Source organism: Poecile atricapillus, chromosome 14 (genome assembly GCF_030490865.1).
Source record: "Poecile atricapillus isolate bPoeAtr1 chromosome 14, bPoeAtr1.hap1, whole genome shotgun sequence".
NCBI lineage: Eukaryota > Metazoa > Chordata > Aves > Passeriformes > Paridae > Poecile > Poecile atricapillus.
In genome coordinates, this window is record NC_081262.1 from 16,454,969 (window position 1) to 16,524,717 (window position 69,749).

The 69,749-nt window shown below is 51.5% G+C and overlaps 2 protein-coding genes across 18 annotated transcripts in view; both read left to right on the forward strand.

Annotated features, from left to right (window-relative positions):
- The first annotated feature begins 6,327 nt into the window (after positions 1 to 6,327).
- RBBP6 (RB binding protein 6, ubiquitin ligase) lies at positions 6,328 to 34,684 on the forward strand. 7 transcript variants are annotated; one of them, XM_058849241.1, is made up of 18 exons: positions 6,349 to 6,514; positions 12,233 to 12,332; positions 14,203 to 14,241; positions 14,881 to 14,917; positions 19,466 to 19,510; positions 21,900 to 21,988; positions 22,104 to 22,200; positions 22,750 to 22,889; positions 23,738 to 23,910; positions 24,832 to 24,935; positions 25,365 to 25,720; positions 26,540 to 26,633; positions 26,713 to 26,791; positions 26,883 to 26,928; positions 28,030 to 28,392; positions 28,739 to 28,840; positions 30,242 to 31,987; positions 32,673 to 34,684. In XM_058849241.1, the coding sequence occupies exons 1-18, from the start codon at positions 6,349 to 6,351 to the stop codon at positions 34,261 to 34,263; spliced, it is 5,367 nt and encodes a 1,788-aa protein (XP_058705224.1). In that variant the 3' UTR covers positions 34,264 to 34,684. The 7 variants fall into 7 exon arrangements, with proteins under 7 accessions (XP_058705231.1, XP_058705224.1, XP_058705226.1 ...); XM_058849243.1 differs by lacking the exon at positions 28,739 to 28,840; XM_058849242.1 differs by lacking the exon at positions 14,203 to 14,241.
- Positions 34,685 to 67,064: 32,380 nt separating this feature from the next.
- Positions 67,065 to 69,749, forward strand: part of TNRC6A (trinucleotide repeat containing adaptor 6A) — a 43,728-nt gene continuing 41,043 nt past the window's right edge. For 8 of the 11 annotated variants that reach the window (XM_058850173.1, XM_058850174.1, XM_058850178.1 and 5 more), the window contains exons 1-2: positions 67,065 to 67,223; positions 69,314 to 69,361. In XM_058850173.1, coding sequence (XP_058706156.1) covers positions 67,219 to 67,223; positions 69,314 to 69,361 — 53 coding nt within the window. In that variant the 5' untranslated portion in view covers positions 67,065 to 67,218. Of the gene's footprint in view, positions 67,224 to 69,269; positions 69,362 to 69,749 lie in introns of those variants that run through there. The other 3 variants (XM_058850180.1, XM_058850182.1, XM_058850172.1) reach the window with 2 other exon arrangements.

Here is a 69,749-nt window from a genome sequence, read left to right on the forward strand (position 1 = left end):
TGGCTCTGCTGAGGCTGGCTCCCAAGGTGACACAGAGCTGGCATGACAAGCCACCCCACAAGTGTGTCCTGGAGTGCTCCCAGCACAGCCTCGGCTCACACGGATTTCTCCCGTTCTGAGGAGCAGAGGCAGCAGTACCTGCGTGCAGAGAGCGGGATGAGGCCGTTATCTCCAAGGGATTAGCAGCTGCTGTGACTCACAGCGAAGATGACTCAAAGACAGACAGGATCCAGGGATAAAGTCAAGCATGGTCCCATCACCAGCCAATTCCACAAACTCAGCAGCGTCCCCGGAGCGATTAGTGCAGCCGTGCAGGGAGCTGCAGAGGAGCAGTGCTGGGGTTTGGCTCTCCCTCTCCTGATCCTCGGCATCTGCAGCCGGTGATAGCTGCGGTGTGCAGCCAGCACGGCCAGGCTGGGGAGGGAGGGCTCCAGGGGACAGCCACAAGGGCCTTTGATCCCTCTAATTAATTCTGGTTTAAAATGTGTTGAGAAGTTAAGAACGAGGAGGGAAGCTAGGGCTGCTTTGATGTGTGTGAGTGGATGGATGCAGACAAGGGGCCGCACAGAGGACAGAGATTTGGGCAGCAGGGAAGGCTGGAGGCAAGGAGCTGGGGCAGAAGGGATGAGCAGCGCTCTGGGGATGGACACACGGCTGCTCCCAGGGGAGCTGCTGGCACTGGGAGCAGCGCAGGAGCTGCCAGGTGCCTGCCCAGCGGTGCCCAGCGGTGCCCAGCCGTGCCCAGCGGTGCCCAGCGGTGCCCAGCGGTGCTCAGCGGTGCCCAGCGGTGCCCAGCGGTGCTCAGCGGTGCCCAGCACTGCCCAGCGGTGCCCAGCGGTGCTCAGCGGTGCCCAGCACTGCCCAGCAGTGCCCAGCAGTGCCCAGCGGTGCCCAGCAGTGCCCAGCGGTGCTCAGCGGTGCCCAGCAGTGCCCAGCAGTGCCCAGCGGTGCTCAGCGGTGCCCAGCGGTGCCCAGCGGTGCCCAGCGGTGCTTAGCAGTGCCCAGCGGTGCCCAGCGGTGCCCAGCGGTGCCCAGCGGTGCTTAGCAGTGCCCAGCGGTGCTCAGCGGTGTCCAGCGGTGCCCAGCGGTGCCCAGCGGTGCTTAGCAGTGCCCAGCGGTGCCCAGCGGTGCCCAGCGGTGCCCAGCGGTGCTTAGCAGTGCCCAGCGGTGCTCAGCGGTGTCCAGCTGTGCCCAGCTGTGCCCAGCGGTGTCCAGCGGTGCCCAGTGGTGCCCAGCGGTGCCCAGCAGTGCCCAGCAGTGCCCAGCGGTGCCCAGCGGTGCTCAGCGGTGCCCAGCAGAGCCCAGCGGTGCCCAGCGGTGCCCAGCGGTGCTCAGCGGTGCCCAGCGGTGCCCAGCGGTGCTCAGCGGTGCCCAGCACTGCCCAGCGGTGCCCAGCGGTGCTCAGCGGTGCCCAGCACTGCCCAGCAGTGCCCAGCAGTGCCCAGCGGTGCCCAGCAGTGCCCAGCGGTGCTCAGCGGTGCCCAGCAGTGCCCAGCAGTGCCCAGCGGTGCTCAGCGGTGCCCAGCGGTGCCCAGCGGTGCCCAGCGGTGCTTAGCAGTGCCCAGCGGTGCCCAGCGGTGCCCAGCGGTGCCCAGCGGTGCTTAGCAGTGCCCAGCGGTGCTCAGCGGTGTCCAGCTGTGCCCAGCTGTGCCCAGCGGTGTCCAGCGGTGCCCAGCGGTGCCCAGCGGTGCCCAGCAGTGCCCAGCAGTGCCCAGCGGTGCCCAGCGGTGCTCAGCGGTGCCCAGCAGAGCCCAGCGGTGCCCAGCGGTGCTCAGCGGTGCCCAGCGGTGCCCAGCGGTGCTCAGCGGTGCCCAGTGGTGCCCAGCGGTGCCCAGCAGTGCCCAGCGGTGCCCAGCGGTGTCCAGCGGTGCCCAGCGGTGCCCAGCGGTGCCCAGTGGTGCCCAGCGGTGCCCAGCGGTGCCCAGCAGTGCCCAGCAGTGCCCAGCGGTGCCCAGCTGTGCCCAGCGGTGTTTGCTGGCTGCAGAGGGCTCGGACACCGCAGCACAGCCCCGGCTGCTCCGTGCCCGGGGAGTCTCTGGGGTCACTGGAGCCAGGCCACTGGGGCCAGCTGCGTGTGTGGGGCTGTGCAGGGCATCAGCCGCTGCTGAGTTTGCTACTGGACATGACTGTCAGCAGGAGCCATTTCCTGCCCTTCTGAACAGAAACAACCACCCAAAACAGGCACCAGAGATTTTATTTTAGCCGTAAGTTTGTTCATCCTGGAGAAGAGAATGCTCTGGGGAGACCTCAGAGCCCCTTTCTGTGCCTAAAGGGACTCCCAGAGAGCTGAAAAGGAACATTTTACAGGACAAGGGGGAATGGCTCCGAACTGTTAGATTAGATATTAGGAAAGAATCCTTCCCTGGGAGGGTGGGCAGGCCCTGGCACAGGTGCCCAGAGCAGCTGGGGCTGTCCCTGGATCCCTGCAGTGCCCGAGGCCAGGTTGGACAGGGCTGGGAGCTCCTGGGACAGTGGGAGGTGTCCCCGGCCGGGCCAGGAGCCGCCACCGCCGGTCCCTATCCCGGTGCTCAAATGACCTCTAGTGGCAGGCGGGGACGGGGGCGGCGGGCTCGCTTTCCTTGGGGAAGAAAAACAAACAACTGAGCTAAAATAAAAAGCAAATTGCGCCGGGCTTGTTCTCTCCCGAGATAACAAGGGTCAGTTAATTTTCTCTTTTCTTTCGCCGAGCAGTTTAATTAGTGACTCGCAATTCATCAAGCAAGAAGGTCACCCTGGTGCCCTCCCAGAGAGGGGGGTGAGGCTGGGAGGTGATGCCCGGCAGGGTGGGTGATGGTGAGATAACCAGCCTAGAGATAATCCAGAGGCTCCGGATCCCCGGGAGGAAGGCGAGATGTGCCCACCAGCAGCGTGATCCCCCTCTGTGGCCGCAGCTCGGGCACAAGGAGCAGCAGGAGAGGGGATGCTGTGGGCTCTGCTCCCAGCCCTCCCTGCCAGGGCTCCGTGGGCACTGCCAGACCACAGCTGTGCTCTTCTCCTGGCATCCTTCGGGGATAGCACCAAAGCACAGCCCTCTGCAGAGGAGATCTTGTTTTAATTTGGGCTCACAGCCCTGGGAGGGCACTGGACCCGCAGGATGGGCTCAGTCTGGGCTGCTGGAGCCCGGATCCTCGGGTGGGAGCAGCCCTGCTCCAGGACAGGCTCCTCAGGGGACACTGCTGGACTTCTCTGGACGGCTTTTAGAGCTTCCCCAGTAAATTAGCTGTGATTACCACAGAAGAAGTTCCTTTTACTCTGATTATAACTCTTACGCTGTTCACACAGGGAGGACTTTGTCCTGCTATACCTCTGTTGATTCATTCTGTGGTGAGGAACATCATCTTCTTTCTGACTCATTGATAGGGTAAATCTTCTCCTCAGTACAGAGGGTATCAAAGTCAGGCTGCAGTGGGGCTGTCCAGGGTGGGGACCCTCTGAAAACGGAGTCAGCACCTTCCACCAGCCCACAGGGGTGAGCAGGGACAGTGCTGTGCTGGGGTGTAAGCAGAGCCTGGGAGGGAGCAGCTCCCCAAACTCCAGGTAATTACAGACTGGGGTTGCTTGTTTACTTCCTTGTTTGCTCCTTACCTACGACCTAAAAGCAGGTTTCTGGATTTGGTTCAGTATTCCAGCACAACTCTTTCAGTTTCCCTCAGTTCTGAGTCCCTTGAGCCTCAGGGAGCTGGCACACATTCCTGGATTGCAGACTGGTGGGAACTCTGGAAAACCATCAGGCACTCTTAATGAAAGCTTCGCTTTAGCCAGTGCCCACAGCAGCTGGGGCTGAGGGAGCAGGGAGGATGTTCCAGCAGAACTGGCCCTGTGGGCTCAGCCTTGGCAGGTCCTGAGCTGGGCTCAAACACTCAGAGCGAGTTCCTCTCCTCTTGTGCAGCTCACAGCTGAACTCACAAAATAAAAACAACTAGAGTCATTGCTGCTGACAAAACAAACTGGAGAAGGAAATACAATTCCACAGCCTGCCTCCTCGTCAGCCTGCTCGTCCAGCAGACCTGCTTGTGTGGCTGGGAAGGTGCCAGACCTGATTTATCCTGATGGCTTTGAAGTTTTGTTTCTTTTTGTACTGTTCAGTTGTACAACAGCGACAATTCTGTGTCAGCCTCAGTCCAAGGCTTGAAAGGGAATGTCACAGACTTAGACTGCCAGAGGGGAGGGTTAGATGGGATTTTGGGAAGGAATTGTTCCCAGTGAGGCCCTGGCACAGGTGCCCAGAGCAGCGGGGGCTGTCCCTGGATCCCTGGCAGTGCCCAAGGCCAGGCTGGACAGGGCTTGGAGCACCTGGGACAGTGGAAGGTGTCCCTTGCCCATGGCAGGGGGTGGGACAGGATGAGTTTTAAGGTCCTTTCCTAACCAAACCATCCTATTTTTCCATGATTTTATAATTCTAGCACTTGTGTATTTGAGAATTAAAGCAGCAAAGTGCAAAGCTCAGCTAAAGAATCTCTGAGCAACAGAAGTGTGCCCAGATAAAACTGCTTATAGATCAGTAAAGGGCTAAATGAGATGGAGTTCCTATACAGCTCCCAATAATCCATCATGGTAAAACACTGAAACTCCATGTTACAGCAAATAGTTTCTGTTTGTTGCTCTTTTTTTAACTAACGTGTGAGCATGACCTAAAAATGTGCCAACACATTTTATGTTGTTTTGCAGAACTTAGAGAACAGTTTACTTCTGAATGTATTTGAAGTGAAAGACTTCAAAGTTTCAGAAATAATTTAAAGCTACAGAAACAGCCCTGGTGCCCAGAGGTGTGCAGAGACCACCAAGCTTCAATGCTGCTCTAGTGTTTCATGACTTTCAGAGTAACCCAGCCCCTCCAAAAGCCACGGGGTATTTCCTTGCCTCATCAGGAAGTTCACGTTTTGTTTTTTGACGTTACAAGTGTGGGTGGCTGAGAACACTTGATGTGACATGAGCATTTCTGTCGCGTGCAGGAAACAGCCTGCAACAGGCACACCAGGCCTGTCCTTTGGGTCAGACAGGTTTGTCCAGGGCATGGCAGCATTCCCTAAACCAGAAGCTGGTGACACATCCTGGAATCATGGAATGGTTTGGGTGGGAAGGGACCTTACAGGACATCCATGGGCAGGGACACCTTCCACCATCCCAGGTTCTCCCAGCCCTGTCCAGCCTTGGGCACTGCAGGGATCCAGGGGAGCCGCGGCTGCTCCGGGCTCCTGTGCCAGCTTCTGCTCAATCACTCGTGGGGTCAGAGATCACAAACTTAAACTAAAGTTTTAGATGAGAAGAGTTTATTCCAAGGCTTCGCTATTTTTATTTGAAAAATTAACTTGTCTTTGGATTGATTTCTTTGAGACGGCGGTGCAGCAGCTGCTGGGCAAAAGGTTTCCTGTGTGAAGATTTGAGAATTAGAAAATTAATATTTGTAAAGTGAAAGACTGCTGTTAGTAAGTTTTAATAGATGGGTTGAAGGACAGCAGTGCAAAACTCGAAGAGGTGAGGGTTTAAGCATGACATGATGGCGATATGAGGTCCAGAGGACGGTGACTATTATGGGATATAACGTCAACATCCAGAGGATGGTGATTATTATGGGCTATAATGTCAATATGCAGAGGATGGTGACTATTATGGGCTATAATGTCAATATTCACCTCAGCCCGACCCGTCCATTTCCCGCCGCTCCATGAGGGGAGCACCACGCGCTCCGCTGGGGGGCGCTCGGGGCCGGGGGCGGGGCCGCCGCTCCCACGTGATGTCGTGTCACGCGCGGCGCCGGGTCACGTGCGGCGTGGTGGACGCGCTTCATCTGCGCATGCTCGCGCGGCCCGTGCGGTGTCGGCCGGGAAACCCCTCGGCGCAGCGTTGAGGGCAGGGGCGGCCGCGGGAGCCGCCATCGGGGCCGCGCGGGGCCGAACCGGGCCGAGCGGGACCGAGCCGGGCCGAGCGGGACCGATCCTGAAGCGAGCGGAGCGGCGCCGGGCCGAGCGGGCCGGAGCCCGAACCCGAACCGAGAGGGGCCGGGCAGAGCCGAGCGGGGCCGAGTCCCAGTCGAGCCCAAAGCGAGCGAGGCCGAGCCGGAACCGAGCGGGGCCCGGCCCGGGTCGAGCGGGGCGGAGAGCAGGAGCCGGGCGGGCGCGCCGCGCTCGCCGAGGGCCGCGCTCGTTGCGGGGCGGGGGCCGCGGGCTCGCCACGATGGAGACCTGAGGCCTCCCAGCCCCGAGCGCTGAGGCCGCGGCCCGGCCATGGCGCAGCGCCGCGGGCTCTGAGCGCCGCTCGCCGCCCCAGCGCCGCCGCCCCGGGCCCCGCGGGCCCTGCCCGACCCCCGCGGCCCCGCCGCGCCAGAGCGGGCGCCGCCCGCGCCCCGCCATGTCGTGCGTGCATTACAAGTTCTCCTCCAAGCTCAACTATGACACGGTCACCTTCGACGGGCTGCACATCTCCCTGAGCGACCTCAAGCGCCAGATCATGGGCCGGGAGAAGCTGAAGGCGGCCGACTGCGACCTGCAGATCACCAACGCGCAGACCAAAGAAGGTGCGTGGGGCTCGGGGGTGCTGCGGGTCAGAGCTGTTCCTTTGTAGCCGCTGCTCTCACCACACCGGCCCAGCGGAGCGCGGGCTCCTCTGCCACCGTGCTACAAAAGTTCTGCTTTCCTGGAGTTGTAGGTAAAATGGAGGGGGGAGGATGTCTTAGCATAACAAGCCAGCTTTCTTTGAAATCTGGCGGAGAGATGTGAGGGTGATAAGAATATAGCACGTGGCTTATTTGAATGGGGAAAAAAAATTGTGTTTGATGACTGAACTTTGTCTTCAACTTCTTTTTGCCTCCCTTCACTGGAAGGTGCTTTGCAGCATTTTTTACCCGCCTTTCATTGAAAGCAAGTGCCCATTGCAGTAATTGCTGAGAAGCAACAATTTGTTTTGAGCGTATGAGTGAGTTACAAATCCTGCACACCTTTAAAGCCTCTTGCACAATCAGCGTTCCGTGTAGCAAAATTGCTCTTGGGAATTCCTGGTTAATGTGAGTTTTCCAAACAAAAGACACTGTAATTTGGATGCTGCTGAGCATCATTTCATCGTTCTTGTCTAATTTTTTTTTTTTTTTTCTTCCTGGCACTTAGTGTTTGCTGTATCAGGGCAGTCCCGAAGTTTTATGGCAGAACATTTACAGTGAATATATGTAAGAAATGTTCTTGGGAAAGTTATTAATTGGCTTAAATCTAATAAATAGCGCTTGATTCTGCGGTGTGAATATGGGCTTGTGTTACTGTGATGCTTCAATTTGGTAATCTGCCATCCTGATAAGCTTGAATGTGATTAAAGACTTCAGAGTGTGACTTTTCAAAAATAAAAACAATTGTATTTTCATTCCTGCAAACTTAAACCTTTTTATTTTCCCCCCTGTGGTTCTGTGTCTCAGTAGTTCTTTTCTTTAAAATATGCACTGGTGGGTTTTTTTCTCTTTCAGTGTTGTGTTGAAGTTTAAACAGAATGCTCTGTAACTTCAGCCCTGACCTTCAGAGGTGTTGAAGCATCTGTTTATCTACAGATATTTAAATTTTTTCCAGGAGAGTGTGAAGAGACTTCCCAGCACAGCATTAGGGGTGCAGGGGATGCTGTTCCACTGTTCCAGATGTTTACCACTCCTGTGGTAAAAGTAGGTAGAGACACAGCTCAGAAGTCTTGGATTTTTCTAACAGTCTGGAATAAAGCTGTGGAAAGCTTTTGGTTTGATTTACTGGGAGGGCTGTGCTGAGGAGGGAGGTCCCTGCTCTGTGCACAGAGCTCTGGGGCACTCTGGGCTCCCAGGGGCAGCGCTGATGTCGGGCTGAGGGAGCAGAGCCTTGGCTGGGAAGGAGCTGGGCTGGAGCCCCAGAACAGCTGCTCTGAAATGGGCCAAACACACGGGGTTTGTTGTAGCAGGTGAACAGAAAGCGAAGGTGTAAGAGAAAAAAGATGCTTGTAAATGTCACTTCATAAGGTATCACTGCAGCATCAGTGGTACCAGCTGCACCAGGGTGTTACTTTGTTTTCAAGTGTAACCAGAGTCTGGAGATTGAAAAGTGTTTGCCTCTCTAGGGGCTGATAAATGTGGTGGTGCCTCAAGATGAAGCTAAAAAAGGATTGTCCTGGATCCCACAGGCAGATTGTGTTGCACTTTAACCTCTGCAAAATGAGTATTAAATTTTAAGTATATAACTATGTAAAATACATCATTTTAAATTCTATATTAGTGACACAGATGCTTATTGAAGCTTTCCTAAGGGTGTTTTCCATGTGAAAAGGCAAAAATCCCTCTGTGGTTTGCAGAGCATAGCTAGAGAATGTATTTCCAAAATTTATGGCTGTCAAATATTTGGTTTATATGCATAAATGTGAATCTCAGTTTCTATTAATCAGATGTAGATGCTTAAGTTTATTTGCAGAAATTAAAATAACAACTAGACTGGGATATTCTGCCTAAATAGGATGTTAAGAATTCTTACGTGTGGACATAAGTATTGGCTTTTTATAACTTTGTCTATTTAGGAGTCCTGAGTAAATGTTAAAATGATCTTTGGAAAGAACAAAGTGAGCCATGAGTGGAGATGTGCTGCATATTGTGATTATTCCAAGATCCTGGAAGCTTTTATGGTTCTGGAGCTGTTGCTTTTCCTAATTGAAAGCTAGTCATAGGAGAACTGCTAATATAGGCTAAAAGTACACAGGATTTTAAATATCAGCGGGAAAAAAAGGATCTGATAGACTGTAAGATTCTGGGAATGCAGAGTGGGTGGGTAGGACCAGTTTTATGTAGGGGGTTCCTCTTCCATGCTTGCTATCAAGGCATTTTCTCTAAAGCCTTCACTCAAGAGTGGTGCTTTTAAACTTTCCTCTAGATCATTGGATCTGGGTTTTTTTACCTGTCTTCTATAACAGGTGTTCCCAGAATATTGTGGAAGAGCTGCAAGCTCCACAACTCAGGTTTCTTGAGTGATCTTTCCTGTGCTGTGACATTCTGAAACAGAATACTTGGAAAATGTGCAATACTTACAGGGCAAAATAAAAAGAAAATAAACCCAAACTCTGGGTTGGTTGCTCTGAACTGGTGTGGGATGGCTGGGTGGTTTTAAGGCAGGCGAGTGCTCAGGCACTGACACCACACCAGAGCCAAGAGGACCTTAAAGCAGGGTGGTGTAATGCGATTAGTGATTGGAAGTAGGGTGGATTTGATGGACTCATCCCTTCAGAGCAGTGCAGGGTCTCTTGTGGGACACAGTGCATTGGAGATTCCCTGGGCTGGTTGACCTCCTGAGCCAGCTTGTTCCAGAAGTGATAATCTGCCTGCTGTACATGAGATCAGGGATTCCTGTTCCGGGGGAAGCAGAAAATCCAACAGGACTGGCCCAGTGGGATATTTCAAGGCTGCTTTCATAGCCAGCTACAGCCATGGCTTGTCCCAAAGTGAGCAAGTGGTGGTGATGAGAACAGACTTAAATCCTGTCTAGGGAGAAAATGTATTCCAGGGAACTGCCTGTGTTCTGGTGGAGACAGCCTGGCATGTTGGCAGGCACTGCAGCTCTTACCTGCACATGCTTCCCCCAGCAGCTGCTTAGCAAGGCTTTTCCTGCCCTGGCACACCTAGGCTTGCCTCCCAAGGACTCCTGCTGAGTTCTGTACTTCACCTGGGTGAAAAACCTCTCAGGGTGCTCAGAGTTACTTGGGCAGTGCTGTCAGATGAAACTGTGGGTGAGAGCAGGCCAGCAAATATGTGGGAACTTTTGTCAGTAACTTGTTTATAGCATACATAAACACAAACTATTGAAACTAGCAGAAATTCTTACAGCAGATAAATTTAAAAGTGGGGGTTTTAAATTGCTCATTCAATGTGAAGCAGCATGAACTTGCCAGGAAGTCTGAGCTCTGCATTTAGCTGTAAGAAAGTTGTGGACACTAATGTAATAGTTGATGTTAGATTTCTGTGTCAGTGTGAGGGAGCAGTCAGGGTAGCTGCTGTTAGCTAGTTTGCCTTTATTCATGTCTTGAAATACTTCTTTCTCTGGACTCTTTCAAGCTACTAGTTTCTTGTAGGATAAATAGCAAGTTTTAGACTGTTGTGTCTCTTTTGCTCTTGCCTTTAATATCCAGATCTTTGTTTTTGCAGGCATTTTGGATTAGCTGGGTACTTTTAATCACAGCTCAGATTGACAAATTCCAGTAGCCACTTCCTGGCCATCACTGGTGGTAAAACAAGTTGGTGCTATATGGGAGTGGGAACAAACAGTGTTGCTGCCTCCAGCTTTGAGCATTTCCATTGGAGCTGTGCTTGGACAAGTGTGAGCAGTAGCTGTGTGGAGCTGGCCTCACTGCTCACCCTGAGCTGTGGGGTCATGGGGAGACAGTGACAGGGCTGTGCAGGCCCTGGGAGGACACTGGTGAGTCTGTGCCCAGTGCTGCCCATGAGGAGTAGGTTCCTGTTGGGAGATGCCAGGGTAACCTGAAAGCCTTTTTGTGAAGCCACTGTTGCTTATCTTGTATCTCTGAAATCATGGTCTAGTGATCTGAACCAGAAAGAAAGACCACTTTTGGCTCTGGTCCACAAGTAGAAACAGCTGCTCTGGGATTCTAGAACTGCAGCTGGCACCATCTTCCAGGTGTTTGTCTCAGCCTCAGCACTGCTTGAGCTCCTCCATCAGAAAACCCCAGTGCAGCCTCTCTTGACAGGTGGCTGTGTGAGGAGCAGAGCTCCAGGGCTTGTGTCAGGATGTGACTTCTGTAAGAGCTGCTGTTTCTGTCACTGCTAGTTCTTTCACCCACAGTTTTAAACCACTCTGCATTCCAGAGGAGTCTCACTGTTTGGTTCCCTGGGGGGAAGATCAGGAATTAGCTTCAGCTAAATGATTTCTCAGTTTTCTGAAGAAATGTTTTCTTAGTTGGAAATAGAAGTAAAATTTTAATTTCATGGTTGAAGTGATGTCTTCTGCTAGGTATGTTTTGGTCTAAGGGAGGTTCCTGCCTATAGGAATAATATACTGAAAAGTGGAGCATAAATTGTGAGGTGCTTGTATTTAGTGTGTGATCACTGAGCAAACTCATCCTGATAGAGCTTGACTAGATACACAACAGCTCTGAATTTCAGAGCAGTGTTCTGATTCAGTCTGCAAAGGTAAGGGATTGGAATAACTAACACTGCAGGCACATCACCGGGAAGGACTGCTCATGGTGCTTTACAATATTTAGTCATATCCAGCCTGTGTAGGTTCCATATAAAAACATTCTTATGGAGAGGGCTTTGCATTTTAAGCTTATTCAAATTTTGTCTGAGTTGGATTTTTGTTTGGGCCTTATGTAAAAGATCAGGGGGCTTTTCTTCTCTTCAGACAACCAGCACAGTAAAGGCCAAGGCAGAGCAGGGATGGCTCCAGACACATGCTGTTTTCCAAAGGCTTTCAAGGCTGCCTTCAGAAGTCATTTCGTTTGAGTCTCTCTTCTGTACAGAAAGTGAGTGGAAAGAAATTGTATCCCTTTGTTTAATTCAGACTGGATGGTGAACTTAAGGGGGAGGTGCCACTTTAGTTTGAGCCACTTCTGTCCTACTTGTGAAAGCGGGCTCAGAAACCCCGAAGCTTTTGTGCTGCAGACTCCAGTGCTGCCAGTTTCAGTTGCATTTCTCTGTCAGGCCCTGAGCAGCTGCCCAGCCTGGTTGGGGATGGTGCAGCTCCAAGCACAGGGCTGGTGGCTCTGCTGTTCTGCAGGGCCTGAGCAGGACAGCAGAGCGGAGTCAGGTGTACTTAACATGCTGAAAGCATTGGTTCAGAGTTCCCCTGCTTTAGCTGCTGCCTGGTTTGCTCAGGACAAGCAGCCACAGACTTTAGAATCTGTTTTATGAAGGTGAAGCTTGGCTTCGGTTTGTTTTTCTCAAGACATCTCTTGGTTTCGTAGCCAGACAGAAGCAAAAATAGCTTAAAACAGATCAGGGAAAAACCTCATGCATTATCAGACTCTGCTTTAGTGTAATTTGAAACCATTTTGCTCTTGGCATTCAAACTTAACTTTAAAAACTGAAAATGATTTTGCTGCTTGTGTTTGATAATGAAACCTGAAGATTCCTTGACAGGTGCTGTTTGTGTATTGAGAGGATGAAAGCCTGATGTTATGTATAAAATTTTGCTTTTAGATCTGTAAAGGGATTCTCAAAAGTGCTCTGTGATTACATATTAAATATGTTCTTACAAATTGACTAATGTTTTTTCTGTACTGATGTTGTTTCCAGAATACACCGATGATAGCGCTCTGATTCCCAAGAACTCATCAGTGATTGTGAGGAGAATCCCCATTGGAGGAGTTAAAGCTACCAGCAAAACATACGTTATGTAAGTACTGCAACCATTCTCTTCTTTGGGAGGGGTCAGGGTGCCCACCTTGTTACTGACAGCACTTGCAGAGGCACTCAGGTTGTAACTTGCTTGTTAAAGCTGCTGCTGGTGTTTGTTGTTGTGGGATAGATTTCAATGTGTCTGTCCCAAAGGAGACTTAGATTTGGGTGTTCAGACACCAACAGTGGTGACTTTCAGGATGATTCTATTGAGTTTGCTTTGGGGTTTATTTTTCTGAGATTCAAGAGCAGATCCTGTTTCCTCTGCATGGGGAGATTCCTTATGATATGTGTCTGCCTTTTAAACAGACAGGTACACGTTGTAGCATAAACTTAGCATTTGTTCCTGTCTCAGAAGAGTTTGACTCTGGGTGTTGGACTGCCACCTGCGTTTGGGGGAGGTGGGACAGGACATGACAGGTATTTTTCTGCCTCAGATCTGTGGGGGTTGTATAGTAGTTGTAGAGGAAAGACCAAGAGTTGCCAGGTGGTGAACCATGCAAACAAGAAGTTACATTCCTGAGCGGTTCCTGTGCACACAGTATCTGTTTGAGGCAAGAGAAAAAGAACCATACCCTAAAGGGTGCTGGCTTTTGTGCAAGTTCCATGAAGGAATAGTTAATCCTGTCCAAACTCAAATCTCAGAAGCAGTTTAGCACATTGCCAAACATACTGATTACCTTTGTGGGTCTGTCTGTACCCAAGCTGGGATCTGTGCTCCAGGTTTCAATTCTGTATTTCTAAGGTTTACACCTGATTCTCTGTCCTCAGTATTGATTACAATCACAGATACTCAAATGCAATCCTGACTACAGGATTATTGCTGCTTTGATGTTTTCATACAGTCCAGATCTGTAATAGCTACATCAGCTCTGTTGGAATGGGCATGTTTTTCAACCTCCTTAAAGCCATGCCTCTTCACCACCAGCAGGAGATGTTATTAGCTTGTGGTTTTGCCATGTCTTTCAAACGTTGGTTCTCAATAAAATACCCTGAGGAGTTACAGTGTGTCTTGAACAAACAATACAGCAACATCCTGGTACCCATGAACCATTTGCAAGCAAAAAACCCCAAATGGATGTGGCTCTGCGTGTAACCTTGGGGCATGTCACTGCAGGAGTTGGTGCAGTGCTTCCCAGCTGTCCCTCTGGATTCTGCACCTGCAGCTTTGTGCAGAGTGCTGTGTAAACACAGCCTTGCTTTGGGGTTCATTTCAGCAGAGTGCTGCCCTGCCAGTGCACCTCGCCTGCTGTTGTAAAGCCCTCTAAAGAGTCAAAGCTGGCGGCAAAGATTCTGTCAGTACTGGGGTGGGGGGATCAGGAAAGAACAGCACTGCTGGGGTAGAGTTGAAAATTAACAGGCAGATGAGCTTTCTGCTCCTCAGCTGGAAACACTGCAGAAACCACTGGTAGGGTGGTTAATGTTTGGGGATGGGGAGTGCCCTCTGGAATGGTGCAGAGGCCTTCAGAAAGGCATTACTCACCTTGCAGTAAATGGCTGAAGCAACCATTGTTTGGTAATCCAAAGTATTTCCGTGTACTTCCTCACCTTCAGGAGGTGTAATTGGGAGCCTGGGGAGTTTAGCAGGAGGTGGCAGGAAGCTGAGCCTCTCCATTGGCATGTGAATTCCGCAGCAGCCTTTGCATTGCTTCTGCTCATGGGATCCTTGGATGATGCGTGGATTGTTTGTTAACTCTCTCAGTGGCTGCATGTGTGGTTCATGATGAGGAGCATGCAGGTCCAGACCACCGAGTATGTGGAATCTCAGCAAGTTTTCAAATGTAATACATATTTCCTAAAATATTGTAACATATTCAAGATTATCTTATAGCAAATTCTGGCAATTAAGACCTTTTTTTTTGTCACAGGACTCCTAAATCGCACAAAATCCTAGAAACTACTTTCAGGTGACATTTCTACTACTACTTTTAGTCAATATAGCATATGTAACATGTTTAATATTTTGGCACTTTGATGGCTTAATATAGTAGATCTCTGAACACAGTGCTTGGGCTTCCACAAAGAAACACTGTTCTAGAGACTGTGCTGCTGACACTGTCATGTTGCCCCTTTGTTGTGTGACTGTGTTTTTCACTTGAGCAAACTTTCACTTGTAGATTATCACTGTTCTTTCATAGAAACTGAATCCCCGTACCTGGTACCTGTGTGTGTGATACTGGGGATGTACATGCTGGCCAAAGCTGCCCCATGACTTGGTAATTGATTATTTGAGAACACAGAACTCTAGTACAGACTTCATGGATTTGATACTTAGAGAGCAGAGACAAAATGTCTGAGGACTTCCTCTTGCACTGTTGTGTTCTAGATCTGTAAGTCTTGAGTAATTTGTGACGATTTAGAAATGTGGTTTTGGGGGGCTTTTTAGTTGCACCAAATGTACCGAGAGAGAACAGTTTATGTATTACAGATAAATGTCTACGTTCATTAGAGTATTGGAGCATAATGTGATGTTCAGGTTCTAGAATCTTTGTGGTGGGTACAAGTGATTTGTTTTAAATTCTGATCACCTTTATTTCTTCTTCTAGAAGTCGAAGTGAGCCAGTGAGTGGAACATCAAAAGCAGTATGTAAAAACACAATCTCACACTTTTTTTCCTACACACTGCACTTAGTTCTAAACAATGCAGCCTTTTATTAATTTGCCAAACGTTAACTTAATATATTTTCCAGTAAAACCTAGTGTATGTTGTAAATACATTGTATTTGATTCAGCATAGTAAAAACTGGGTAATGCCATCATTTGCAGAGTTCTAATGTGAATATTGGTATTTGTGCCTAGTAATGCATTGTATTTCATATTGAATATGCCAGATTCTCTCCTGTATGACTCTGTGTTGTACAGATAATGTATGATCGTTTCCAGATCCTGTAGGCTCAAGGTTTGCACACTGAACATGGTGCCATGTTCTACATCTGTCTGTCTATAGCTAGTGATATGTATGTTTGTATAGGTTGTTGTGTGCTTTTTGTTTCTTGCAATAAAAACTGTTTGGAGTGTATTTTTTGCCATTTTCACATTGTATCACTTAGCTTTTGTTTTTAAATACCTTTTTTTTGCCTAATGGTTTTTGAAAATGTTATCAAAAACCACTGAGAAATCATTATTGTGAAACTTGGTGCTGTTCCTTACTTTTGACTTGGGGGTTCAAACAAATACAAAACCTAGCATATCCCAGTTGTTTTCAGGACAGTTCTGTGCAGCTAAATGATTCCTTCTTGTGTCCTTAAATATTTGGGTATTTGTTCCTAACACTGTATAATTGAAGTGATATTGTTTGGGCCCCCCTGAATACAGAAATGTCTTTAATAGCCTGACGTGAATTTCAATATCGCTGCTACACAGAGTGGTATTCTAAAGTTCTGCATTTGATCTCTCCCCTTTATCTGGTGAAGCAGTTTAGTTCAACAGTTTGTCTGCAAATGACAATATGTAACACAAATTTTGGCACCAAGTTAGAGCCTGGGGCATTTGGGGATGAAATCCCTGACACTTTTCTTAACTTCTGCCTGCAGCACATTTTTGGTCTGGGTGACTCCAGGGCTGGCTGCTGCTGTAATTCCCAAAGGTTAAGCCTTTCTTTAGTATACCACCACTTGGAATTCACATTTGCAAAAGGGCAGCATTTTCCTTCAGGTTTGCAAGCACCTGTACTGCTGCTAACATATAATCCCACACGGAAATCCGTGCCTGGTGATGGGCTAGATCTCTAGTGTGCCACTTGGGTCAGTACTGTGTGCAACTGTGCTTTTCCAATAGTCCTTAGAGTATCAAAGTACTATTTGGTGGGGTTTATTTTTTGTTTTTATTTTAAGTATAACTGCTTCTCCTTCACTAGACTGGTGTGAGGCATTACACTAACCCTGGATCATTGGTTCTGATCACTTGATCAGCTATTAGGATAACTTAATCTAGAAATTCCTGAGCTCTGGGGCTGTGTTCTGGGAAGAATACAGCCTCTGGTTCCCATGGAAACAATCAACTTCAAATTGAAAACTCGCTGTGTGTAGGTCTAAGACCACTAAATGTAACATCCATAATTTTATTGCTGATTGATTGCAATTCCTTTTGGAGATGAATGCCTCTCATTATGAGTTGGAGTTAGCTGAACTGGCCCAGTGACCCTAGCAGTTAATGTAATGCATTTATGTAAACCACGTTTATAGTATTTGATCTAATTCAGATGGGTTTTTATTTCTTGAAAACAGTTCTTTTTCTTTTTGTTTACTAGCATGTGTATAAACACAAACCACATGTTCATAAATAAAGTTAACATTCTTTTAGCCTCGTGTGTTCCCTGGCATGTCTGTATTACATTGCTCAGTAGCATCTTACCATAAGCTAACATAGATGTGTGAAAAGGAAAAAAGGAAAAATCCCAGAGTGGGAGGGAAGACAGTGTGAGAACTAACAGCAGGAAAGGAAAAGCAAAGCAAAGCCATTCCCTGGTGTGCTCTGACTGTCCCTGGTCTGGGAGGATGGAAGCCTTGCATCCCTCTGTACAGGCCCTCCCTCACTGGAAAAGCCCTGCAGCCTCAGCAGCTTCTGGGGCTGGAGACACAAATGTTTTATTCTTAAAGTTAACTCAGATCTTGGTGTGGGGGGATTGTTTGTTGCTTTTATTTTTTTTTTTTAATTTTTTTTTTAAGCACACATATTTCTGCATGTATTTCAGAGCAGAAACTGGGTCTTGTTTAGTTGCAGTAAACCACTAGGAATCTTGTCAGTTATTGCTGGAGAGTAAAGCTGCAAAGTTAAAATCAGTTTTCTTTTTTGAAAGGATGCACAAAAGTATCTTCTTTGTAGTATTTTTTCCTTGTTACACTCTTGTGCCATCCCAGCCTTGGCACAGGCAGGGGCAGGACGTGGGACATTTCTGCTCTAGGTTTGGTGTGTGGCACCGTGGGGCTCCTTGGAGGCTGTGGCAGGCCCAGCTGTGCTCGCTGGTTCAGCACAGCTGGAGCTCCCTGGCTGAACTCCCTGTGAGTCTGCCTTTGGGGGAAGCCCTGTAATTCCAGCAACATCAGCCTTCTCTTTTCTGTCCCCTCGCCCACTTGGCTTCCTGTTAGTTTCTGTTCAGTCTGCTGCACAACACGGGAGTTAAAACACTGGCTGTTGAGTTTAGGGTTTGGGGGTTTTTCCTGGGTTGCTTTTTGGGTTTTTTTTACAATACTTCTGCAGTGTTATCTTAGGGTTGCCTACAAATTCCATGGAGATATTGTTTCTACTTGATTGTTCTGAGGGACTGCCAGGAAATACTTCAGTAGAAATTTAAAAGGAAAAACTTGCCAAAAATGTAGGATGGTTGAAAGATGGCCATGGGCAAATGCACTGAAGAGTACATTAATTATCTGTTTGCTGCTTTTGGTAACTGTTCAGTATCATGTCCTTTAAGAAATTAGACTGTTGCCTGCAGGCTGTATAATGGCAGCTTCCTAAAAAAATAGAGGAAAGAGTTAATAGTTTATTAACTGTTGTATTTCAGTTCCTGGTCAGTATTAGGCCATTTAACACTAGAGCTTTCCTAATTTCTTGTTTGTTTCTGAAAAAACACAAAATTACAGCTGTGCCTGCCCTGAGAGAGCGCTGGCCTGCTTTTTCACGTGTAAAAGAGTGGCATATGGAGCATGAAGCTTCAAAATGCTTGTGCAGACCTCCTTTTGAACAGAACTAGGTACAAAGCATTCTGCAAGGAAGGAGAGGTGAATCTTGTGGTAGGACTTTCAGTGGAATGAAGGTCTTTTTGTCTAGATCTCTGTGTTCCTGTCCAAAGACACATTTTCAAGAGATCTTTAGTCAGTAATGCAGGAACCACGTTATGTGCTTGCCTGAAAACACAGAAGAGGAACAGCTTACTGCTGTGAGGAATCATCTTGGGCATGGAAATACTTTTTTCCAGTCTGCTAAAACTGTTGGCTCAAATTCTCTGCTACATTAGGTAGTGAAGGACAAGACCTTTTTTAAGGAAAGGTTTTAATTTCTTTGCTGACCTGTTTAGTGACTTCTTGGAGAGCTATTCAGTTCACACTGTGAAATTTTATTCGGTGTTTTTGAGCAATTTACATATAATAAGCAGTGATTCAAGTGTCTTTCTGGTACTGTTGTGCTAGCTCAAGTGCTGCTCATGGCATGATATAATTCAATATACTGCAGAAGGAGCTAGATCAAGTTATTAACCTTTTTATTTGTGGCAAAACTGCTCTTTAGCACTAGTTCTCTGGCTTCTAGCCTGAGGATGTCATTCCTGACTGCTGTTCCATAGGCTGCTGGGAGGAAAAAAATGGAGACAAAAATTCCAGGCTTGTGCTCTGAATCCATGTTTTTATCATCAAGAATATGCTTTGCACTTTCCTTTGTTCATTTAGCACTAGGCTGCTATTAGAGATCAGGTTTGGTCTGATTGCAAGGAATCATCGAAATTCTCACTGACTTGGGTGGTAGGGCATGTGGTCTAGTAAGAACTCATACAAGAAATCAGTTTTCTCAATTTAATCTGCTCTGTCATTATAAACACCTTTACAGAAATGATTTTAGCAGTTGATTTTTCTCCAGACAAAGTGGCTGGTTGTGGCTGCTGTTCTAGATTGGCTTTTATTTGGGTTTATTTGGGAACTGACAGGAGGGGCACAGTGTGTGTTTCGGGGCTGCTGGGAATGGCCTTCATTCTGACAGGCAGATGTGGGTTCACAAAATCATCACTGTGTGCATATAGAAATGGTGAGACATTCACTGATTCATTTACAAACTACACTAATATTGTGTTACCTGGATACTTCTTCCTCAATTAAATTTAATTTTTTTTTAATCCTTTTTAGCTGAAAATTGACAGCTTCCTTACCCTTTTGATAGAAGTCCCTCTCTGAGATATTCTGAGCAATAAGTAGATCTCCAGTGGGGTTGGTTATTTTAATTTCTTCTCATAAGCACGTAGGTTCTCTTAAGCCATCATAGATTTGGGCTTTGTTTTGAATAAATACAAATTACACTGGGTTGGGATTTCCTTTGGGTAACACTCAGGGGTATATAGTGCAGACATTCAGACTATAGTAGAGGTTAACTATTGCTGTGTTTTGACTGTAGAACTTGAATATGTGTTTAATTTTTTGTGAACAGATTGATGACTCTTCTGCATCTATTTCTCTGGCCCAGCTTACTAAGGTATATATATATATATTCTTGTCAAATACTTTAAGAAGTGTTTGCTTCCTATTTTTAAATTGATACTGTGATCTATGGGTGAATAACTGTTGTAATTGGAAAGCCCCTTTTAATTTTTATTAACGTAAAATACTTATTTTAACTTTAAAATGTGTGTATATTTTGATACTATCCTGTAAAGAGTAGCTCCCAGTTTGGGAAGATAGAAGGGGAGTACCTTATCAGCCTCAGCATAATGTTGCAGTATTACTCATCCTCAAGACACAAAGAAGAAGCTCTTCAGAAGCTGTTTTACCGTTTTTCATACGTTTCATTAATTTTGCGTTGGAAACTAACCCAGTTTGTACAGAAGAATTTAATTGGCTGTAAGTTACGGACATTCCAGGGGGGTGTGACCAGCCACAAGAGAAGCGGTTCTGTACCATGGACAATTGCATGGCTATTTTTGAATCCCTAGTCATAGTTACAGACCCATTCTCTGAACGCTGCACAATTCCATAAATTGTGGGATCTATACAGTGGACAACCCGATCTAATTTGTTTGAACGCAGACTGTGTAAATTGTGTAAATGTACCTCATTGTTTATAGGAATATACCAATGTGTATGTGTGGCATCTGAGCAGCTGTGACCTTCTGAAACTGTTGTAATGCCATGTTTTGCTCGGGAACTGCTTGCATTTTTGCTCACCAATGTGTAATTTGTCTGGGGAAGCACTAGTGACTGCACTGTGTGGACAGGCGAGTGCTCAACCACCAGTCCCTAAAGCTACAGGCAGTAGAGTAGGCAGGGCCTGAGGCAGAGCAGCTAGTTCTTTGTTATCAAGATAAAGGCTGGAGTTCATTTCTAATAAAAATAAATCTCTTCCCACTGCTAACTTTTCCCCTCTTCCCTACAGAAATTAAATTGTATGCGTTTGGCCAAAAAAAACCCCATTATATATATAAATATCTCTAGTTTAGAAGGTAGCCCCCCAAAGAATTGATCCCCATTAGTGCTGTCCCTAAATGTGTCCTCGGGTCTGTAACCTCCTGGGAGGTTTTACTCTGAAATGTGCAAAGCTGTCCAAGGGGTGGAGGTACACATTTAAGCTTTTGAGGATATTGAAGTATTTCAGAAAAATGCAGGAAGATGACACCAAGTGGCTCAGCACTGTTACTCCCTCTAATGGCTCTAGTGCAGCCCGGCTCAGCACGGAGGCAATGTGTTAACAGTTCTCTGGTGATTATTACTATGTATGAAATGCCATATTTGAATTTTGGTCTATTCCTACTAATGTTTTGTGGCTTTTGGATGTGTTCTGTAAACCGTTTGGGTTCAAACAAATTAGTCAAGTATTATCTGTAAAGCTTTCTGTAACTGTTAATGGAAATGATTTCATAGTTGGCGATCCGGATTCTGTTACTGTGGAGAAACACTGTGTATATGAAACAACCATTTAATAAAATGTTGAAACTAGTTGGTTGCTTTTGTGAATGAATGCATACAAAACCAAACCATGAGTGCTTGAGCTGAGTGATAGGTGCTTGAAGGCCCAAGTCATTTACAGTCACTCCCTTAGACCCTGCTTGTATCTGGACTAGTGTATAATAAAAACATTTGAACAAATATGACTTAAAAATCAGCTGGCTTCAGTAATTTGAAGATCTAGTTGTGCAGAAGGTTTTTATTACAATTTGTGTGTTAAAAGGACATAGTCAACTGGAAAAAAACTGTAGATTGTCTTCACTGTAGTTAAATCACAGGAAGAAGTTGGGGGGGAACATGCAGTTTGGACTGCCTGCAGCTCTGCTGGGCAAATTTCTGCTGAAAAGAATTTCACCTTTCTGAGAGATTGTACAATTCCTTTGGTCCTTTTAATACTTGTGTGTCTGAAGCTGAGTTTCAGCAAGCAAATCTAACTACCCCACTGCAGTTCTGTGTCCTTTTAATGCTGCAAAATGTAAATAATGCTGCAAAATGTAAATAATGCTGCTTGTATCCATCTTAATTCCTTGTCCAGTGGAGAGCTTCTCCTGCATATAGTCTGAGCTTAAAAATCAGCATAAAAATACTGGATATTGTTGTTTATCTACACATAGCTTCAGTCCTTTGAAGGAAATTGGATTGGTTACACAAGTCTTGCTGTAAGGTACAAACAGAGCCTAAGGTTTGAGTGCCCAAGAGTGCTCTTTTCTAGTAGGTTCTCAGGCACATAAACATCATGTCATGGCATAAGGACTCCCCAGACCATCTTCAGCACAAATCTGTTTGGTATAAGCAGCTGCTGTCATGCAAGCTCAGTTAGTGTAGTGCTGCTCTTTACAGGATTGGATGAGTGGTGTTGTCTTGGGCTGTGTGGGCTTAAATGTGTTTCTAATGTGTGTGTCAAATAATTACCTGTTGCACAGACTGCCAATCTGGCTGAAGCCAATGCTTCCGAGGAGGATAAAATAAAAGCTATGATGACACAGTCTGGCCATGAATATGATCCAGTCAAGTAAGTGTTGCTAATGTGGAACTTGTTCTTTGAAGTTGATGTAAAATTGCAGAGATGGTTTGTTTTAAACAAGACACATGAATCTCTTTTCCTTTTTTTCCCCAAAACCTTGTAGTTACATGAAGAAACCTGTGGGGCCACCTCCACCCTCATACACCTGTTTTCGCTGTGGCAAACCTGGGCACTACATAAAGAACTGTCCGACAAATGGGGTAAGACTTGGGGGACTTTGGGGGTGCTCAGTTTTTCATTTTTGTCCAGAGAGTTCCATAACAAACATGACTGCTCACAGTAAGAATTGTGTCTTTTGATGTGAAATGCAGAGGTAATGTGGCAGTGTTGCAAAACCCTTTGAATTCAAGAAAAACCTGGAATTGTAAAATTTTCTTTTCGCTAGGTCAGAGGCACTAAATATTCCCATAGATCTTTCTCTGTGAGCCCCTGTGTATAGCTTGATATATCTCAAAATAAGTTTCTCCAAGCCCTGAATCCAGCTCCCTCTGAATTGCCCTTTGGAGGAGGAGCAGGTTTGGATTTCACCCTTAAGGAACCTGTAGTTAAGCCAAAGAATGTCAGTGAGTTCAAAACATTGCTCTGAGCTCTGGAACACCCTGGCTGCATTCGTTTAGGGAAGAGAGTATTTGAGTCCATTGACCCTTATGCTAGGTATGGGGAGAGGGTTAAAGATTTTTGTGCCTAAAATAGTCACTGAAATCTCATTTTCAGTGTGGGCCTTGAGATATGTCTGCATTTCTTAACAGGACAAAAATTTCGAGTCTGTTCCCAGAATTAAAAAAAGTACGGGAATTCCAAGAAGTTTTATGATGGAAGTGAAGGACCCCAACACGAAGGGTGCCATGCTGACCAACACTGGGAAATACGCAATCCCAACCATAGATGCGTAAGTGTGGGCTGGGCTGATCCAAAAAGGGAATGAGAGAAACCGGGAGGAAATGTGTGAGTGGTGGTGCAGCCACACTGGGCAGCATCTGGAGTTGTGGGGAGGAAGCATTGGCACTGGATCTCAACTTTCAGATCCATGCTGCTGCCTAACATTAAAATGGGGGTCCTGCTGCTCCCACCCCTGGGAGCTGGTTAAGGGTGGGGTGTGCTGAGACTTTCTGCAGAAACATTTGTAATTGGGATTGTTCTCTCTGGGAGCTCATTTTGCTTCTAGTTTGTCTTTCAAAGGTTTCATGTAAGGTGTAATAAAGCAGCTGTTGGACTGTGACTCCCTCCCTCAGATGTGAAGCAGGCTCAAGTTTTCCTGTTGCTATAAACGAGGAAAACACTTGTGTGTGCTGAGCACAAGTTCTAAAATACTCTTGGTAGCCCTCCTGATTTTCTTCTGGATGTCCTTTTTTTAGAAGCTGTAACACAGACTTCTTTCAGTTAAAAAATGTAATTACTGGGAGACCAGCTTTACCCTGCACCCCCAATTTACATTTAGCCTCTGGCAAAGGAAAGCTGGGATTCATTTCACCTGATACGAGCTGTCAAATATTTTTCTGAATATTGTCTGGACTGATTTCTTAGTTGATCCAATGAATGGGATAGTTCTGCAGGAGAATTCCTCCCTCCCTCTTCTTGTGCTAGGGCTGTAGAAAAGTAGTTCAGACTAGACAGTGGTGTTTAGGAAGGCCAGTGGAGAGGGGGAAGAATTCCACACATTACCTTTCTTTGATAAAATTCACAGCTTGGAAGAGTTTTCCTTCTAACTTCCTTCTGCTTTCCCCACCCTACTTCTAGGGAAGCTTATGCTATAGGAAAGAAGGAGAAGCCTCCCTTCCTACCTGAGGAGCCATCCTCCTCCTCAGAAGAAGATGATCCTATTCCAGATGAGCTGTTGTGTCTCATTTGTAAGGATATAATGACTGATGCGGTTGTTATTCCCTGCTGTGGAAACAGTTACTGTGATGAATGTAAGTGTTACTGCCAGGTTTCTTAATTCCAGACATCAAATTTGATCTCTGAGAGCAGAAATGGGAGATAAGGAAATTGCTCTGTTAGTTCTGTTGAGTATTTCAGCATGTCGTGAACAGGGAAAGACTCTTCTTGTGTAGATGGTGAAAAAAAGGCAGAAAGTTTTTTTTCCCTCCTTAAGTTTGTAGTTAAATCCACTTTATTTGCAGAAGGAAGAGCATGAGGGGAGTGCATATTAGTGCAGGTGGTTACAGTATGAGATATCAAATGCAATTATTTTGTCCACAGCCCTTTCCCTCACACAGAATTATGTCTCCAACTTTGGGCATTTACTGCAGACTACAGAGAACTAATATTGAGGCATTTCATCCACATTCTTCCCTAAAGCTGGTTAAAAACTTCAGAACTCAAATGTCCTCATGTTTTTTTGAAATGTGTTTTATTCATTAACATGGAACAACTTGTTGCTGTATTAGAGTGGAAAAAAGACCAGTTGAGATGTCACATGCCAGTCTGCTCTGCATCTTTACATATTAGCACAGTGAATATGTATATGTATAATATATATATGAATATTGACCCTCTGCTCTATGCTAGAAATTGTAGAATTTCAGAATGGGATGAGTTGGAAGGAACTTTAAAGCTCATCTCATTCCAGCCTCCCTGACATGGGCAAGGAGGCCTTCCACTAGCCCAGGTTGCTCAAAGCCCTGTCCAAACTGGTCTTGAACATGTCCAGGGATGCACAGCTTCTTTGGGCAGCCTGTTTCTCTGCCAGTTTTTTCAGCTATAGAACATTTACAGCTTCATGCTTTCCATTCAAGACCATATTTCCCCATTAATCATGTGGTTGTTGTTGTAATTAATGGGAATCCAAAAAGTTTACTTAGTTTGGCTGTAAACTACTTTAATATTCCCAGGTATTAGAACTGCGCTGCTGGAGTCTGAGGAGCACACCTGCCCCACCTGCCATCAGACTGATGTTTCTCCTGATGCTTTAATCGCTAACAAGTTTCTGCGCCAGGTAATGTGGTGACTTTAGCCTGAACTCTTTATTAAACAAAACTATTCGTAAAGAGCTGAAAGGGATGAAAATACTAATTTAGATCTCCTTAAGCAAGGCTAAACTCAACAAGGCTAAGTTTACTTTTCAAATACATTATCTGTTTCTACACAAGCCTACGGCTCATTAGGGACAATCTGACAAATTCAGGACACACTTGTGTCCTTGCTTTCAAATTGGGTGTTAACAGCAAAGTGCTTTTAATCCAGAGACTCTGAGGTACCAGTCACTGATAGCAGAGTTTGATGGGATGTGTTCATAGCTGTGTGTTGGTTGGTTTAGGATTAATAGCACTTACAGGAACACAGTGATTTTCCTGTAGGGATGCTTTTGTTCATATTTCCACTGAAGTTTATTTCCACCTGTTCAAACGTGTTTCCCTACCTCTAGGCTGTCAACAACTTCAAAAATGAAACCGGCTACACAAAAAGGCTCCGTAAGATTCAGCAGCAGCAACAGCAGCAGCAGCAGCTGCCGCCGCCACCGCCGCCCCCGCCGCCGCCGCCGCTGATGCGGCAAACGATAACGCGCACCCTGCAGCCGCTGATGCGGCCGGCCCTGGCCCGGCAGCAGGACCCGCTCATGATCCCGCTGGCCTCCCTGGCCTCCCGCTCCGCCCTCTCCTCCCTGGGCCCCGGGCCGTCCATGGCAGCCGGGCTGCCCGTCAATCCGTCTTCTGTGGTTGTTTCTGATCTCCCTCCAGCAGTGTCCCTCTCTCTCCGTGAGAAGCCGGATGGACCTTTTCGGTAAGGGGGTCTGGAGATCAACAGGAATACAAAATAAATCAAAATGCTTAGGTTAGATTTTTCTTGAGCTTCGCAGCTAGCACCTGTGTATGATGACAGCTGTAGGCCATTGTGGAAGTCGTGGTTCTGTTTTTATTTGGAATGAGGACACTTTGGTACATAGAACATGTACCTCATGAAAGAATTTTCTTGGCAGTGTTTCTGTTTGATTCCCTTACCAGTGATTCAGCACAGGTTTGCCCTGAAGGAGAGACTGGTTCTGATTTGAAATGGCCAGCCATTCCTAGAGTCACCATTTAGTTCCATCAGACCTTCGTGTCTCATTGATTTCTCTTTCACACTGAGGAAACAATATTTTCATGCAAAAATCCGTACCAGGGTTTAGGGTTCCATCCTGGAACTCTGCTGCCTTGGATGCACAGAACCAGTGTGTCCAGAGAGCTGCCAGCTCAGCTGTGCCATCAGTACAAGGATAACAATTCAGAGGAGCACAAAAACATTTTCTAATGGAATTTCAGTTTTTGCATCTTCTGAAGCTGCAGTGGGCTATATGGATTCTCATCCTTTCAAGCACTGCTTAATCAAGTATTTTTGCAGAGAGCTTCCTCTCTAAATGCCAATATCCAAACAGACTCCTCAGCAGTGCTTCTTCTGGAGTCTTCCAACTTCACAGGTGTAAATCTGGTGAAGATTATTTTAAAATACTTTTTTCATTTAGTGAAATCAGCCTTTTCTCACCTTGGACTTTATATTTCAAAATATATATTGTATTTCACTTCAAAGCAGTGTTTCAATAATAAAAATATGTTGTTTTTGTAGTGATGCCGATGCTGTTTTGCCTCCTGCTCTGATGACTGCTGCTGAGCTTTCCAAATCTTCCCCTTTGTCAATCAGCAGTTTGCTGGAAGAGAAGGTAAATTTTATTTCAACACATACAGTGATTCTTATGCTCTCTAGGGTTTATTTCCTGACTGTTTGCATTCATTCCGAAGGGCTATCAGGTTCCTGTACTGAGACAACCAGCGATACCAAGTCTTCTGGGCCCTCAAGGACAATCAATACCCACAACTGGTAAGAAACTTGAACTTTAGAATTTTGTTTAAAAGATTGTCTTCAGATAAACTTACTGGGATATTTTTTTTTCCTGTCCCTGCTGCCAAAGGTCATCCAATGAGAGCTGGTGCACTTCGCAGGCCAGGCTGGGAACTGTAAGTATTCAACAGAAATTTAATGTATTACTAGTTGTAACTGGTTAAATTAATCTGTAACACATCACTTAGACAACAGCTGATTTATAGTGAAATAATAGTTGTGGAGAATTCAAGTGGTAATTAATTTTCAAGTGGCTTAATTTAAATTAGCTTTAACAAAGGGGACCTGTGCTTACAGTAAGATTATTGAAAAATAAAACTCCAGTACATAATTGAAAAGAAGATTCTGAATAATGAACACTTTTTAGAAAACCTAAATTACATATAAAAATTACATGTAATTAAAAGATCAGATGGAAAAGCACCCTTTTGATTGCTGACTGAATAGGGCTGAAGAAATTGATTTCCCAGTAGAAATCACCATTCAACATTCTTTCTTTAACAACTTAGTTTATACTGATTGAGCAAATTACTGAAAAATTAGAGGCTGTTATTTTTATGACAGTTTTGTATTTCTGCAGTTTAGTCATCTCAAAGTGCCAAGCTGCTTTTTCTCATTAGAGAGAGGAGCCTGTTTTATCTGTTATTGCAGTGACAAGTTAGTTGTTCATTTGTTAGAGATTTGTTGTAGCCAGGCTGTAAGGGTCATTGTTTTTATAAAGTCTGAAAGATAAATCAAAGCAAAACCCAGGATCCATCCCTCAAGTTATCTAAAATCTCAAATCCAGTAAACAAGAGAAAAAACAATTCAGGGACAAGAACAGGACAAATACATCGTGAGGCAGGAGCTCAGGAAACAAATGTGGGAGAGGTTAGGAGAGAGGTGAGTTAATTCCTGCGCAGCGCTTGGAAGCTCAAGGTGTGTCCAGGAGGGGCAGAGGAGCGGCGGGTGCTTGGCTCCGGGGAGATGGGGGTCCCGTGGCAGCCTCGCCCACAGTCCCAAAGCAGAGTGTAAGGAGAGAAGGCTGAGGGAGCTGCTGGGGCGAGGATGTGCAAGGCAAGTATGAGGCTCCAGGACTGAGTGTAGTCTCGAGTGAACAGAAAGCCGGAGACCAGTGAGAACCAGGAGTGCTCCCGCCGTGCTGCCGCTTCGCTTTCCTCTGTACGCTCTGGCAGGCTGTGACAAACAGTGACACGTGTTTTTGGGTTTCTTTAAAGTTCAAATCGAGGACGCCCGCACAGTGACCGTGCCCAAAGGACTCAGGCCCCATCACTGCCAGCATCAGCACCAGTCTTTGTGCCTGTGCCTCCACCTCCCTTGTATCCTCCACCACCCCATGCTCTTCCTCTTCCTCCGGGGGTACCACCACCACAGTTTCCTCCTCAGTTTCCACCTGGGCAGCCTCCATCCGCTGGGTACACTGTCCCCCCTCCCGGATATCCCCCAGCTCCTGCAAACATGTCATCAGCTTGGGTCCCAACAGCAGTGCCAGCGGCTCATTCAAACACCATCCCAACGACACAAGCACCTCCTCTCTCTAGGGAGGAGTTTTACAGAGAGCAACGGAGGCTTAAAGAGGAGTAAGTATTCGGCTCGCTAACGTTGCCTTGTTTTCGTGTCTGTATCGGGGGAGCGTATCGGACTGCGGTTACGCTAAAGTGCATCTGACCTAGCAAAAGTGACATAGTGTTTCTTCCAATATACTTTTTCATTGCAGATGGTAAATATGAAAAGCTAAACCAAGACAAATGTAATTCTAGAACTTTTCCTAAAACTTGTAGGAACTGTTTTTGCTTAAATAGGATGTTCACCTTTTGCATTGCATGCAGTAAACATTTTCTCATATTGGCCATGTTTTGTTTCTTGATGTCTTTTGTAATAAAGGTCAAACTATAATTGTAATAAAGGTCAAACTTATTTTAACAGGGAAAAGAAAAAGTCCAAACTTGATGAGTTTACAAATGATTTTGCTAAGGAATTGATGGAATATAAAAAGATTCAAAAGGAGCGTAGGCGTTCGTTTTCCAGGTAACTGCTTTACATGTCCGTAATGGAGAAGCAGATTGTCTAGAGGAATCAGGAGGAGTTCCACTCCACCTCCCTGTCGTTAGATGGATTGGATGATTGAGGGATGAGCAGTGACAAGAGTGTCATACGCAGGTTATTGGCTCCAGTGTGGCAGAGATTGCAGGTGACTGAATTAGCATTGGGCAGCAGGCACTGAGGAGCCCTGAGGGTCTGTCTTGCTGAGGTGTTCCTGCAGTGGTGTCCTTCATTGCCTGACAGCCCTGAGGAGGCCAGGAGCAGAATAGCTGTAAGGGCTGCATTCTCAGTGTCTCGCTGTTCTGGTTGGAACCAAGCAGCCCAAGCAGTTTGGAGGAGATAGGTGAGAGAAATTGTCCTCATTTCTGCTTTTGTCCATCTCGCATGAGATGTTCGAACCTGGACTGCAGACTGGGGGCTTTCACTTGCTGGGTGACATTGTTAAATTTTTCTTGGGAATTAAAAGCTCAGACTTAATTGTAGGGAAATCTGAAATTGGTGAGGGACCTGGAGCAGAGGAACGGTGCTAATGAACATATGAATCATATGAAATGATTCATAAAAAATAGTAGAAGAAAAACCTGAAGGTAGTTGCTGTTTTCTGTCCCCAAAAATCCCTTGGGCAGGAGTAGTTAGTAGCAGTGTTGGCAGGAGCTTTCCCAGAGTCACGGCACTGAGCCATGTGACTGGAGACTCAGGTTAGGAGCTTTTAGATGGGATTTTTCTTGCAATGTGATCATTGCTGAAGAGAGGATGAGCTGGAGGACTGTGCAGGACATTTTTGGGACACCTGCCTGGCAGTGTGGATTCCACAGGCCTGTCTGTAGGTCCTTTGCAGTATTAGGATTGTGCTTCCTGTCCAAATTCCCAAAAAAGAGTGAAGTTTCTAGACCGAGCAGGCATTTTAACATTGGGCTTTGTTGTCTTCAGGCTACGTGGTGTTTTCTCAGTGTGATTCTGCACTCTAGCCGCTCAGATTTGCTCTTTTTGCATCTTACTGCAACAAAAATGATTTGCACTGCATGTGGTTGCCGAGTAGTGACAAATGTGCGTGTTCCTGTACCAGTAGAGGCCAGTGTAACCACCTGAAATCTGTCCTGGAATCTGTAGCTCTGGTAGCTCGTGTGATAGAGTGAGTGGAAGTAGACTGACCCTTCTGTGTGTTCTGACACTAACAAAGCAGCAGCTGTTCTGTCTTGTGAGCAGAAACTTTTACGTGTTATCAAGTTCTTCAATTTGCAGTAGCTTTATGTCAGCAGCTGAAAGAAGCTTTGACATAAGCATGTGGAGAGGAAAGAGAAAAAATAAATGTGGGAGGAAAAGATTTGAGGAGAACGACTGTTTGGAATTAACTTCATCTATTTTTTTGTGTTGTGTTTTTTTAAGGTCCAAGTCTCCCTATAGTGCTTCATCTTACTCTAGAAGCTCGTACACCTACTCCAAGTCCCGCTCAGGTTCGTCGCGCTCCCGCTCCTACTCGCGCTCCTTTAGCCGCTCCCACTCCCGCTCCTACTCCCGGTCGCCGCCGTATCAGAGACGAGGCAAAGGGAAGAGTCGGAACTACCGCTCGCGGTCCCGCTCCCACGGCTACCACCGCTCCCGCTCCCGCTCGCCCCCGTACAGGCGCTACCACTCCCGCTCCAGGTCCCCCGTGTTCCGGGGCCAGTCCCCCAGCAAACGGACGGTCCCGCAGGGCGAGGCCGAGCGCGAGTACTTCAACCGCTACAGAGAGGTGCCCCCGTACGACATGAAGGCTTACTATGGCCGCTCGGTGGACTTCAGAGACCCCTTTGAGAAGGAGAGATACAGAGAGTGGGAGAGGAACTACAGGGAGTGGTACGAGAAGTTTTACAAGGGCTATGCCGTGGGTGCTCAGCCACGGCCTCCGGTGAACAGAGAGAACTTCTCTCCAGAAAGGTTTGGCCCGCCTGGGACCAGACGAGAGAATTCACCGTATGCTCGGGGACGGAGGGAGGAGTATCCCGCTGGGCAGAGCCACAGGAATCGTAACGTAGCTGGAAACTACCCTGAGAAGCCTGGGAGAGAGAGCCATGGCATCAAAGATCCTACAAAATCAAAAGAGAAGGAGGTGGAAAATCCACTGGGAGATGGCAAAGGCAATAAACATAAAAAACACCGGAAGAGAAGAAAAGGGGATGAGAATGAAGGATTTCCCAACGTTGAGCTGTTAGAAGGAGCAAGAAAACCAAGAGAGCCAGTCCCAACAGAAGATGCTAAAACAGACTCTCTATTCATGCTGCCCAGCAGGGATGATGCCACCCCTGTAAGGGACGAGCCCATGGAAGCAGATTCCATTGCTTTCAAACCAGTGTCTGAAAAGGAGAAGAAAGAGAAGGATAAGCCAAAAGCAAAGATTGAGAAAACAAAGCGGAAGGTAGAAGTGGCAGCTGCTCCGAAGAAAGACAACATAGCAAAACCAGCTAAAGCTTCCCAGGAAAAGGTGGACCCTGATCGCGAAAAATCTCCTCGAACAGAACCTCCTGTGAAAAAAGCCAAGGAAGAGCTGCCAAAGACAGACAGTGTTAAAACCTCTTCCTCTCAGAAGGATGAGAAGGCTCTTGGTACACCACGGAAGGCTCATCCCAAAGTGGCAAAGGATCACCCAGAAACCAGACCAGCCAAGGAGGAGAAGGCGAAGAAAGAACATCCTAAAGAAGCCAAGGCAGAGAAGCCCTCCAGCAAGGAGGAGAAGTCAAAGAAACCTGCTGAGAAAAGCAAACTTTCCGATGCCAAACTTGAGAAAAGGAAAAGAAAAGCAGAGGAAAAGGCTGATAAAGAACACGAAGCCACTTCTGCAAAGGCCTCTAAACCCGAAAGTGCAGAATTGAAAACATCGCCCAAGGGGAAGGCTGAGCCCGAGGGGGAGAAGGGAGAGCGGACACCAGAAAAGGATAAAGCTGCTTTTCTTAACAACCCGTCCAAAAAGATTAAACTTAACCGTGAAACTGGAAAAAAGATTGTGAGCGGGGAAAACGTGCCACCTGGAAAAGAAGCTGTGGAGAAACCTGAGCCCAGCAGCAGCAAAGTCAAAGCGGAAAAGGCAAAGGGAAAAGCAAGGAGGAAAGTGGCAGCAGCTGACGGTGCTAGCTCGACTCTTGTGGATTACACCAGGTACCTCCGCAGTTCTTTTCCCTTTCTTTCTTTCTTTCCTCCTGCCCCCTCCAATTCTTTATGGTGCTTAAGGAAAGGAACAGCTAAATTTGTGTTAAACAAGGGAGTAATCCATGATCTTCCTTATGAAACTATTCTTGGGTCAAACTCAGATGTTGTTAAGGAAAACGAGCAGTTTGTACCGCACAGGAAGCTGGTAGAGTTAATTCATTGGTGATGCAAACTCAAAACATTTAAGACATTGTTGAGGACTTAAAGTGTCTTGGTAATCTTAAAATACTTTTTAAATGTCAGTTTTTCTAAGGAAGAACTGGGGCATGAGGATCAAACTTTGCCTGTCTGTACCTCTCCATAATTGCTTGCTTTCATGTTGAAAGAAGAATGGATATCTAATTTATCTGCCATTGGGAGAAATAGGACATGAAGGAATTACCAGATCAGACAGTCCCCAATCTGATAATCTTGTGTCTTTGTTAATTAAATATATAGTAGCAAGATACTAAATTAATTGATTGCTCATGATCTCAGGCAGTGGACTCAGCCTTTCTCTTGTCTGCTCCCTTAATTGAACATCCTTGAAGAAAATGCCAAGAATTTAGAACTGAAACACAAGCCAGTTTATGAAACGTTCCCAAAGCTGGCTGTGTGTGCATGCCATTACTAATGTCTGTGGTTTTCCTTCCAGCACGAGTTCCACTGGGGGAAGCCCTGTCAGGAAACCTGAGGAGAAGCCAGACACCAAACGAACTGTCATTAAGACCCTGGAGGAGTATAACAACGACATAACAGCCCCTGCTGAGGATGTCATTATCATGATCCAGGTCCCTCAGTCCAAGTGGGATAAAGATGACTTTGAGTCTGAAGAGGAAGATGTGAAATCCACCACCCAGGTGCCCCCAGCTGTAGGAAAACCCACCAGTGTTATCAAACCTGTGAGTGCAAAGGCACCAAACCCCCTCAAACACATTGAAAAGGAGACAGAGCCTCTGGAGAAAGCACAGAAAGCTGCAAAAGAGGCGAGTTACGAAAGCACCCAACACGATGCCAAGAGTTCAAAAAGTTCCTTGTCGAGTGAAAAAGGTAAAACCAAAGACCGGGATCATTCTTTGTCGGACAAGGACAGTTCTGAGAAGAGGAAGAGCAGTGTTCAGCCAGAAAAAGAGCACTCAGAACGTGCAGCTGAACAAGGAAATGGAAAAACTGTATCTCAATCTTCCAAAGACGGCAGATCTTCAGAGAAGCACGATAGTGGCCGTGGATCCGCTGGGAAGGACTTCACTCCCAACCGAGACAAGAAGTCTGACCACGAAGGCAGCAGGGAGCATTCGAGCTCCAAGCGCAGGGATGAGAAGAGTGAATCAGCACGGAGGAAAGACTCCCCATCCCGGATCAGAGACTCCACAGCAGCGCAGAAGAGCAAACCCAGAGAGGAGCGTGTGGAGCCGCCCAAGAAGGGCCCTGCAGAGGCCAAGAGGAGCAGCTACAGCCCCCCACGGGAGCGCAAACCCGCCGAGCACAAAGCCGTGCACGACCCCAAGCGCCCCGCTGAGGAACACAAACCCCCGGATAAAAACCCGGGCAAGGAGAAGGAGAAAGAGAAGGAGAAGGAGAAGCATGTACCAGAAGTCAAGAGCAATAAGGAGAAAGAGCCAGCTGGGAATAAAGCACCGGTGAAACAGGACTCACCAGAAGTTAAAGTGGAGAAGGAGAACGTGGCGGGCCAGGGCGATAAGGGCGCGGCGAAGCCGAAGGCGCCGGTGAGCAGCGCCGCGCGCCTCTCGTCCGACCTCACCCGCGAGACCGACGAGGCCGCCTTTGTGCCAGACTACAACGAGAGCGACAGCGAGAGCAACGTGTCTGCAAAGGACGAGGAGGCTGCAGGGAAAACGCCCAAAGAGGTGAAGGAAAAGGCCGTGGAGAAGCTGAAGGAGGAGGCGGCGGCCCCGGCTCCCGCCGAGCAGCCGGAGGTGGGCAGGAGCCAGAGCCAGAGCAGCCCCAGCATCAGCCGCAGCCGCAGCCACAGCCCCTCCGAGAGCCAGACACGGAGCCACAGCAGCAGTGCCAGCTCAGGGGAGAGCCAGGACAGCAAGAAAAAGAAAAAGAAGAAGGAGAAGAAGAAGCACAAGAAACACAAGAAACACAAGAAGCATAAGAAACACGTGGGAAATGAAACAGAATTGGAAAAGAGCCAAAAACACAAACACAAGAAGAAAAAATCGAAGAAGAGCAAAGATAAAGAGAAAGACGACCAAAAAGTGAAATCTGTCACGACATAAATCGACAGATAATGAAAAAATGACTTAATTACTAAGTCATCTGTATGATCTTTGTTAAAATGTAAACGACTTCAAGCGTTGTAAATAATGACATGAAAGACCCTGTGCTGCACTTAAAATATTGCTGCTTGATTATTTGATTTTTACATCAGAGCTTTATAAAAGTGAACATTTTGTACAGAATTGTGAGTTGTGACCATGTAACATGAAAGGTTTTGCTGGGGCATCTTCTTTTTAACCACCGTTAATTATTTTGGGTGGAGTTTACTGTACTGTGAAGATTTTCACATTCGGGTTTTTTTTAATTGCCTGGCAGAAGCAGCTGGTACCAGTTACCAAATACCAGCGGATGCAATGCAGAATACATTACAGCCCTGTTATGTCACTTTTTGATTACAATAAAAAAGTTTTCAGTAAATGAGCAGGTGTGAGATTCGCAGTGGGAGTTGCACGTGAACAGGGATCGTCCCAGCCCTTCCCGTTCCTGGGAGTGTCCCAGGCCAGGCTGGTCAGGGCTTGGAGCAGCCTGGTGGAGTGGAAGGTGTCCCTGCCATGGCAGAGAGGTGGGACTGGGTGGGCTTTATGATCCTTCAACCCAAACCATTCCAGGATTCTGACAGCAGTGCCAGAGAAAAAGTGCTGGCAGAAAGTGTCACCATGCAGAGGGGCCATCCTGAGGGCTGAGCAGCGCAGAAATGGTAAAACAGGGACATTGATCCTGGTTCTGGGGGTGAGCTGGCACCTCGAGCATCCTGAAAGGTAAAACAAGCACACCAGGATCCCTGCTGGATTTCATCCCAGGACTTTGTGCCTTTTCAGGTCAGGCCCTCCTGGTAAATTCCAGGTGTTTTCTGCCCAAGAAAAGGCAGGTTTCCAGTTCATCTGCTTCGATTTGTGCTTTCCAGCATGAAAAAGCACAGGTGGGTGATGGTGTTCAGGTGCTTGGCCGGGGTTTGCTGTGCGTGGGGCAGGGTGGGAGCACAGGAAAAGCACCCTCCGAGTCTCCCTTGGCACAGTGCTGGTGAGGATGAGGCTGGAAAACAGGATTGATTTTGTACTTCTCTGGCTGCTTTGGCCTAATGAAATCAAAAATTCAGAGATTGGGGAAATGGGATTCTTGAGCTGGTATGTGTTAAGTGCTTTATTATTGAGATTCAAGGTAATGAGTAAATGTGCACTGAAATCGAATTCTGAACTTTTTTACTGGAGTAGCTCCATAATGACACTCTCGGGCCGGGGATGTGGATGGGGCAGCTCGGGCCGGGCACCATCCGCCCCATCACCTTCCGTGGGGAGGGACAGGACGAGGATGGCACTTGTCCATCCTCTGTATGTTTGTGTGTCTGTGTGTTTGTGTGTATCTCTGTCTGTGTGTGTGTCTGTTTGTCTGTGTGTCTGTGTGTGTGTGTGTGTGTGTGTGTATCTGTGTGTGTGTGTCTGTGTGTGTCTGTGTGTGTATCTGTGTGTGTATCTGTGTGTCTGTGTGTGTGCACTGTCTGTGTGTGTGTGTGTCTGTGTGTGTGTGTGTGTGTGTATCTGTCTGTGTGTGTGTGCACTGTCTGTGTGTGTGTGTCTGTCTGTCTGTCTGTGTGTATCTGTGTGTGTGTCTGTGTGTGTGTGTGTGTGTATCTGTGTGTGTATCTGTGTGTCTGTGTGTCTGCACTGTCTGTGTGTGTGTGTGTCTGTGTGTGTATCTGTGTGTGTGTCTGTGTGTGTGTGCACTGTCTGTGTGTCTGTGTGTGTCTGTCTGTCTGTGTGTATCTGTGTGTGTGTCTGTGTGTGTGTGCACTGTGTGTGTGTGTCTGTCTGTGTGTGTGTCTGTGTGTGCACTGTCTGTGTGTGTCTGTCTGTCTGTGTGTGTGCACTGTGTGTGTGTGTGTGTCTGTCTGTCTGTCTGTGTGTTTGTGTGTATCTGTGTCTGTCTGTCTGTCTGTCTGTGTGCACTCCGAGGCTGCTGCCACCCGTCTGTGAGTGCAATGGCTGTTTGGTAGCAGCGAGCGAGGGCTCCTTGCCAAGCTGCCTAATTAAAACTAAGCATATGCAGATTCTCCTTGTTTTCAGCTAATGACAGCTGCAAACAGTTATTTGTCGGGCTGGCTGGCGCTGGGCTGGTGACACGAGGCCAGGGACAAGTGAGGGATCCGGGCGAGGGGTGAGAACCTCCTGGGGGCTGCTGGGCTCAGCCCTGCCCCGGCATCCCTGGCATCACCATCCTCCAGCTGGGAGCCACCAGAGAGGGGATGCTTTGTTTTGTTGTGCTTTGTTTTGTTGTGCTTTGTTTTGTTTTGTTTTGTTTTGTTTTGCTTTGTGTGTCGCCAGCAGCACAGACACATGGTGATGTTTCACAGGAAATCAGATAAAGATGTGTGCAAACGTGGGTGACATTTGTGGTTCCCCAGCCAGCGGCCTTCAGCAGTGCTCTGCCAGCTGAGAACCGAGCAGAGAAGGAGCTGGGAACTCCCTGCCTGAAGCCCTGCCCCGAGGGCAGCTGCAAACTCTCCAGAATCCCAGGTTTCCTAAGGATGCTCTCAAAAAGTTTTCATTGGTTTTATCATTATTGTGATTGTGCTGATGGAAGGAGAGAGCCTTGCCCAGCACAGGAGGCCTGAGCTGGTGGAGCACTCTGTGCCACAGATGAACACACTCCAAGTTCTTTTAAGGATGCAGGGAAATGAGGACATGGGGGAGAAGTCACCGTGGAGATAGAATTAAGTCCTGTTTGACACATCCTGCTGCTGCTGAGCTGTGCCTCGGGGCTGGGATGCTCCCGTGTGTCCCCACAGCCCGGCAGGAGCGGATGTGCTCGAGTCTGGAATCAGAGGATTTGGGGATCCCTCCCTGGCTGTTTGGCCAAGTCCTGTACATCTGTTCTGGCTGTGTCTAACCCTGGGCACAGGGCAGGGACAAGGACAGCTCTGCTCTGCCCCATGGGCGTGGGGCAGCCCAAAGGCCGGGAGCTGGGGCTGGACTGTGACCCTGGTCCTGTTCGGCCGCTGTGTCCGAGACCCTGAGGACCAGGAGCAAACTGCACTGGGAAGATGAGCTGGGCTGGCAGCAGCAGCCCAGGGTGGGGAGGACACAGAGAAACCCTCATCCCATCCCATCCCAGCACTGCCTGGTGGCTACTGGCCACATTCCCAGCCCACCAGGCCCTGCAGCCCTGAAATGAGCCCGTGTCCCTCCCAGGAGGAGCGAAGTGCTCAGGTGCTTCAGAGAATATTTTGGAGTCTTCCTGATTTTAATTTGGTTTATTTAATAATTATTATTTACTTTGACTGAATGAACTGTTGTGTTTAAATAACCCAGTTTTTGCCAAAATGCTGTCAGGGAGAAGCTGCTCTCCCTTTAGGAGCCCTCAGATGTGGGCTGCCTTCCAAGCCCCTCACATGGCAGCGTCTGGACCATCATCGCTCAGAGCATCCTCCTGCCCCAGCCAGGAGCGCTCCGTGCCGAGGGATGGCCCCTCTGGCCATAGGGAGGGACACAGGAACTGGGGGGGGGGTCCCAAAACACATCCAGCATCACCTGGGGGGCCTGGCAGGGCTGAAGGGCTTGGCTCTGAGCATCCTGCAGCCACGCAGAGCCAGCTCTTGGGGAGTTTGTGAGGCACAGGGAGAAGGGATCCAAAGAGCCACGGGCAGGAGGAACAGCTGAGCTTGGAAAACTGGGGAGAAAAGAGAGCTGAACTCAGGGATGGAAGCAACTGGTGAATACTGACAGCACCAACAAACAGCGATGAAGCCTGAGTCCAAATCCACCTGTGGGGTTGGTTCTCGTTCGTTTATTTTCTTCTTTTATTTTTTAAATCACAGTTAAATCCCATAGAGACGGTTTGGGAGAGCTGGGGGTGTTCAGCCTGTGGCACTGTGTTGGGTGATGGAGAGGAAGCAGGGGGCCCGTGATGGGTTCAGGGCTCTCCCCCTGCCCTGCAGGGCTTGGGGGTCCCTCCAGGACAGGGACACCCTTGGGACACTCTGCCCTTCCAGCACGTGGGGCTGGGCTCTGCACCAGCAGCAACTTTTCCATCACTTGCTTTCCTTATTTGGTGTTTCTTTAATAATTAGTGGCAGGTTTTGTACTTATGTTTGCAATTATCTGGATGCCTCTGGGACATGTTCTGGCAGATAATTGAATCTCCTGGTCTGTGACTGCAGGGATGGCTGGGGAGAGCAGGCTGGAGCCCAGGAATGCTGTGCTGCCTGTTGGTGTCATGTTAAGACAAATTGAGGTTTTTAATTTTAAAAAACTACTGGAAACAAAGCATTTTGCTTTGCTGTCCTCAGTGCAAGCTTTACTGGAGCCTGGACTAGAGAGGAAAATGCACAATTATCAGTAATTAACTGGATGAATATTTTAATTAGATGCAGCAGATCCTCCCTGTGCCCAGCTGCAGCTGGGGGGATGTGGGGCAGTGGGAATGGGGGTCCTGGACAGACAAATGAATGCTGTGTGCAGCCTCTGCTGGGTGGGCAGGAGAGGGGCCCGTGCCTGGCACCCAGCTCCGGGCAGGGCATGTCCCCATCCCTCCAGAGGGACCTCAACATGTCACTTCTGTCACAGCACGTGACATGGGCATGTGAAGTGCCAAGAGAGGGAAAAGGAACCTCCACATCAGAGCTGCTCTTGAGAGTAAGTGCAAAAATCCTGCCCTTTTTGGGCTGCTCTCTGTGCCCCTGTGCTTTGGCAGGTGTGTGACCACGTTTGGGGGAACAGAGGTGACCCGGAGTGAGGGTCAGCAGCTGTGGCACCCCACCCTTGGGGCTGGCACCCAGAGCTGCAGGTCGCCTGATGCCGGTGGTTTTCCACCCTTTCTGGCTCCCCAGAGCAGGGTGCTGCTGTGCCGGTGCCTCCTGCCCCAGAGCCCTCCTGTCTGCGGCACCCCCCGAACGAGCGCAGGGTCCCCACGATGGGCAGGGACAGTGGCACTGCCACCCCTTGCACAGCGCGGCTCTGGCACTGCCAGCGCTGCTCCAGCGAGCGCCGTGCCCCGAGCACCCAGGGCAGGACCTGCCCCGCAGGAGCGGATGGAGCAGCAGGTGAAAACTGCCTCTGTCTGTCTCTGTCTGTCTCTGTCCCTTTTCCCCGGGCTGTGGCCAGCCGGCTGTTCCCTCTCCCGCGGCTCCGTGTGCCGGGAATGCCGATGGAGCGCTGCTCGCTGCCCCCGCTGCAGCGCATCCCTCGGAGCAGCCAATCCCTCCTCCGGCAGAACACAGCCGCCCGTGCCGGAGTTAATTAGTTAAACTAATTGGGAGTGGGGAGGGCTGGCAGGTACCCACGACCACCGACACGCTGCAGGGCCGGAGCTCGCCCCTCTCTGATTTTACTGCCGCGCTGCTGGATTTCCAGAGGGAAGATTTTCCTGTTCATTTCCCTGATGTGCACGTCAGTATGAGGCAGAACCGGGCTGGAATTCCAGCCTGTTGATGCTCGCTGGGGCTGCGGTGACAATCCTGCTGCTGCCCCACCGAGGGAAGGTCGGACACGCGGGGAGAGGGCAGAGATTTGTCGGTGGAATTGCAGAAATGAACGTGCCTTGCTATTTTCCGCTCGAAATTAAGAACACGTCAAACAATGCGAAATTCTGCTCTTGATATGGCAGGAACGAGCCTCTGGGAGTATCCTCTGCTGTTTCTGGCTGGGCAAACAAGACAGACGTAGGCATTTTAAATAAAAATGTGTAGATGCATTGGGGTTCTGTAGGGGCGGCAGGGTGGGGGCCTGTCCAGCCGTGGGGGTGGGCGGGTGCCCATCGAGCCCCTCCCGATCCGCTGTGACAGATTCCAGCTTGATTGAGCCGCAAACACCAACCCACAACAGCAGCGTGGATTCGGTTGTTAACAAAGGACGGATTCAGCCGGTGCTGGCGCCGCTCCAAGCGCGGGAGCTGCTGAGGAGCGTGGATTAAATATTCATCAAAATCTTGGCACTTCGTTCCCGTCTCCTGCTCTCCTGCCCCCTCCCCTCGAAATTATTTGATCCTAAAGGTTAGAAGCCTGCTTCAAAAATTAATTATTTCATTGACCCCTTTATAAATTAGGTTTTTACAACCAAGTTTTTTAGGGTCTATCCAAAATGGGTCGTGGTGGCACTTCACCAGGTTTGCTCATGAGGTGAGCCCTGACCCCAGCACGCGACGCTGCCACCGATGCTGGCGGCAACCTGTGACCCTAAAAAAGCAGAAATTCAAAATACAGAAATCCCGGCAGGTTTGTCACCTTCCAGGGGTGGCGCTGCCAAGCCCTGCGCCGGGACCAGGCTCCCCATTCGGTGAGTGAACGGATCCTTCCAGCAATTAATGCCTCGTGTTTCATTCTCATGCGGGGCACACGATGCGGGAGCGGCCCCGCGGCTGCCCCGGGGCTCAGCCGCCAGGCTCCGGCCGATGTCCGTGTGTCCGTCCTCCCCGCGTCCTGCTGCTGCTCACGGGGCTCCTCGGGGCGGGCGTTCCGCCGCCTTCGGTGCCTCCGTGCCGGGGCTTCAACCTGGCGTGTCCCGCTCGGGTGGGCTCGGGGGCCGCTTCCTCCTCCCCTGCGTCCAAGGGCGGCTGGAGCCGGGAGCCCAGCGATGAGCCCGGGCTGGCAGCCTTGAAACGGCAGCTCTCAGACAATGCGGGTTTATTTTAGTGCTCACTCCATGCCTCGTCCCTCCCCGGTGATGTCCCCCGGGATGTCCCCGGTGATGTCCCCCGTGATGTCCCCAGTGATGTCCCCAGTGATGTCCCCGGGATGTCCCCGCTGGAGAGGGGCCACCCACCGTGCCCCGGTGTCCGCGGTGCGGGAGCCGGGGCTGGATCCGCCGTGCCGGGGGCCGGGAAGGGCCGGAGGAGCCGCTGCGGGCGCTGCCCGGCATTAGGATGCAGGTCCATCGCCATCTCCCTGGAGACCATGGGAACGGGGAATCGCGTCTGGGGCGGCTGGCAGCCGCGCTGGGAGAGGGCAGCTGCGTGTCGGGCTGGGAATGAATGAATTCCTGCCCTGATCGGCCTTTGTTTCCCCCCTGTCAGCGCAGGGACGGCAGCGGGGGCAGCGCCCGGGGCCCCGGTATCGCTCGCAGCCGCCGCGGGCTGAACCGCCCCGAGCCATTCCGTGTTCTCTGTCCTTGAGCTAATTCTTCACCAAAGCTCTTCGGGGTGAGGCTGATAGGAGCTCCTGCAGGGCCCTGTGATCCCGTATTTAACACTCGGGGCATTCCCGGGCCACCGCGGGCCCTTTGTGGCGCTGAAGGAGCCGCGTGTTGCGGAGACACCTCCGAGCATCTCGCTGGAGCAGCAAAGCGATCTCTGGGTGCTGCTGAACGCGGCTCCCGATCACCCCTGAGCGGCTCCGGCAAACTCGGGCTCGGGTTTGGAGTCGGGATTTGCCATCTGGGGGAATGAGCTCCGCAGGTTTTTAATGGCACCGCCGTCCTGCCCTGCCCTGCCCTGCCCTGCCCATCCCTGCCCTGCCCTGCCCTGCCCATCCCTGCCCTGCCCTGCCCTGCCCTGCCCATCCCTGCCCTGCCCTGCCCTGCCCTGCCCTGCCCTGCCCATCCCTGCCCTGCCCTGCCCTGCCCTGCTCTCACATTCGCTGCCGCTCCCAAGCCCGGCTCCCGTTGGATTCCAGCGGAGGGACCGCGGTGCCGCTGCTGGGGACGATATTTCCCTGCTGCTGTCCCAGATTGTGCCTGGCTGTCCCTGAGCGCACCGACCCCTCACCAGCCCCGCTCTCTCCTCTGCTCTCCCGCAGCACTTTGCTCACATTCTGGATTTTTACTGAGTTTAATTGGCTCTGTAATAGTTTCATGGCAGAAATTCTGCTCCCGTCAAAACCTGCTCCTGTGAATGTTCCCCTGTGGTAACAGTGAGAGAAGTGTGAGGGAGAGGATGTGGTGGAAACCCCAGGGCCAGCTGGGCCCCCCCCGAGCCCCGTGTGGCACCCCCAGGGTCTCACCTGTGGCCAGGGCACAGCTCCTGGCAGGTGCCACCATATCCATGTCCAGTCTCAGGGGTCAGGGCCACTCCTGGGTGCAAACCTCCAGCTGTGCTCCAGCTGTGCTCCAGCTGTGCTCCAGCTGTGCTGGCTGAGGGACAGCCAAACCCCACTGCAGCATCTTCTGGAGTCACAGGGCCAGAGCCACCCCATGCAGGGACACTTCCTCCCCTCTCCTCCTCCTCCCTGCCAGCCCTGGGGCCAGCGCTGGGCACAGCCCTGTCACTCTGTGCTCTGCTCCATCGCTCCCTGTGGATCACGAGCTTCAGGGCTGCCCTCAGGCACTTCTCTTCCAGGCCCTGTTGCTGCTTCCAGTGCAGTTCATGGGCTGATCTCCCCTAAGGGACTGGGACCCGCAGAGTGGGAAGATACCAGGTGCAAAGAGAGGGGGCAGCCACCCTCCAGCAGCCAGCTGGGTGCCACCACCAGGGACCTTCCACCAGCACCTCCCTCCAGCACCAGGAACCAGATCTTTCCTCAAATCTTCCCACGGGAGTTTCCTGACTGTGCCACTGCAGCTCTCCCAGCTGCTCCATCCACACGGGCCTTGTGCTCAGTGGCTCCCACAGCCACTTCTGCTTCTGAGCTGGCTCCAGAGCTGCACGTGCAACACTAAACCCTCAGACACGAGAGCTGAACTCTGCAGGACACCAGGACTCTGCTGACAGACCTGCCCAGGACCCTGAGTTTCCCAGCCCTTGCCAAACCCAGAGCCAAGGAAGCACAGGAGAGTTCCCATGGACAGCTCAGAGAATTAAGAACGAGTTCATCAGAGGCTGTGAACAAATGATCAGTAATTAAGACCCCAGCAAATACCAAGTTTGCTGCATGCAGCCCGTGGAGGCTGGAGGGGACGGGGTTGGGGTGAGCTGGCTGTCCCTGCCAGGTTTATTCCACCATGGCTGATGTGCAAGAGGAGTGGGGTGAGCTCCCCAGCACCCCTTGGACTGTGCTTTTATTCCTCCTCCTGCTTCTCTCACCCAAATGAGCAGGGCTGGGGCACCTCCTTCCCCCCACCAGCCAGGGGACAGCTGGGTCCAGACACCCCTCTCCAGGCATCCCCAGCCACTCCACCAGGTCTCTGGGATCCTCGGTGAACAAAGCAGAGCTCTTCCTTTTGATTTAATAAGTATCTGGAAATGTCATGAGAGACGTGATAATAAAATATCAGATGCAGGAAAATGAGTAGCCAAAGGCATTGAAGAAAGGGACGAGAGTAAACACAGTAGATTAAGACACTAATTCCCATTCCTTGTGTGTTCTCAGTCTTTCCTGTGTCTCACAGACAGAAGTAAAATGTCCCCACTTCCCGGGAAGCGCTATCTGCCTGTCCCTGCTGGATTGTCACCACGGGGTGCCCACAGCCTCAACAGCCCATTTGTCCTCCGGCTCCGGTGCTTTATCACTTTCAGAGGGGAGGCTGGGCTGCCTCATCCCCGCTCCCACCCCCAGCACTTACAGGGCAGCTCAGATTCCAATGGTAATGGCTAAATTTGATTGTTACTGCTCTAAGGTATCTCTGCAAACTAAAGACCCAATTTGTGCCTTTGTTTAGACCATGCAATAAAACAACAGGAGCAGAACCAGAACCAGAACCAGAAGGGAAAATAGTCTCGGGGATTTTGGAGCAGCCGGCAGGTCCTGCTGTAACTCTGTCACAGTGAGAGTTGGGCGTGGGGGTTTTCTTCCAAATGTGACTTGGAGCAAATCGACTGCCAGTGAATTCCCAGGCCCAGCACAGCGCTGTGAAGGCGGCAGCGGGATCAGCAGCAAGGTGATGGATGTGTTAATGTTTTAACAGGCCAACCACCTCATAAATAATTTGCTGCGTTCTGGAGAAACTGACCTGGTCACAATGACAATAAAGGGCTGTCCCCTGGGCTCTGCTCCAAGGGTCCACAATCCTCCCATGGCAAGGCTTAAGTGGCTTTTAACAATATCTATTTTGTATTGTCAGAGCCCAGTGCTGCCGTCTGTGCAAACAGCATCGCTTCAGCTCCAGGGATGTTGCAGTTCAAGAGCCCAGAAATGGTCACTGAGTGTTGTGGCTGAGCTCTGTTTGCTCTGTGAGGAGCAGGGTCTGCGTGTGGAGCTGGCAGGGAGGGAACCTCGGCAGCCCAGGGCAGCAGGGCAGGGAGACCCGGGGGATTCACAGGAACCAGCCAGGGATGGCTCCACAGGCACCCCCAGCTCTGCCAGGCAGCAGATGGAGCCCAGCCTGCAGCCAGGAGAGCGCCTGTCTGGAATCATCTGTGTGCTGGGAATTCTGCTTCTGTACTGAGTGTTCCCCCCGTGTTCTGAGTGTTCCTCCTGTGTACTGAGTGTTCCTCTGTGTTCTGAGTGTTCCCTCTGTGTTCTGAGTGTTCCCTCTGTGTTCTGAGTGTTCCTCTGTGTTCTGAGTGTTCCCCCCGTGTTCTGAGTGTTCCTCTGTGTTCTGAGTGTTCCCCCTCTGTTCTGAGTGTTCCCCCCGTGTTCTGAGTGTTCCTCTGTGTTCTGAGTGTTCCCCCCGTGTTCTGAGTGTTCCCCCCGTGTTCTGAGTGTTCCTCTGTGTTCTGAGTGTTCCTCTGTGTTCTGAGTGTTCCCCCCGTGTTCTGAGTGTTCCCCCTGTGTTCTGAGTGTTCCCCCCGTGTTCTGAGTGTTCCTCTGTGTTCTGAGTGTTCCTCTGTGTTCTGAGTGTTCCCCCCGTGTTCTGAGTGTTCCCCCTGTGTTCTGAGTGTTCCCTCTGTGTTCTGAGTGTTCCTCCTGTGTACTGAGTGTTCCCTCTGTGTTCTGAGTGTTCCCCCTGTGTTCTGAGTGTTCCCCCTGTGTTCTGAGTGTTCCTCCTGTGTTCTAAGTGTTCCTCTGTGTTCTGAGTGTTCCTCCTGTGTTCTGAGTGTTCCTCTGTGTTCTGAGTGTTCCCCCCGTGTACTGAGTGTTCCCCCCGTGTTCTGAGTGTTCCTCTGTGTTCTGAGTGTTCCTCTGTGTTCTGAGTGTTCCCCCCGTGTTCTGAGTGTTCCCCCCGTGTTCTGAGTGTTCCCCCTGTGTTCTGAGTGTTCCTCCTGTGTTCTGAGTGTTCCTCTGTGTTCTGAGTGTTCCCCCCGTGTTTTGAGTGTTCCTCCCGTGTTCTGAGTGTTCCCCCCGTGTACTGAGTGTTCCTCTGTGTTCTGAGTGTTCCTCCTGTGTTCTGAGTGTTCCCCCCGTGTACTGAGTGTTCCTCTGTGTTCTGAGTGTTCCTCCTGTGTTCTGAGTGTTCCTCTGTGTTCTGAGTGTTCCCTCTGTGTTCTGAGTGTTCCCCCTCTGTTCTGAGCGTTCCTCCTGTGTTCTGAGTGTTCCCCCTGTGTTCTGAGTGTTCCTCTGTGTTCTGAGTGTTCCCCCTGTGTTCTGAGTGTTCCCCCTCTGTTCTGAGCGTTCCTCCTGTGTTCTGAGTGTTCCTCTGTGTCCTGAGTGTTCCCCCCGTGTTCTGAGTGTTCCTCTGTGTTCTGAGTGTTCCCCCTGTGTTCTGAGTGTTCCTCTGTGTTCTGAGTGTTCCCTCTGTGTTCTGAGTGTTCCTCCTGTGTTCTGAGTGTTCCCCCTGTGTTCTGAGTGTTCCTCCTGTGTTCTGAGTGTTCCTCCCGTGTTCTGAGTGTTCCCCCTGTGTACTGGCTATTCTGCTCACATTTGGGGTTCTCCTGGGGCACACCGGCTGTTCCTGTCATTTACCAGGATTTCCTCTCCTATATTTTTGGTTATTCTTGCTCTCCTGTCCTAGCCATCCTGATCCCGTGCTGTCCCAGCCCAGCGCTGGCACTGGCAGCGTTACCCGGCGGGGCAGGGCTGCTGCTGTGTGTTCTGTGCTCCTGAGCCTTGCCGCTGTGTGTCGGGCTGCTCCTGGCATCTGCAGCTCTACCCACAGACACCGTCTGAAGCTTCTCACATTTCTCTGTGCTGCTCGTTGTTCAGCTCCCAAATTTTCCCAGCTTGCAGCAGGCTGGTGAGTTCTGAGCATGTGGAGCTGGGGAATTTGTCCCACCAGCTGCTTCGCTGTGGCCAGCGTGGCAAATAAGGGAGATTCCAAATACTGGAGTCATTTGTCAAGCAAAATAGACGGCAAATGTCTCCAGCATGGCACCTCCAGCACAAGGATGGAACTAAATGGGAGACAAGGAGGAAAGAGAGGACAGATCAGCATGGGCAGTCCCATTCCCTGCCCCAGCAGCACAGGGACAGCCTGGAGCGCCCATCCTCATCCCTGGCTCCCGGCTGCTCCTGCACTGCCATGGGAAGATGCAGCTGAGGAGGAGGAGGAGGGTGGCAGTGCCCACCTTGGCAAAGGCACTGCTGCCCAAAAGGTGGAGACAGGTGTTGATGGTGGCTTGGTGTGTTCAGTTTGCTCTGTCTGGGCTGTGATCTGCGCCCCTCTCCTGCTGTGGGTGCCGACAGAGCAGTTCCCTCCCTGGCAGCAGGAGCAGGGGCAGAAATCCCGCCTGGGCAGTGACTGGCAGCACACCTTGCCCTCCTCTGCCTCTCCGTGGGCACTGCTGAGCCTCACCCAGCGCTGCTGGGGCTCCCCGGGACTCCCGAAGCACCTTTCCCTCAGAGCATCCCTTCTCCCCGCCGGCCCCTGCACTCACAGCTTCCTCCCAGCCACCAGAGGCAAGTGTGGCTGCAATGGAAAGTAAATTTTATATCCTTGCCCCTATTTTTGCAAATGAGTGTAACTGTCAACTGCAGAATAAATGACACCTAATTACTGTTGGGGGGAGTTCAGGCAGGAGGGCTTGGCTGGGAGGGGATCACAGGGAAGCTCCAGCACTGATGGAAAATGAACAAGATGCCGGCTGTAAGGAACCATAATTACAGAGGACTGACACACTGTGAGCTGTTTATGGTAATGAAGCGGTGCATCAAATCAAATTAACCTTAGTTATTTAAGTCAGAATGCACCGAGGACTTGGCTCAGTAGATGCTAAACCGAAACCCGGAGCCGTGCCCATGCCAAGGAAGCGGCTCCGGCTCCGCACGGGCGTCGTTTTGATTTAGGAGTCGTTCAGCGAGCGGCCGCAGCTCCGGGACGGCGATGGCGAGGAGCAGCGGCCCCGGGAGCCCCGGGAGCCCCGGGAGCCGCGGAGCTGCCGGGGGTCCCCTCCGAGCCCCCAGGATGTGCCCGCAGCCAGCGCTGCCCCCGGAGCCCGGCCCAGGTGAGTGCCCGGCCCCGGGGCAGGGGGAGGCTCCGGCCGGGGGCTCCGGGGCGCTCCCGGGGCCGCTCCCCAGCCCCGGGCAGAGGATGCGGGCGCGCTGCGCTCCCGCAGAGGTTTCATTTCTGCTCTCTCCTCCCCACCAAGGCTGCGGCGTGCGCAGGAGCAGCGCTCCCGCCGGGATCCCTCGGCGCTGAAGGGTGAGTAACCTCTCAAATTAACCCGAGCGCTCCCTGAAAGATCCACGAGCCCTCGGATCCCCTCCGTGCCCCGGCTGCAGCGCGTTCCTGCCGGAGGAAGGGATCGCAGCCGGGGGTGCCGGGAGGAAGATGCCGGCACAGCTGGGCTGGGGATCGTGGCGAGGGGCGCAAGGGCCAAGGCAGCTCACCACAGCGGCTCTGGAAATAATGTTAAAAGGCTGTTTGTGGCAGCGGGGTTTCTCTGGAGAGCGGGAGGCGGCAGGAGGGATGCGGCAGGCTCGGCTCAGGGATGCCGGGCTCGCTCAGGTGCGGGCAGAGCCTTTCCAGGCAGGAACGGGCGCTGCTGGCCCTGAGCAGGGAGGGTGCGGAGAGCCCCGGGGAGCTGCCAGCTGCTGGCACTGCCCAACAGGTGGTTTGGAATCGGTTTGGATTAGGAAATGTTTATTCTGTGCCCTTCGTGCCGGCGGGGGCCTCCGGGGAGCCGAGCCGCTCCTCAGGGAGAGGATTTCTCTGCAGAGCTTCCCACTTGTTGGAACAACACCAATTGCATCTCCAGCCAAAGGCTTTCCTCCGTGGATCTCACGGAGTTTGATGATTTTGGAGTACCTGCAGTCGGGTCCATCCTGAATTAAATTTTTTCCTGGTGGTTCCCCTCCCAGTGTGCCGGATCTTACCCAGCAGCGTTGAGAGCGCTGAGCTGCCCTGGCAGCCTCATCCTCAGCGCTCCCCCGAGCACAGCTCAGCACCCCAGCTGGCATCCCAGCAATTCCTCCCCTCACACTGGCTCTGAGTCCTGCTCCAGGCTGCAGCCATTGGATTTTGTGGTTATGGCTTCATTTTGCTTCATTCCATCAATATGAAAATGCTGTGGGAGTTAATCACTACTGTAGGGGGATAAAGAGCGGAGATTTCCTCTAATCCCCTCTAAATGGCCTCCAAATGAGGACTCAACAAAGATGACTAATGACAGACATTATTAAACTAATTGAGTAGGTGAAGCCTTGATGGAAGCCCCAAGCCCAGGTACAGCCTTGAGGCCCAGAGCTCCTCCAGCTCCCTCACGGCCTCTTTGCCCTCACAGCTGAGTAAAACAAACTCATTTGTTTTGTTTTGTTTTATTTTGGTTTTTTTGACCAGAGGATTCCCTTTCTCTATTAAAAATATTTTAGTCTCTTTCAGCAAACCTTTCCCTTGCTGCTGCCAGATACCATCTCCCTAATGGGATGCTAAATCCAGTTTCAGTTAATAGCCAGCTGCATCCTCACCCCTCACCTGATCCTGCTCCTCAAAGGGTTCCCACTGAACACACATCAGTCTCTCACCAGCTGACAACAGTAATGAAATAGAAAGTGGGTGGAATTTCTCTGGGGATCTCTGCAGTGTGTCTGGGGAGCTCTCTGAAGAAGGCCCATAACATACCAAAACCTGTGCAGAGAAAAGGGCAGAACTGGGGGTCCCATCCCCACAACATTGGGAGTGATAACGGGGGCACCAGTGCTGTCCCTCTTGCTTTTGTTTAATTATCTTTTTTGTACATTTCTTGTTTCCCCAGACCCGGCCAGGCAGGGATGGTTTGATGGATTGTGTATGAAATCCAGGTCAACATGTCCAAGCGTTACTGCCTCGGAATTTGCAGCGCCACAGAGGCCAATAGAGCTGCCTTGTGTTATTAATTATGCCACTTTATTTTCCTGAGCAATGTGATTAATTGGGTGTGCACGGCAGGGCCTGTTTGCTCTCGGGTGGAGGTGGCTGGAACGGGGAGCAGGCAGCAAAATCTGCAACTGGTCTCAGTCCCTCTCTTCCAGAGCATTCGGGGGGAGATGCAATTCCTGATGTCACATTTTGCATGGCAGGGAGCCACAGGGAGGGCTGCAGGGAGCTGTCCTGGCTGGGCAGCTGTCCAGGGCAATGGGCAATGCCAGAGGGATCTCAAGATGCCACCCAGCCCTGCAGGGGTGGATTACACCTCAGTTGCAGAGACTCATCTGTTCTCACTGAACTCCTGAGAAGTGGATCCGTGCAGCTGTTCCTGTAACTCATTTCATTTCTTTTACAAGTTCACAGTGCAGAGTCTGTGCTGTGCTGAGCGTGGTCCCACACCCCGGGTACAGCACCCACAGGGGCACAGGACGGCTGGAACCCCATCCCAGGTGATATCCCAGTAACTGCTGCCAGTCTGCAGGGTGGAGACAGAGCACAGGGTTTGCAGCTCAGACACAGTGGGAAATATTCATAAAAGCTGTTTATTTGACAGAAGCCTCCTCGAGTTACCAGGCACATTTCCTCAGTGTCAGCCTCCCTGGCAGCCCTGAGCTGTGTCCTCCCCGTGCCCCAGGCAGCAGCAGGGCCAGGGCAGGGTGTGCTGCCCAGCCCAGCATCCCCAGAGCCTGGCACACGGTGCTGGCTGCAGAGCTCAGCCCTGCTGTTGGGCTCTCCCAAGGGGAGATGATGCCGTGCCCTGTCCCTGCGCTCAGAGCGCTGCTGCTGCCCTGCAGCGGAGTCACCCCTCTCTGTCTTTTGTCTCCATAAAGGTCAGAACAGAGCTGTCACTCTTTAAGTGCCAGGACGAGGTGTCCCCCTCTCCGGTGCCAGAAGACTGGGAACAGGAAAGCAGCTGCTCACCCTCCCCAGTGGCTGCTCTGTGGTTGCATGCACACTGGGTTCACTCTGGCCATTTCCCCCTCCTTGTCATGAGTGTGATTTTGATGCCACTTCGGCCTGGCAGTCACACAAACCACTCTGCTGCTGGTGGGAACTGCCCTGTCCTCCCACTGGTGCTCACAGACCTTGAGCTGCAATTTCCCCATCACCCTGTGGCAGGAAGAGCAGAACACGGGGTGAGAGGCACTCCTGGCTTCCCCGGGCATCAGAGCCCCTCTGAGAGCATCCAGCAGTCCTTTGGGCTGCTAGAAGCCCCAGTCACAGTCAAAAATCCCTCAGAAAAGGATCAATTACTGCAGAGACTCGGAGCTGTCTGGGCTTTATGTGCTCCGGGCAGCAGGAGCTCCCTGTGCCCTGCCTGGGGAAGCACCGCGGGCACCGTGACCGCTTCCAATTTCACAGCGCTTTGAACTCGCTCTCACTGAGGCTGGGGAGATGAAAAATGTCTTTATTAAGGGGAGTCCCGTGCCCTGACTGGGAGCTGAATGTTGCTATAATGTGTGCAGGGAGGGAGCCGGTGGTCCCTGGGCTCCCCGGGAGCTCAGGAAAGGATTGTCCCTGGTTTTCCTGCTGCTGTGACCAGCTGGAGAAGGCTGCTGGCACTCACTTTGGCCAGTCAGGTGTTGTGTTCACCTCGCCGCTGCCCCACGTTTCTGCAGGTGTGGGGAGGGGTGAGCCACGCTGTGCAGAGCTGTGAAAGGCTGCGATGTCGGGAGGGGCACAGGGCTGGCGTGTCCCCGCAGCCAGGGCTCAGGTGTGCTCCCCATCAGCCACGGGATGCTGCAGGTGCTCCCCTTCCCCTGTGCCAGGGCTCTGCTCCTCACGTGTGGGTCCATCCCGGCACCCCTCCTGTCCCACTGTCCCCCAAAGGGCAGAGACCCCCCTGGAGCTGCAGAGAGCTCCCGGAGCCCCTCGCTGTCCCCTGGGCACAGCCTGGGCTCTGCCGTGGGCTCACCCCGCCTGTGGCTGTCACTGGGGTGTCTCGAGTGGCCCGGGACCCCCGAGTGCCCGGGCTGTGTTTGCCGTGGGTGCTCCTGCTGCTCCCCCCGTGCCCTCCCGGAGGGTCTTTCCCTCTCCATTTGTGTCCTGACACCGGGAATCGGGCTCTGAACCTGGAGCGAAGTCAAGCCCGGAGCCCCCCCGGCTCCTCGGGCCCCACAGCTTGCCCAGGGCTCTATTATTATCCCACATCCCTGTAATTAGCTGCTTAGGCTGTGATTGCCCCATTGTCCGCTGGATGGGTTTAATCATTCTTTTCTCCTACAGTGGCAATTTTGTTCCAATTAATTATTTCAGTTTGAACAGCAATAGCTGGTTGAGTTTAGAGAGAAATTAAAAGGGTAGGGAAGGATAATGAGGAATGAGCTAACTAGGGAGAGGTTGCAGACAGGGCTGCACGGGTCCCTGCTTCTCTTCCAGCCTCTTGCTTGCTCCCCCGAGAGCTTTATAGGGCTGGGAAATGCTCATGGGAGATCTCTCACCCTGCCTGGCTGACCCAAACACTGCCACAAAACACATCACATCACAGCCAAGAGCAGTCTGGCATCACCCCAGGCCCCTCCCTGAAACAGCAGAATCACCCAGCAGCGTAGGTGATGCTCTCAAGGTGATTTCGGATGAGATTGATCTGGATTTTTAAAAATTTAAAAATAAATAAATTTAAGGTTAGCCAAGGTTTTGAAAGGAGTGAAAAACAAAACACTAATGCCTTTCAAGATTTACAAAAATGCTGCCCGGGAAATTCATGTATAATTCAATGGATTCCAGAGTAGTTTGAATATTTAAATTATGTATGGTCAAAGCAATAAAGAAATCTGCATTTCCTCACTCCGAGCCCCTCAGACCCAACTCTCCCCAGTGCTCCCTCCCCAAAAGGCAGCTCTGCCTCTGCACTCCCAGAGCTGTTGAGCCTCATTGCTCTGAAGAGATTGAGTTCGACTGGAAAAACACCGCGGAGTGCGGCTGCTGCTCCCCGGCTGCTCCCGGCTCTGTGTGCTCTGCCAGGGCACTGCCAGGGCCATGGGCACTGCTGCCACAGCCCTGGGCAGGACCATGGGCACTGCTGCCACTGCCCTGGGCACGGTGATGGGCACTGCTGCCACAGCCCTGGGCACGGTGATGGGCACTGCTGCCACAGCCCTGGGCACGGTGATGGGCACTGCTGCCACAGCCCTGGGCAGGACCATGGGCACTGCTGCCACAGCCCTGGGCACGGTGATGGGCACTGCTGCCACAGCCCTGGGCACGGTGATGGGCACTGCTGCCACAGCCCTGGGCACGGTGATGGGCACTGCTGCCACAGCCCTGGGCACGGTGATGGGCACAGCCGGGGACCCTGCGCTGCCCGAGCCCCCCCAGAGCCCCGGGAAGCCAAGCAGGGGAGGATGGAGAGGCTGAGAAGGGCAGGATGGAGCAGGGGAGAAGGGGAGGATGGAGAAGGGGAGGATGGAGAAGGGGAGGATGGAGCAGCAGAACAGGGGAGGATGGAGCAGGGGAGCAGGGCAGGATGGAGCGGCCGAGCAGGGCAGGATGGAGAAAGGGAGGATGGAGAAGGGGAGGATGGAGAAGGGGAGGATGGAGAAGGGGAGGATGGAGAAGGGGAGGATGGAGAAGGGGAGGATGGAGAAGGGGAGGATGGAGAAGGGGAGGATGGAGAAGGGGAGGATGGAGAAGGGGAGGATGGAGAAGGGGAGGATGGAGAAGGGGAGGATGGAGAAGGGGAGGATGGAGAAGGGGAGGATGGAGAAGGGGAGGATGGAGAAGGGGAGGATGGAGAAGGGGAGGATGGAGAAGGGGAGGATGGAGAAGGGGAGGATGGAGAAGGGGAGGATGGAGAAGGGGAGGATGGAGCAGGGGAGCAGGGCAGGATGGAGAAGGGGAGAAGGGCAGGATGGAGAAGGGGAGGATGGAGAAGGGCAGGATGGAGAAGGGCAGGATGGAAAAGGGGAGGATGGAGAAGGGGAGGATGGAGAAGGGGAGGATGGAGAAGGGGAGGATGGAGCAGGGGAGAAGGGCAGGATGGAGAAGGGGAGGATGGAGCAGGGGAGAAGGGCAGGATGGAGAAGGGGAGGATGGAGAAGGGGAGGATGGAGAAGGGGAGGATGGAGCGGCTGAGCAGGGCAGGATGGAGAAGGGGAGAAGGGGAGGATGGAGAAGGGGAGGATGGAGAAGGGGAGGATGGAGAAGGGGAGGATGGAGAAGGGCAGGATGGAGCGGCTGAGCAGGGCAGGATGAAGCAGCCTTTCGCCCAGCACTGACACGGGAGGATGCAGGGCTCTCATCCCCTGCTCTGCCTCTCTCAGGAGCTGCAGGAGAGCTGCTCTGGCCTCTCTGCACCTTCCCCATCTGGCTCTTTGGTCCCATCCTTCCAACCCCCGTGGAGGTGTCCGTGTCCTCTCAGCTCCAGGGCTGGGATGTGGCAGCTCCCACTTCTGGCTGCAGCCAGGAGAAGAAGGAAAAATACCAACAAAGTGCTCCCTCTGACCCTCCCTCCACCCTCTCTCCAAATGCTGTAAATTTTCATTAGTATCCTGTAATTTAATGATCTGTTCCCAAGAGAAAATTAGTCTTCAATTTACCAAAACTCCCTGTTAATTTAAGTGTAATCGTGGGGAGTCCTGCGGCCCTGCTCCCCCTCCCACCTGGGGATGGGCAAGTGTGAGGGACAACTCCAATAATACACCAAAATCCCTCGTAAATCCTCCACCCAGAACTGCAAGCAAGTTCCTGGGAGCAAGGAAAGCAATTTCCTCCCAAAGCAAGGGTTTGTTTTGAACCTGGCGAGCTCCAGTTCAGCTGGAGGTTGATGCTGGAAGACTGGGAGAGGCAGAATGTGCTGGCTTTGCTGGGCATGTGCTGGGCTGGCCACACGAGCCATGGGTGCTCACCCAGGAGGGAGCTGCCACCAACCCCCAGCGCTTTTAAACCATCAGTGGGCTCTGGAGCATCCCTGGCAGAGCTCCAGGGTTCTGGGGACACCCCTGCCCTGGCTGAGGGAGGACCACGGTGGCTGAGGCTGCTGCAGGTCCCTGGGAGCAGGGCCAGGGCTCCAGGCTGTCCCTGCCCTGCCCAGGTGGCTCTGAGGATGTCACTGCCCAGCTGTGGCCACCCCCCAGCACACAGAGATGGATGCTGGTGGCTCTGCTCATTAGAAGCTGTGGCAAAGAGTAGGTGCTGGGAGGCTCCGTGCAGGGAAAGTGCTGCAAGAGGAGCTCATTAACTTGAAAAATTGGGTCCAGAGGGCTCATTTGTCTGAGATCAGTTCACTGTTTTTTCTAGTAATGTGGAAAATGAGGGAGGGGGATCTGAGCCTCTCCTCAGTGGCTGTGATTTACCCCTTTCTCATTCACGTTCTCTCCCTCAAATTGCCTTTAGTACTGTTTATTTTCCACAGGCCTTAATCCTTCCCATGTGGAACACACATAACCCTTCACTCCCACCACCCTGCACCTGTGGGACAGAGCAGGCACTGGGACAGGTTTCTCCAGCCTGCCACTGCAGGGATGTTTTTGATGCCCCCTGGTCAGGCCCAGCATGCAATGCCACATATTTGTTCTCAAATATATTTCAAATGTATGTTGTTCTGGTCTCCTGCAGCAGCAGTTCAGTGTCCCCAGTGTCCCCCCTCGTTCCCTGGTGGGTGGCTGTGGGGCAGAGCCTGCTCCAAAGTGTCAGGAGGGGCTGATCCTGGTCTGGCACAGCCACAAACGCAAGGAGCTGCCAGCTGCTGCTGTGTGGAGAGGCTCTGATGTCAGCTGGACCTTGACCTGATGATTTCCCGTGGTTTTCTGGTCACATTTAGGGCAGAGGCAGCTGGAGGGGAGCTGTGCACAGGACAGTCCCACCCTGCTGGCAGCCCCCCGTCACAGGCAGTGCTGACAGCAGCTCACCCTGCCCACAAAGATCACTGCTCACAGAGATCACTGCTCACAGAGATCACTGCTCACAAAGATCACTGCTCACAAAGATCACTGCTCACAGAGATCACTGCTCACAGAGATCACTGCTCACAAAGATCACTGCTCACAGAGATCACTGCTCACAAAGATCACTGCTCACAAAGATCACTGCTCACACAGATCACTGCTCACAAACATCACTGCTCACAGAGATCACTGCTCACAAAGATCACTGCTCACAGAGATCACTGCTCACAAAGATCACTGCTCACAGAGATCACTGCTCACAGAGAAAGATCACTGCTCACAAAGAAAGATCACTGCTCACAGAGATCACTGCTCAGAGATCACTGCTCACAGAGATCACTGCTCACAAAGATCACTGCTCACAGAGATCACTGCTCACAGAGATCACTGCTCACAGAGATCACTGCTCACAAAGATCACTGCTCACAAAGATCACTGCTCACAAAGATCACTGCTCACAAAGAAAGATCACTGCTCACAGAGATCACTGCTCACAGAGATCACTGCTCACAGAGATCACTGCTCACACAGATCACTGCTCACAAAGATCACTGCTCACAGAGATCACTGCTCAGAGATCACTGCTCACAGAGATCACTGCTCACAAAGATCACTGCTCACAGAGATCACTGCTCACAGAGATCACTGCTCACAGAGATCACTGCTCACAAAGATCACTGCTCACAAAGAAAGATCACTGCTCACAGAGATCACTGCTCACAGAGATCACTGCTCACAGAGATCACTGCTCACAAAGATCACTGCTCACAAAGATCACTGCTCACAAAGAGAGATCACTGCTCACAGAGATCACTGCTCACAGAGATCACTGCTCAGAGATCACTGCTCACAGAGATCACTGCTCACAAAGATCACTGCTCACAAAGATCACTGCTCACAGAGATCACTGCTCACAAAGAAAGATCACTGCTCACAGAGATCACTGCTCACAAAGATCACTGCTCACAGAGATCACTGCTCACAGAGATCACTGCTCACAGAGATCACTGCTCACAGAGATCACTGCTCACAAAGATCACTGCTCACAGAGATCACTGCTCACAAAGAAAGATCACTGCTCACAAAGAAAGATCACTGCTCACAGAGATCACTGCTCACAGAGATCACTGCTCACAAAGATCACTGCTCACAAAGATCACTGCTCACAGAGATCACTGCTCAGAGATCACTGCTCACAAAGATCACTGCTCACAAAGATCACTGCTCACAGAGATCACTGCTCACAGAGATCACTGCTCACAGAGATCACTGCTCACAAAGATCACTGCTCACAAACATCACTGCTCACAAACATCACTGCTCACAAAGATCACTGCTCACAGAGATCACTGCTCACAAAGATCACTGCTCACACAGATCACTGCTCACAAAGATCACTGCTCACAGAGATCACTGCTCACAAAGATCACTGCTCACAGAGATCACTGCTCACATAGATCACTGCTCACAAAGAAAGATCACTGCTCACAGAGATCACTGCTCACAGAGATCACTGCTCACAAAGATCACTGCTCACAGAGATCACTGCTCACAAAGATCACTGCTCACAGAGATCACTGCTCACAGAGATCACTGCTCACAGAGATCACTGCTCACAAAGATCACTGCTCACAGAGATCACTGCTCACAGAGATCACTGCTCACAAAGAAAGATCACTGCTCACAGAGATCACTGCTCACAGAGATCACTGCTCACAAAGATCACTGCTCACAGAGATCACTGCTCACAGAGATCACTGCTCACAAAGATCACTGCTCACTGTCAGATCCCAGCTCCAGGACTGGGGGAGCCTGCAGTCACCCCCTGAACATCTGCCCCGTCCCCAGCCCATGGTGGGGAGCGAGGCTGAGCTCTCCCCATGGCTCTGGGAGGGGACCACGCTTGGAGCCCCCTGAAGCTGATGGAGGTGAGGCTGCCCAAGCCCTGCCAGCGCTGCTGCAGCAGCAAAGGAAACCTCAGCACCCCTCCAAGCCCCGCTGCACTGATCCCCCCAGCCAGCCCTGCCCCAGCCAGGGTTAAATTAGAAGGGAAATCTATTTCCTGTTTAGGAAAAAAAAAAAACAGGGGAGCAAAGTCAGTGTTAAATATAGATATATGATATGTAAATGAATCTGACAACTGAGTGAATAAAAAATGAAGGTTTAAATTATTGAAGGGTGGGAGGAGATGGCGCATGCAAACAGCATTAATGTGGAAAGAGGCAGTGCTCAGAACAGGGAAAGGAGGTTTTGAAACGTAATTATTTCTTTTAGGAAAAGGGTTACACATAAAATAAAAGCCAACAGAGCTGGTGCATGTTTGTCTCAAAGCCTTTTCTCTCCTGTCTGTCTCTTTATCCTTCTAGCGTTTTATTTCCCCCCTGCAAAGCAAAGAGAGAAATCAAAGGCTACCAAGTTTTTTAGCTTTAATTATAAAAAGATAAATTAAGTTTTAGTTGCTCCCAAGAACACGTGAGAGCCAGGGATGGCCGATCACAGGCTGCTGCTGGGAGGGCAGGAGCAGGTGCTTGGTAATTGATTCTGCCAGAGCCAGAGCAGCCACAGCCACCCCTGGAATGGGTGGGGACCTCCAGCACTCTGCAGAGGAACCATGGGCTTAACTTTGATGGAAAAACACCCAGCTGACAGCATCAGCCTGCCAGGAGGATTTCAGTAGAGCTGCGCTGGTTTTTGTTCCTCCCTGTGCTGCAGAGCCCGTGGGGCAGGGTCAGACAGAGCCAGGGGGAGCATTCACAATTCAGCATCGGAAATAGGAAACTCACTGGGAGTTGTATGGGTGGTAAAGCTGACAGGGAATTCTGATGGTCCCTTTGCAGGTGCAGAAAACGTCCCCATCACTTTCCTCACAGCTGTAGTTCTGCCTCCCTGACCCTCTTCCCAACTGATGGGGCAGGTTATGGGTTCCCTTTCCCTAAATCAGAATGTGATGGCTTGGGATGAGTTGTTAAAGCTATAGATCAAAATGTCATTTATTAGAAAATGCCTCCCTGGGGATTCTTATCCTTTGTTCATTATTTGTCGTGTGCTGACAGTGAGCTCTGCTGTGTCTAATCTGTCTTTCTGGCTGTTTACACAGCCCTCACTGAGGCAGCACCTGAGTGTCTCCCATGGCTTAAAAAATGATGATTTGCTGCCCACTCCCCCTCGAGCTCTGCAAAGCCACAAGGGCTTGGGGCTTTATGGAAAGCATTTGGGCAGATCTTCCTGCTCCCTTCCAAGACACCAGGGGTGGAGGGTCCTCCCCAGGGGTGTGGTGACATGTGGGGTCAGCCAGGGCTGCTCTGGTGGTGGCAGCTCTGTGAGCTCAGGGTGGCCCTGGCACCCCCCACCTCACATCACCCACCCTGGACCAGCTGCTGCCTGCTGTGGGCCATGGGCAGGCAGAAGGTGAGGCCAAGGTGCTGTTCCAGCCCCAGTGGGACCCCCAGGAGTTCCCTGCCTGGCCAGAGCCTCAGCCTGCACCCTGCCAGCACACGAGAGCCACCCACGCCGGCTCTCCGGCCATTGGGACAGCACCAGAGCAGCTCCTGCTCTCTGAGTGATAAATGACCCTGCACCGCTATCAGGCACACAAATCGTGTTCGTCACCACCAGCCTTTCATGGCATAATTCTGCACAGCGATTTTAATCCTTCAGCAGGTGATCTGAGGTCTCTGGGATGTGTGCAATGGTTTGCTCTGTCTGTGTCATTGCCCAGGACGGCTCAGGGGTTTGTGCCCCCTGCACGAACTCATTAAAACAATATTTTCCTCCCTAGACAGCTTTTGCATCCATGAAATGAGGGGGAAAGGGAATTCCTCCATGGATCCCCCCTCATTTTCAGTGTCTGCTTGACAGATGCCATTCGTGCCACTTGTCAGGCCAGGTCCCGGGGCTGGGGTGACCCCGAGCCAGGCCCTGGGCCAGCCCCTCTGCAGGGCTCAGGGTTCACTGTCCCTGCAGTGCCTCTGTGTCTCAGCTCCCTGGCTCCTGAGGCTCCCGAGGGTGCTCCCAGTCCATCCCAGTGCGGGTCCTCTCTCTCCTCCCCGCTTTGGCCCCGTGTCTCCATGGCGACGCGCTCTCCCTGCCGCAGAGCATCCTCGGCTCGCCACTTCCAGCGCTGCATTTGTACTCCCAGCCTTTGTCTCCCGCCTGGCGCTGGCAGCCGGCCAGCCCAGGCATCCATTTCAAAGCAGCCTTTGTTTTATCGGTGCAGTAGCTGCTCAGAAATCCGTGGGATTCAATCAGGGTGAGAACACTGTGTTTCCTCCTCTCCTCCTTCCCCCGGCGGAGCTGCAGGGAGCGGCCAGCGCGGTGGGGCTGTGGGGCACCCCGCAAGTGGGGACAGGAGCTCTCCTCCTCCTCTCCCCTCCCCAGCATAGCTGACATTTCCTTGCCCAGTCAGATGTGCCCCTTTCAGCACAGCCCTGTCCCCGAGGCCTCGGGGCGGCCAGATCTGCTGAACTGAGACAGCAGTTCACATTCCAGCCCCTGGCACAGGAAAGAAGTGCTCGGAGTGAACTGGAAGCCCAAAGCTGGGATCGTACCCGAGCTCGCTGCCTGTTCCCCCCTGTGACTGCCAGCTCTGGCAGAGGCAGGGCAGAGCCAGCCTGCTGGATGCTGCAATCTGTTTATTGGAATATCTGGCCTTGCTTCCACGGAGTTCCAGGCACAGAAGAAGGGATGAGTTGCACATCTGCTCAAGTGTGCAAAGACAGATGCAAAAGTATGTGCCTGCATCCACAGGGGCGTTACTGAGGTTTGTGGGGACTCTGGTTCCAGACACTCTGGTCCCTGCGGACCTTCCCCAGGGCACAGGGAGGCAGCCAGGAGGGGACACAAAAGGGGGCTGGGAAGTGTCATTGCTGAGCTGCTGCTGCTCCCCAGGGCATCCCTGCAACCCTCAGAGCATGGAGTGAGGCAGGAGGGAAACGAGAGGATAACGGGAGAACAGTGAATACTTTGTTAAGGGCAGAAGCAGCAGCTTGCCCAGAAAAAACACATCTCCAGGAGAGGCTGTCCTCTGAAACAGGCGTCTGGGACAGCAGCAGAGGCTGGGCTGCCAGTCCTGGGGCAGCAGGGAGGGCATTTATCCAGCAGTTTGTCCTACCCTGCTGCTGTGGGGAGCAGGTGGGACTGGAACTCCTCCTTCAGCCTTGGCCCACATCACTCAGAGCCTGACTGTGCCAAGCTGCAGCTGCAGCAGGCATGAGGAGCTGCTCTTGGGGGTCTCACTGGCAGGACCTTTCATAGTGCTGAACCTCAGACACGCTCCTAAGTGATTCACTGCACCCTCATGGTGAGATGTGACCACCTCAGCGCTACAACACCTGCAACTGGGGCCACTGGGAGGAGAATCGGGAGCACAGGGAGTACTGGGAGCACTGGGAGGAGAATCGGGAGCACAGGGAGTACTGGGAGCACTGGGAGGAGAATCGGGAGCACAGGGAGTACTGGGAGCACTGGGAGGAGAACTGGGAGCACAGGGAGTACTGGGAGCACTGGGAGGAGAACTGGGAGCACAGGGAGTACTGGGAGCACTGGGAGGAGAATTGGGAGCACAGGGAGTACTGGGAGCACTGGGAGAATCGGGAGCACAGGAGCTGAGGGTCCCACAGAAGGACCACAGCGAGTGCCAGATGTGGCTCAGGCACAGCAGCAGCCAGAAAAGCCACCCTGGCTGCACTGACATGACTTTGTATGAGGACACTTCCCCACCTGGAGACAGTCCCAGGAGGTAAAAAGTGCCAGAACTCTTGCTGTGGTCTGTGGTGCTGCTCAATAAAGTGTGTCCTGGCCCCATTTTATTCTCCATAATTAGGAAACTCAGCAGACAAATCGCTCTCTGAAGCCTAAACCAGAGCATACTGCTGGCACAAAAAGAACTGGTCTGCGACAGAGCAGGAATTGTTTGTGCCATTTCCGTGAGAAGTGTAAAGGAAACAGGTGAAATCTGTTCATCTGGCTGTGCTGAAAAGGGGAGGTGTGAGCGAGGTGATTGATGAGCATTGATTAGGAAGGGCTCAGTGCTGCTGGACAGGATGCAGGACAGAGCACAGGAGCAGGGTGTGCAGTCCCTGGGCAGGTGAGGGATGGAGTCCCGGGACAGGTGAGGGATGCAGTCCCAGGGCAGGTGAGGGATGGAGTCCCAGGGCAGGTGAGGGATGGAGTCCCGGGACAGGTGAGGGATGCAGTCCCTGGGGCAGGTGAGGGATGGAGTCCCAGGGCAGGTGAGGGATGCAGTCCCTGGGACAGGTGAGGGATGCAGTCCTGGGGCAGGTGAGGGATGCAGTCCTGGGGCAGGTGAGGGATGCAGTCCCTGGGACAGGTGAGGGATGCAGTCCCTGGGACAGGTGAGCAGGTGAGGGATGCAGTCCTGGGGCAGGTGAGGGATGCAGTCCCTGGGACAGGTGAGCAGGTGAGGGATGCAGTCCTGGAGCAGGTGAGGGATGCAGTCCTGGGACAGGTGAGGGATGCAGTCCCTGGGACAGGTGAGGGATGCAGTCCCTGGGCAGGTGAGGGATGGAGTCCCGGGGCAGGTGAGGGATGCAGTCCCGGGGCAGGTGAGGGATGCAGTCCTGGGGCAGGTGAGGGATGCAGTCCTGGGGCAGGTGAGCAGGTGAGGGATGCAGTCCTGGGACAGGTGAGGGATGGAGTCCCTGGGCAGGTGAGGGATGCAGTCCCGGGGCAGGTGAGGGATGCAGTCCCGGGGCAGGTGAGGGATGCAGTCCTGGGGCAGGTGAGCAGGTGAGGGATGCAGTCCTGGAGCAGGTGAGGGATGGGGTCCTGGGGCAGGTGAGGGATGGGGTCCTGGGGCAGGTGAGGGATGCAGTCCTGGGGCAGGTGAGGGATGCAGTCCCTGGGGCAGGTGAGGGATGCAGTCCCTGCCCAGCCCCGCAGAACTGACCCCTCCAGGAGCTCCCATTCCTCTCCCAGGGCTCTGGCATTTTCTCTGGAGCAGCGGCTCACATCACTCTCACCAGTCAGGATTAATCCTGGAGCTCTGCTGTGGGTGTAGCGGGGCTGAAGGCAGGGGAAGCTCTTTCCTCTGTGAATGTCAGTGTTTGCATGAGGCCATCACAAATAACTGAGACTGGAGGGCAGAAACAGGAGGGGAAGCACTTTTCCCTGCACCTATCATCTGCATCCTCTTGCTGGTGGTTTAGCTCTGTGGGCTCTCCAAAAAATACCCCATTACTTTTTGAAATTGTATTTTTGGTTAGCAAAAACCTATAGACAAGCCAGAAAGAGCCATGGCTGCGGAAGGGAGTCCAGCATGTGCAGAGCCAGCAGAGCTCATGCTGCCCAGGGTGGCTGGACCCACTGCTGTGGCAGCATCTGGAGGGGAGCCTGCGGTGCTGGGACACCCCCACCAGCCCCCATGAGGGGTTTGGACTGGGCTGTATCCAGTGACACCTGAGCAGTGCAGAGCACGGGAGCTGGGGAGGGCTGCAGTGAGCTCAACAGTGATTCCCTCTGGAAGTGCAATGCAGCCCTGGTAAATAAATAAAGATTGGGTCTTGTCAGTCTCTTGTACTGCACCACTTCCAAGCACGGGGACGGGAGGCCGCTGTAATTGGCTGGATGCAGAGCGAAATCCAGGCTCAGCGATTCCATTTTGCAGTTGGCAGCCTTCCCAAACACAGATCAGGGAATGCAACTTGGACTGGCTGTAAAACACAGGGAAATCCTTTATCTTTGATAATTTTTTTGCTGATTTAAAGGGTAGGATTAAATCTTCATTTAATAACCCCAAGTGCCTGCTCTGCCCTGCTCTGATGGCTCTGAGAGTGCTGCCAAGGCGCTGGGGCCCGGAGGAAAGGCAGGGAATTCTCCCCGGCACAGATCCGATGGCTGTTTGCTGCTGCAGCCCGTGGAACAAAACCGACCGTGTAACCCCCAGCCTCGGCACGGGGTGGTGTTCGCTGCTTCCCAGCTCTGTCTGCAGCTGCTTGCAGGGCTGATTGGAAGGCGAGTCCAACACTTTCTGCTACCAACTTCCAGTTACATCATTTGTGGGTTTTTCTCCTAATTAAGGATCCTCAGAGCCCCAGATGTCCCTCTCTAGCACGCAGCCCAGCTGGCTGCACTGACAGACTCTGGGGCAAGGATTGTTTTATCAGTAAGTGCTGCCTGTTCAGTACCTTTATATTGCCACCTCTTATCGCTGCCTGGGCTATTTTTAAATCCTTAAATAAAGAATCTACAATGAAAAAGAAAGGAGTTTCCTTGCAGAGGAACACAGAGCTACCGCAGTGATGAGGAGACCTTTTCCCTTGTCTGTCAAATCAGCTCATTTAGATTGTTTAAGTCCAGAGCAATTTTGAAAACAATCTGTTTTGCTGGTGACAGCGGCTCCGCTCTGTGTAACGATGCTGAATGGAGCAAGCGGCTGCGAGTTATTGACGGCAAATTCTCCACGTCCCCAGGCCCAGCTTCTCCCGAGACAGCCCAGCTCTGCTCTCCCCAGACACGAAGCAGAACGGATTTTCTAACATGTCGGCTTCCTTTGCCTTGAGAGCAAACTGCAGCTGAAGGGGAAGGGCGGAGGGGATGGGAACGCTGAAATGGCGCCAGCTCCTCTTTAACTGTTTTCAGGCACTGCATTTCTCTGCCTCCTGCAGTTTATTCTCTTGCTCTGATGACATGAAAATCCTAATTAAGAAGTGAATGGGCGTGTGAGGATGCCATGGGAGGACGTGTGTGTGTGCCAGGCTGGCAGGGTGCAGGTGGTGGCTGCTGTTGCTGGGAGAGGATATTTGGGGGTCACTGCCCAGCAGGGCATGTTTGCCCAGTGGAGAAAGCGAAACCGCCAGGGTCCATCCCTGGCAGCCCTGAATGCGGGTGGGTTGTTTGCCCTTGAAGAGTTGCTTCCATTATTTCTGATTTCTAACGCCGTGTGTGACCAGAGAGCTGCAGAGCCCCTCAGACCCACACGGGGAAGGACAGCAGTGCCAGGGAGAGGAGGGAGCATCACGGCTGGCACGAGCTGGTTCCTGCCCAGAGAGCCCCTTCCCATCCAGGAGCGTGGGGGTCCCTGGGGACAGGGATCCCACGAGGAAGAGAAGCACTGACATTTCACAGATGGGGGTTAAGGATTTATCTACCCTTCAAGCTGAAAGCAGCTCCCAAGACATTACGAACATTATTTTAAGCACAGAGGTGTTTTGCTGTCCCTGTGCTGGCAGAATCAGAATCTGGGGCCTTAGCAAAGAAGTCCAGAGAGAGCTCCAAGCTTCAGAGAGCACCAAGGGACAAGGAACAAACCAAAGAACTGTAGTAAGCAGAAGAGAAGGTCCTCCAGAACCTGAGTTCCCAAATAACTCTACACTCAGCACATGTTAAAGCTAAACCCAGGAGTGGTTAACATCCAAGTGCTGCTTCCAGCACCCAGCACCACTGCTTTGGATGACGGGATTTTGCATGGGTGAAGCTCAATCTGGTGGTTCTTCTAGAAGAAAACATTCTTCCTATTTGAGGATTTCGGAATTTCCATGTCCATCCAGGAGTTCACCGGTTTCATATGTGTCAGAACTCAGCTGAGCAGTGTCACTTGTGAGGGTGAGAGGTAAGATCCTGAGGCTGGTGCAAGGAGGAGGTGAGGGGGTAAGTGATGGAGTTGGCTCCTGCACAGGCTTTGCTGATGGTGTAGAGCCAGCTGCAGCACTTACACACAGAAAGAAATCCACTGCTGCAGCGGTCTAGTTGCTAGGAGCACGTGCATAAATAACATTAGAGAACAATCTAAAATAATAAAGAATGCTGCAGACCTTGACTATGAATTTTATTGACAGTGGCACAATACAGTTAACAAACTGACATAACAGGAGTACATAATGAATTCATCAGCCTTCCCAACTGAGGACAGACTTAACAGCAGCCCTCCTACACCACGTGTAGTGCCTCCAAAGAGACATGAAACAGGGCTGCTGTGAATGGAACAGTGAGAGAGAGCTGAGTCACACTTCAGGAAATAATGGCTTTCAGTTACACACAATTACATGACAGTCCAAACTTTTTCATATGAAGAAAAATAAACAAGACCAAATTAACTTGAAAGTTATTACAAGACACTGAGAAACTGATTTCAAACTGTCACTTTACAACGGTGCCTGTTCAGCTCACAGCGATGCACTCTGCATTACTGAGCCTCTAAGCACAAAAATACACTCAGGGGCTACTCTGCATTGTCATAAACCTTGCCTCTAGTACTGTAGGATCTTCTTTACCTGAAAAACACTGTACTTTGTTCATGCTGGCAGGAAGACAGTGGATGCTGCAGGTTTCCAGGGTGGCTCATGTGCCCAGGGCATCTGTTTGTCTCACAGAGGAATCAAACAGCATTCCTTTTCTCACCAGCATTGGTAAGAATGGTAAAGGCCAGCTGAAACTGGGCTGGAAAACGTTGGTGCCAATGTGTAGCTGGAGGCAAGGAGAGAGTGAGAAGTTCCCCATGCCAACAAAACCTCGATTGGGAGTGGTTGTCAGATGCAGAACCATTTACTGGGAGTTCCTGGCCACTCTCAGTTTCAGTACTTTCTGACATTACTGCTCTCAGTTCTAATCCATGACCCTGTTCAGTCCTTTGACTGGTTTGTTTTTCTAATTTCTGGGATATTGTTACTGAAGTGTAGTCCAGTAACAGTGTGGCTCATGTACTCCTCTCTCTTCATTTGCTGCATTTGAAGCATCACTGCGTGTTTTGAATTAAGCTCCACGCTCACATACATCGATCTCACCACATTTGTCAGTGCTGGGGACTTTTCTGTTCCCTCCCTCAACCCAACAGAGTCAGTGGCAGGTTCAGAGAAACGTCTGTGTGGTTATTTAGACATTATCTTATTTTATCTGCCAGTTATTGATGCCCCAAGCTTGGCATAGAGCTGGCACAGCAGCAGCACCGTGGGAGAGCTGCCCCACACAGGGCAAACACATGTGGAAATGGATGTTATGTCCATCCGTGCCATGTCCTGCAGCGCTTGGGGAACAACTGTGTTCTGCTGAGGATGCTTGATGAGACAGCGCCTGGAATTCCTGCATGTGATTGGGAAAAATAAAGACTGATCCATGTGTGGGACCCCATCGCCGCCCACAACTTCCCAACCAGGAGGGTGCAGTGAGGTGGGGTTCATCTCCTCCACCATGCTGCAGAGGGAGGACAAGAAGCCTTAAGCTGAGACATGGGAGGTTCAGATTAGATATTAGAAATTTTTTTCACTTTTCAGGTGGTCAGGCTTTGGAAGGGGCTGCCCAGGGAGGTGGTGGAGTCCCCATCCCTGGGTGTGTTTGAGAGGGGTCTGACCTGGCCCTGCGTGATGTAGTTTTGGGGTTTAGGGGTTACAGTGGCAGCGCTGGTGGAAGGTTGGAATGGATGATCTTAAAGATCTCTTCCAACCCTGATCAGAGAATAAGAGAATCTCCTGAGATGGAAGGGACCCACAGGGACCATCCAGTCCAGCATGCAGAGGACAGACAACCCAGCAACCCCAGCCTGGGCATCCCTGGCAGCGCTGTCCCGGCGCTCCCGGAGCTCCGGCAGCCTCGGGGCCGGGACCGTTCCCTGGGGAGCCCGGGCACTGCCAGCACCTCTGAGGGGAGAACCTTTCCCTGGGATCCATCCCAACTCCCTGATGATTCTGTAACTCCGTGACCCGGGCGGGATCCCGGCCCGAGGATCCCGTGCTCTCAGCCCCGCAGGAGCTCGGGGGCCCCGCTCCTGGCCCCGCTTCCCCCGTGCCGGCCCCGCTCCCCCCGTGCTGGTCCCGGCCCCGCTCCCGGCCCCGCTCCCGGCCCCGCTCCCGGCCCCGCTCCCGGCCCCGCTCCCGGCCCCGCTCCCCCCGTGAGGGCGCCCCGGAAGCGCGGCCGGGGCGGGTTCGCTTCCTGCGCGCGGGGCGGGCGGCGGCGGCGGCAGGAAATGGCGGCGGAGCTGCGGCTGCAGCTGCCGGGCCCTCCCGCTCCGCAGCGCCGGGCTCAGCCCGCCTAGAGCCGCCGGCCGCGCCGGGCCCGCGCCGCAGCCTCCGGGACGGACTCCGAGCACTTTACATACATGAGGTAGCGGGGCGGGCGGGCGGCGCCGGGCCGGGCCGGGCGGGGAGGGCCGGGCGGCGGGGCAGCCCCGCGGAGCCGCAGCCGCTGCCATCGGGCTCCCCGCGGGAGCGCCGCCGCCGGAGGGGCGGCCCGGGGGGTCGCGGAGCCCTCCCGGAGCGATGGGTCCCGGTCCCCCCGCGCCGGGCCGAGCCCTCCCCAGCTCGCAGCTCGCTCCTGCGGGGCCGGCAGCGCCCGGGGCCGCCGGTGCGGCACGGAGCGCCCCGGTGCTGCGCTCGGAGCACGTTCGCGGGCTGAAGTGATGCAGCAGAACTGCTTTCCTTAAAGTCCTTGAGCCGCTGAAGTGCGGGGAGGGCAGCGGGGATGGGCGTGGGGCGCAGCAGAGCGCGGGGTGGTGCGGGATGAGGATGGGGCGAGCAGGGGGACAGCGGTGGGGAACAGGGGCGGTGTGGGGCACACACAGAACTGGTGGGGCACATACACACAGATACACACAGTGCACACTCACACACACACAGGCAAACACACAGACACACACACACACACACACACACACACACACACACACACAGTGCACACTCACACACACACAGTGCACACTCACACACACAGTGCACACTCACACACACACACACACACACACACACAGAGCACACACACACACACACACACAGGGCATACACACACACACAGACACACACTGCGCACAGAGACACACACACGCACAACACACACCACTGGTGGGGCACACACAGAGCTGATGGGGCACACACACACACTGCACACACACAGAGCACACACACACACACTGCACCCAGAGACACACACAGACACACACAGAGCTGATGGGGCACACACACACACTGCACACACACACACACACAGAGCGCGCACACACACACACAGTGCACACACACACACAGTGCACACTCACACACACAGGGCACACACACACACACAGTGCACACACACACACAGTGCACACTCACACACACACAGGGCACACACACACACACAGTGCACACACACACACAGTGCACACTCACACACACAGGGCACACACACACACACACAGGACACACACACACACAGACACACACACACACAGTGCACCCAGAGACACACACACACACAGACACTCAGAGCTGATGGGGCACACACACACACACCACTGGTGGGGCACACACAGAGCTGATGGGGCACACACACACACAGACACACACAGCACCGGTGGGGCACACACACAGACACACACACACACAGACACACAGAGCACACACACAAACGCACACACACAGAGCACACAACACTGGTGGGGCACACACACACACACAGAGACACACACAGCACCGGTGGGGCACACACACACACAGGGCACACACACACAGGGCACACACACACACGGCACTGGTGGGGCACACACAGCACACACACACACACACAGTGCACACACACACACACACAGACACAGCACACACACACAGACACAGCACACACACACACACAGACACAGCACACACACACAGACACAGCACACACACACAGACACAGCACACACACAGACACAGCACACACACACACACACACACAGGGTACTGGTGGGGCACACACACAGCACCTGTGGGGCACACACACACACAGCACACACACACACACACAGTGCACACACACACACACACACTCACACACACACACACACAGAGCACCGGTGGGGCACACACACAGCACTGGTGGGGCACACAGGGTGGCACGTGCAGGACTTGCCCGCTCCCTGGGCCATCCCTGGGACCCCCACTGCCCGCTCCCTGGGCCATCCCTGGCACCCCCACTGCCCGCTCCCTGGGCCATCCCTGGGACCCCCACTGCCCGCTCCCCTCGCCATCCCTGGGACCCCCACTGCCCGCTCCCCTCACCATCCCTGGGACCCCCACTGCCCGCTCCCCTCGCCATCCCTGGGACCCCCACTGCCCGCTCCCTGGGCCATCCGTGCTCTCCCCCTTCCCACCTGGAGCTCCCTGTGCATCCTGACCCGCACCAGTTTTATTTTCGTGCTGCATTGCTGTTGACATGGAAACCAATACCACTTTCTGTTCCAGAGAATTGGAAGCTAAAGCTACCAAAGAAGTCGAAAGAAAACTAAGCAGGTAAGAGACTCATTTAAATTCCCTCCCACAGTTTAGATGGAAAGGTGGCCTAGGGCTGGGAATAGTTGTGGGCTTTATCGGGAGCTTTAATCTCTTGTTAATTGTAAGGATTAAAAAAACCTCTGAATTTAAAAACGTTCTCTATTGCATGGAAAAATGTCTGCAAGTTTAGTTAATTCTGTAGACTAAACACCTTTTTTTTTTTCTTTTGTGTAACATCTTCAGATGTTTAATACAGTTTCTTTAATAGGGGAGGTTTTTGAAGAGAAAAATAACTTTCTGCACTAAGTTGTAGTACCTAACAATAACTGAAAAATGAATTAAGGGTTTGGTTTACTTTTTTTATGCACTTCAGCCAAATATTGTTTGGAGGCAAGACAGTTGTGGC

Coding starts and splice junctions, on each gene's coding strand:
- RBBP6 (XM_058849241.1), top strand. CDS start 6,349: ATGTCGTGCGTGCATTACAAGTTCTCCTCCAAGCTCAACTATGACACG. Junction 23,911..24,831: donor AAACAGTTACTGTGATGAAT/GTAAGTGTTACT, acceptor TAATATTCCCAG/GTATTAGAACTGCGCTGCTG. Junction 28,841..30,241: donor CGTAGGCGTTCGTTTTCCAG/GTAACTGCTTTA, acceptor TGTTTTTTTAAG/GTCCAAGTCTCCCTATAGTG.